The 72089-nt window shown below is 41.1% G+C and overlaps 1 protein-coding gene across 1 annotated transcript; it reads left to right on the top strand.

Moving 5' to 3' along the window:
• Window positions 1-12368: 12368 nt before the first annotated feature.
• Window positions 12369-69532, top strand: EFHC2 (EF-hand domain containing 2). Its single transcript, XM_058800222.1, has 15 exons — window positions 12369-12413; window positions 20339-20521; window positions 25461-25611; window positions 32034-32257; window positions 35218-35472; window positions 37017-37127; window positions 37453-37591; window positions 46153-46318; window positions 47349-47491; window positions 51564-51760; window positions 55467-55600; window positions 59770-59967; window positions 60528-60620; window positions 67497-67602; window positions 69257-69532. Exons 1-15 carry the CDS (start codon window positions 12372-12374, stop codon window positions 69350-69352), a joined length of 2238 nt encoding a protein of 745 aa, XP_058656205.1. The 5' UTR covers window positions 12369-12371; the 3' UTR covers window positions 69353-69532.
• Window positions 69533-72089: the final 2557 nt, after the last annotated feature.

Below are 72089 nucleotides of genomic sequence, written 5' to 3'. Positions count from 1 at the left end.
GTTTCTCCTTCAAACAGAGGCAGCCCTTTCTCTATCAAGACACAGAAATGTAAGGCATGATTCCAAACAATTGTGAGAGAAGTTGGGAAAAAAAAACCCAAACAAAAACTGAGGAAGCTGATTTACACAGGGAGCATTCAGAACTGTACAAGCTGAGAAAACCAAGAGCAGGCAGACCTGGCACTTCTGACTTTTTAATTGTAAAACAGCAGAACTCCCCAGTGACACAGAGGCAGGGGGTGAGAAGAGAGGAAGGCTGTTCCACACAATGAGGGGATGAAACTTCACTGCCTTGACAGCCTTGCAGGATTAAAGAAAATATCATCCTCTCCTCAGCTGATGGGACACCCAGCAGCTGTGCTGGAAGGGCTGGAGCAGCCCCAGGGCTGGTGTTGCTGCATGTCAGATCACAACTTCACTTGATGTTGAAGCTGGGCTCTCTCATTTGCCCTTCTTTCACCAACAAGCAGTTTAATCACTGGGTACCTCCTCACACAGATTCTGTGCTTCTTCCCACCATGTCTGGCCCAGCTACCTCCAGAGACAAAACATCCCACCCTCTGGATATTCCTGTGATCTCCTCAGCCAGTTCTGAGTGAGAACACAGCTGCCAGATGAACAGAAGGAAAAGGGGACACAGGGAGAAGCCTGAATGTGCACCTTGATGAGCCAGATTGCCATGAGTGAAAGGCCATCCATCCCCTCACCTTTCCAGGCTGCTGCCAGGCTGTAACTGCAGGGGCACACCAAGATATCCTGGGTGAGAAACAATGCACACACTCATTTGCAACATCCCACTGACCCTATTGTTTCTAATTCCCTGGCTCTACAATTCCCTGCCTCTTTTAACAGAAGCACTAGATTTGTCCCCTTCTAGTCTTCTTTTAAAAAGCCACTAAGCTTTCTGAGTTTCTCAGCATCATCTGCTGATTTTCCTACCCATGGAGTAATTCTTCCTTGTTTTCCCTTTTTGTTACTAAAAAAATACCCTGAAAGTGCCTTATTAGTATAAGCAAAGAATATGAAAAGTATTTTATTTTGTGCTTTCTGATTTTGTCTCTGTATGCTCATGCTGAGCTATTTTTTTACATTCATTTTTAGCTATCTGACCTAGTTTCTATGTTCTGTACTCTCCCTTCTTGCACTTGAGATCATAGAAGAGCTTGTGATTTCACAGATATCTCCGACTGCATTTCCTATCCTTTTTACACACTGGGATATTTTGCGATTCTGCCGCTACAGTATTTGTTTATTTATTTATTTATTTACTTTTAATGAACCATCAATTCATTCTGGAACTCCTTTCTTCCGTGGATTTGATTCCCACAGGAATTTATCCTCCGTATCAAGTCTGCTGCCTCCAAGCCCTTTGCCTTGAGGTTGGTGTTATCCTCCCCACATTCCCTGGGGCTTACAAATCCTGTAACTCTCACTGACATTGTCCTTCACTTTCACATTCCCAAGTTATTCCTCTCCCCTCCAGGATCCCCACCTGGGAAGTTGCTTTCTGTGCTGCTGCCTGGCAAACTGCTGGTGACACCCACCAAGGGCTGTGCCCTACTTTATCACGTCTCTCAGAACTAGGAGGGTGGTTAAAGACCCCCTCAAACCAATTAGCTCTGTTTCTTTGTTGAGGTTTTATATTTTTTTTAAATGACTGTGTTATCTGCTCAAGAGTCTCCCCTCTCTGAATTCCTTAGTTAGGGGTAAGAGGCAGAATGTAATGGATGTGATTTTCACTGCATTATTTCCTGCTAACATTTAGAGATCAGGTTTACCACGCTCCACACTCCCTGTCTGAGAGGGGATGTGTGTGTCTGCTTTTCCCTCGCCAGCTCCTATTTCTCCAGTTCAGTTCACTGCTTTCCACTTCTCCCTGCTGCCCACAGCCTCGTGCAGACCCTGCAGAGCATCCTGGTGGGAGGGGAGGGCAGAGCCCTGGCAGCCCCTGACCCTTCCCTGCTTCAGAGCTGCACAGAGCAGCGAGTGCCTCTTCACAAGCAAGACCTCTAAGGGAGATTACTTCACCCTTCCAAAAAGTCACATAAATTAGGCAGTAAAATTTTGCACAAACCAGCAGCCATGACTTGACTATCAGGACCACTTTATTTCCCATTTCTTTAATAGGCAGCTTTTCTTCTTGAACATAGACCTCTCAAAATTTGATGCTGAGATCACTCAGCTCAGTCTGATTCGATCTTGTCATCTTCACTATGAACTGTCCCTACAATTTGAAACAGAAACATCACAGCTACATTAAATACCAATAAAATTATGTGCAAATACAAAGATTAACTCATTCTAACTTGATTTTTCACAGCATGATCCCGTCCTCCTCATCCACATAAAAATTATTCAGCCGCAAAAGGCCCTTGAGCATAGCATGACATTTACAGCATCTCTGAGTGTTTCTTGTTTGTTTCTCATAAATTTCCTTTGGTAATAACTTAGTCACTCAGCAACACTCTACAGCACACACATACATTACATGATTATCTCATATTTTATACAAAACACGTTAAAGTAATTAATTTTCCCTGGCAAATGTCATACCAGTTAGTTCATCGTTAGGAGCCAAATATTTGTGCAACCATTTGTTACAAATATATGCACAACCACAGAACACTTCAGCTCCCTGCTATTTATTAAGTGTAATTTAAAGGGACACTGTCGAGGCTGCTACAGTCTCAACTTTAACGGTAGTTTTTGTTTCAGTTGAAATTCTCTTAAATATCAAACCTCTACTCATTTATTTATTTATTTGTGGACTAACCTTGCCACAGCATTTAGCACACAAAAATAAATATGGTCTTGCCGTGGTGTGGAATGTGCTAGTGACCAGCAAACATCTGGCCTGGCAGAAGGGTTTCTTCTCTCTTCTTTATCCTTTCATTGACAGAATCTGGAGTTTGGCCCATCTGTAAGGCAGAAACAGCAAAATAGGTATCTTGTTCATCAAAAGAACTGATATTAATCACAAGCTCAGAATGAACTCCAGGTGAAGAAATTTCTTTCTGTGCTATCACAGGTTGCCTCCAAACAAAGAGACAAAGCCCCACCAGGACAGCAGCTTGGATTTCAGTGGATGGAAGCCAAGTTAGCCATGAAGCATCAGGATCAGTTGCCTTGAAAAATGTATTATAAGGGCATGAAACCACCTCTGATATATAGTGAAGTCTGCTTCTCCCATGCCTGAAATTAGGCCTTACCCATACTCCTCACACACTGATACAAAAGCAAAGCCCTTCAAAGTGCATTTAGAGAGGGGAAGAGCAGCAGTGGAGCCATGCAGAGAGAAATTGTGCTCAGAGACTCGGCAGGCTGAGCCAGACGTCTCCATTCAAGCTAACAGCCCAATAAATCCTGTTCCCTGCAGATCACTTATTCTTCAGCACGTTCAATCAACAGGTTTGGAAAGGAGGACCCGACACATTTCTCACTTGTTTTGGCCTTCTATGAGAAAAGCAGCAGTGAAGAAAAGAAGCAGAACAAGTGGGAATGAGAAGGGCCAGGAGGAATCACAAACCTAAGGAAACAGGAAGGCAGGGGAAGGAAATATTGAAAAGAAAAAGAAATACTGAGAAGACATAGCGGAGGAAAGCAGAGATGAGAGTAACTGGAGCAGTGCAGCACATTGGTGAGAGAGAGTTCTTTTAGGTTATTGTGCATTGCTGCTTTTTATTCAAGGAAGACGAACTCGCACTGGAACAGGCAGAGAAAAAAGCAGAGTTGGGAGTTCAGGAGAAACATGAACTATCACACCGGCAGCATGCCAAAAAGTCTGCTTCACTAAACTTGGCCAAAAGCTGAAGGGAGATGTGATTGTTATCTACCATTATGTAAGGAGAAGCATTGGATGGCAAAAAAAAAAAAGATACATTATTCAAAAGACAATGCCAAAACAAGGATCAAAAGGATCTGTTTCCTAAGAGTGCCCTTAGGCTGGAAGTTAGAATAAAGTCCTAATCAGCAAAGGAATTAGGTTTGGGGTAAACCTCAGTTCCTAACCCATTCATAATTGACCAATGTCAGGCACTCTGGGGAAGCTGGTATTGACCAAGGCTTTTGATCCATACAGATGACCCAGGTGCCATTGACACAGAGCTTGATTAAGAAATGATTTCTGGTGTAGTGCCTGCAATTGCCAATATCTTGGTCTCTGTGACAGAGGGGATTGCTGTCACTCCTGCTCTGCTATTATCCTGGCAGGCTTCACCAATTTTGAGACCACTTCTTGGAAACCCAAAATCCACTTGCTGCTTTGATAACTTACACTGCCTTAATTTTTTTTCCTATGGACAATGAGCTATCATATCTGAAGGAGAATGGATGAATTCTCAAAGCAGCTTTGATCTGTCCTAGATCCTCAAAGCAGCCTGCAAGAATAGCTTGAAAGCTTTTTATTTAAAATAAGTGTCATTTCCTCCCCTCTCATTTCGATTGAAACAGATGATGAATGCAGGGCAAATTGTACTGTAAGCTTGATCGTGAAAGCAGGTATAATTCTAAACCAGTCTTGATCAATAGCAGTTTCTGGTAATTGACTGTAATCTATCTATCTATCTATGTATTTATTGCCATGGGAATTTTAAATATGGCTCGTGGGGGTTTTTTTGTTGTTTTATCCATCAGCTACAAAGATGAAGCTTGGAAATGGAGGATGGGAGAAGAGGGAGGAATTGATCAGTCATGCAGCCTCAGCTGACGGCGTATCCTCAAGGCAACTTGCAAGACTTGGGGAAATGCTGACAGAATTTTCCTAGGCAGAAGGGAGCAGACTGGTAAGTCTGGCTGAGCAGAGCCAGGGCTGGGGTTTCTTAGGGCTTGAAGTGCCTCCTTGGCTGGATGAGAGAGTTTTCTTAATGGAGAGTCAGGCTACTGGCAAGTTACACCCTGGTGGAAAGGAGGGAAGGTGTGTTAGCACTTCTGCTGAGCCAAACCCCTCGTTTTTGTCAGAAAAGCAGCGTGAGAGGAAAGCCAGGAAATGTTTGACCTGCATAAGCTCAGTCCCATTAACATGCCAAACAGGTCAGGAGTGAAGGAAGGAAAATAAGTCCAGTCAGGAGGGTAATAGCTGCCCCCTTCCTTTATTGTCCCCATGAGAGCAGCTCCCCATCCCTTCTGCAGGGTGTGACAGGGTCTGGGTGCTGCCCCTGAGTGACAGCAGCATTTCCCTAACTCCCATGGCACTGTCTGGGCTGTGAGAGCCACTGTGCCTCCCTGCCCGGGGGCTGTGTGCTCCCAAGTGATTTTTCCTCACCCTAGAAGTGATGCTATCTGCAGGGAGGAAGGCTGCTAGGCTCTTGCAGAGGTGACACACAACTGGGAGGCCTCAGCTGAACTTTGACTGCCAAGCTCATACTTCATTCCCATCACTGTTAGGTGTCTTACAAGTTTTTCCAACTCTTCCCATTTAAAACTGCACGCTGTGTTAAATGCATGTCTATAGCTTAATTGAGAGGGGGAAAAAAATCTGCATTCTGCTCTGAATTAAATTAGAGGCTTTTCTGTCAGGTTCATTTTACCAGTGTGCCTGCATCTCAAATCAGCCCACATAAGGAGGGTGAAGAGGAACTGAACAGCTACTCCCTGATGCACATCTCACTGAATAAATGCAGCGGGGGCTACTCAAAGGTATCTACCAGGCCCAGAATATTTCTCTTTTTCTGTACTTTCAGAAGTGTGGGGGACTTAGGGAAGTGGCCCCTCACAGTCTCCTGACTCCCATGACACGGAAGTCAGGCTGATTGCAAATATCCCCTGAGAAGCTCACACCTTATGTAAAGGAGCTGGGTATCAGATGAGTAGGAACTTCAAAACACTTCAAAAACAGGCTCAGCAAAGCGGAACTTGCCCACTGAGCTTGTTCTGTGAGACACAGCACTTCTTCTGTCAAGTTTCCAGAGGCTGAGGAGTTGGTGGGATGGGGGCACGGGGACAGGAAAACCAGCCTGTGCAGGGCCCCTCACATCCAGGCTGCGCCAGGCAGCACCTGTGGGGATACTGTGCTTGCATCCCTCATCCTTGCCCAATACCTATGTCCCCAAAGGGCATGGCACATCTCATGTGAGAACCCAGAACATCCCTCTGGCTGTCCAGGATGGCCAAGACCCCTGACAGAGGGCTCAGAAGCCCTGGCACAGAGCCCAGAACACCTGTGGGTTTGATTATGACCCATGGAGCAAATTACCAACCTTAGATGAAGATCAGCAAGCCACAACAGTTTAGGTAGAATAATATGAAGTTATCATAGGGTGGAAAAGTAGATTTTGGGGTTTTTGGTATGGGGGTTCAGGAGGCAAGATGGAGGGATCTGGGCATGTCCAGCCTTTCTCCTTCTTCTTCTTGGCCTCCATCTTCTGCTGTGATGTTGGCACTTTTGGATTGGTTTAAAGTAGAAGCTCACTGTCTAACATAGGTGATGGGTACTGGAAGGTAACTGTAAACATTGTACACGTAGTTTTTAGTATAAAGACATAACACCACCCTGGGGGCAGGCAGAGTGCCTGGAACTGTCCTGCCGGATGGACCTTGGCAGGGCAGGAGAAAGAATTTTATAGACAACATGCAACAAACAACCTTGAGATCAAGAACTAAAGAGCTCCAACTCCTTCTTCAAGCACTTGGGCTGGGAAAAGAGATTTTCTAACATTTCTTGGGGTCATAGCGACCCAGAACGATGCTGAGAATCTCATTGAGGGGCTCATGTGCAAATGTGCCTCAGTAGAACAGGCTGAATTGGACAAATTGCCCATGGAAAGCTCATTCCAGCTAAGGAAACCTTCTAGTGAGACCCAAATGGCTCTAACTGGTTTTTGGTCTCCTCTCCCCCATGGCATTGCCAGGAGGAAAAGGCTCCAGGCCATGAGATGTGGAAATTCACCCTTCTCACTTTGCCTGCCCAGGGCAGGAGGCAGCTGCAGGAATGATGCTCCAGGTATCCCTGTGGTTCATGCCCAGCACAGATCCATGGCCACAAAGGTGCTGGATTTTCCCTGTGTGAGTTGTCTGGAGCATTCCATAGTTGTGATCACAGCACTGTTTTCTGGCCATGAAGAATTATCTTCATGGGCTACATGTTCATTGCCTGGTAAAAACAAAATGAAGGAGGTGATAGAAGACAGGAAAACAAAGAATCAGTATTTCTAGGGCTGTTCACTGGAGGTAGCAGCTGACCCACATTGGAGTTTTCTCTCCTTCCCCTAGCATGAGCTGGCCACAGGCAGTGTTTGATTCCCCTAATCCAATCCCCTCCCTGACTTCTGCAATGCCTCTGACAGCATTCAATATTTTTCTAAGACAGGCCTAAGGAAAAGGGTATTAATGTGTGGTAATTGTCCATTCTTAATTTCTGGTACCTAATTAAGTGTATGCCATGGTTCAGGTTTTGGTGTGTTGTATGATGATCCATGCAGGGTCATAATTCACTTTAAACTGGGAAGCTTGGGAACAATCTGATTTTGGGCAGCCCAGCCTTAACCTGGCCTGTAAAACCAGTCCCAGGAAGAGGATAAGTCACACATATGACAGAAGCAGAGACGTCTCCACAGACAAGCAACACTAAATTATGCTGATTTTAGTCTAACCTTCCTGGTTTCCTCTTTTTTTCTAAATGTTCCTGCTCTAAACTGACAGAACTTGGTCAGACCTGGCCTTCCACTCAGACAAATGGATTAAGCCTAGAGCCTGCAGCACTTGGTCAGAGTGAAAGCCAATATACATTTTTTTTTTTTAATTAAGCCTCTTTGGAAAGTTTTGAGTGGCTCACTTTACAATTTGTACTCCCCTACTTATTTCAAGTTTGCCAGTAAAATTCAATCTCAACACAAAGAGACTATAATAGCTGTCTTTTTATCACAAAGACAGCATTTTCCATGTTTTCCCCAGCTTTAGCTCCCCTCCTGCTTTCTCTCTCCTTTGAACTGCACAACTAATGCAGTCCTATGTACATCCACCACTATCATCTGCAGAGTAGTCAGAACACATGGTTAATTTACCACTGCCAACTGCTTACTGTTGTCATTAACAATCTTCATTTAATAAAAAGCTTTTATCAAAATTGGTTTTCCTGGAGTACTTTCATTTTTCCTAGAAAAGGCATTAAAATTAATTTGTTTTCACTCAGTTTGTACTACTGAGTGAATACAGCAAGGAACAAAACAGATAAACATGTGAGAGAAAGCCCAAAGAGAAGGTAATGCAGAAAGAAGCAATCGTGTTCTAAAGTAGATTACACTATTTTTTTTCTCATTTGAAAGAAAACAAAATAATTGAAGACTGGTAGAAAACATCAAATTGCAGTGGTGGTTTGGTGCACAAGGAAGATGTTCCCCATCTCCACAGCCTCCTGTGGATTCTTTACTGGGGGAGGCAGAAGTGCAGAAAGATTTGACCTGAGGGTTTAGGGACAATTCACAGGATTTTCTGCTGGAAATGCACTGGACTCTACTGATACTCTGCATTTCACTGACCTTCCTTTGCAAGCTTTTCACATGCAGCCTCTGCCCCTACTGCCTGAAACCTTGGAATAACAGTTTATTATTGATATCAGAGGGAATATTAAGACATTTCAACCACCCTGTTATGCAATGAGCCACAAAAACTAAACAGGAGATACCAATTCCTTCCTTCCTTCCTTCCTTCCTTCCTTCCTTCCTTCCTTCCTTCCTTCCTTCCTTCCTTCCTTCCTTCCGACACTTCCTTCCGACACTTCCTTCCGACACTTCCTTCCTTCCGACACTTCCTTCCGACACTTCCTTCCGACACTTCCTTCCTTCCTTCCGACACTTCCTTCCGACACTTCCTTCCGACACTTCCTTCCTTCCTTCCTTCCTTCCTTCCTTCCTTCCTTCCTTCCTTCCTTCCTTCCTTCCTTCCTTCCTTCCTTCCTTCCTTCCGACACTTCCTTCCGACACTTCCTTCCGACACTTCCTTCCTTCCGACACTTCCTTCTGACACTTCCTTCCGACACTTCCTTCCGACACTTCCTTCCTTCCGACACTTCCTTCCTTCCTTCCGACACTTCCTTCCGACACTTCCTTCCGACACTTCCTTCCTTCCCTCCCTCCTTCCCTCCCTCCTTCCCTCCTTCCTTCCTTCCGACACTTCCTTCCTTCCTTCCTTCCAACACTTCCTTCCGACACTTCCTTCCGACACTTCCTCCCTTCCCTTCCCTTCCCTTCCCTTCCCTTCCCTTCCCTTCCCTTCCCTTCCCTTCCCTTCCCTTCCCTTCCCTTCCCTTCCCTTCCCTTCCCTTCCCTTCCCTTCCCTTCCCTTCCCTTCCCTTCCCTTCCCTTCCCTTCCCTTCCCTTCCCTTCCTTTACAAACATCTGGCAAAAAAACCCCAAAAGAACACAAAAACCCCAAAATAATTTCCCCATAAATGACAGTTTTGGAAATTGGAACATTTTTGGCGAAATTCCAATTCAGAGAGTGAATTCTGCACAAATGCTCCCTGGGGACTGGATGGGCAGTCTCTCCCAGGCTTGCTCAGACTGAGCACATCTCCCATGCTGTTCTACAAGCCTCTGCTTGGGGGAGGAGGGATGACACATTATGGGAATTTCATGGTCTGATGCATCATAGAGTACGAAATATGGCAGGGGAGACCTACTCCAATCCATGAGAATAAGGACATTCAGCAGCTGAAGTACAGCTCCTCTGAGACAGGGTGATGGCAGATCAGAACTGGGATATTTTGGTTTAAGCTATTTTATCCATAAACTAATTTTTTCTGTAAAAAGCAGTCTAATTTAAAAAACACATATTAATTAACAGCTTTATGTAAAATGGAGGAACAGAACATAGCATGGTTGCTGTTCTCTAGAACTGGCTTTGGAAGTGATCTGGAATGCATCTTCCCTTATTAACAAGGAAAATGTTACTTCCATTAAAGAACAACAACCCTTCCCCCCACCAGCCATCCGTGAGAAACTCTCACTGTATTTTCTGTTTGAAATTTAAATTTCTGTGTAATGCCGCCCACTGTATGAAATGAATGTGATTAAAATGATGGTTTCTCTAATTTTCAATTAAAATATATTTTAAGTGTTTACCTTTCCATACTAAATGCAAATGCAGATGTGTGGTACAGCGCTGGGAAACCAGAAGGTGGAAACCCACTGACCCAGTTTCCCTATCCCAGTGGGCTAAAATGCAAAAAACCAAACAAAAAGCTGTAAAAACATCCCACCTCCCCCTCCCCCCTTGCCTGACAGGGCCCCAGAGTAAAATGTGCTGTGTAAAAGTCACAAAATGAAAAACATTAACAATTAATTGGTGCAGAAAATGCCAAATGTGGTGGGATTTGTCCCATCTGTGACCCCGGTTCCAGAGGTATTTGAGGGTGTCCATGTCCAGTGGAGTCACTGCTCCTTGCCAGGGGAGGTAAATTTTCACAGAATCCCTTAGGCTGGAAAAGATCTCTGAGATTGAGTCTGACTTGTGACCAAACTCCACTGTGTCACCCAGCCCACGGCCCCCATGCCACATCCAGGATCACCATGGTGTCACCCAGCCCATGGCCCTGAGTGCCACATCCAGGATCACCATGGTGTCACCCAGCCCATGGCCCCGAGTGCCACATCCAGGATCACCATGGTGTCACCCAGCCCACGGCCCTGAGTGCCACATCCAGGATCATCATGGTGTCACCCAGCCCATGGCCCTGAGTGCCACATCCAGGATCACCATGGTGTCACCCAGCCCATGGCCCTGAGTGCCACATCCAGGATCACCATGGTGTCACCCAGCCCATGGCCCTGAGTGCCACATCCAGGATCACCATGGTGTCACCCAGCCCGTGGCCCCGAGTGCCACATCCAGCCTTTCCTTACACACCTCCAGGGATGGTGACTGCACCACCTCCCTGGGCAGCCCATTCCAACATCTAATCATCTTTTCCATGAAAAAATTCCTCTTGATGTCCAACTTAAATCTCCCCTGGCACAGCTTTAGACCACGTCCTCTCCTCCTGTCACTTGTTCCCTGGGAGAGGAGCCTGACCCCTACCTGGCCACAGCCTCCTGTCAGGGAGTGTGGGGCGCCATAAGGTCACCCTTGAGCCTCCTTTTCCCTAAATTTCTTATTGTCAAAATGGCCAGTAATCCTGAAAAATTGAAAAAATTGATTTAGTGTATGCTACTGTTGGATATGATGTTAATTAAGCATTCGGTAAATAATGATGTGTAATAAATATTATATACATATATGTTATACATATATTTAATATATTATGATACATGTATACATAATGTGGTTTTATTTATAATAAAAACTATATAAATTATATATACATATAATATTTAGATATATTTCTATACATATTAATTAATATTATTAATATTATACATATTAATTATATAGAATTGATAATTATACATACATATTAATTGTATATATAAATAGGAATGGATGTATATCTACTTTGCTACTGCTGACTCTGGGCCCACCCTGAGGCACCCCTGGCACTTGGTGGGGCTTTTGTGGAGGAAAGCCGGGACCTGCCTGCATCTCCCTGGGCTATATCCCGGGATAAGGATTCAGGATGAGGGTTTGGGATGAGGGTTCAGGATGAAGGTTCAGTATGAGCAGTTCGGGATCAGGGTTCAGTATGAGTGGTTCAGGATGGTGCAATTCGGGATGGAGCGGTTCGGGATGGAGCAGTTCAGGATGGAGCCGTTCGGGATGAGAGTTTGAGATAAGCGGTTCAGGACAGAGTGGTTCTGGATGAGGGTTCGGGATGAGGGTTCGGGATGAGGGGTCGGGATGAACTGTTTGGGATGAGGGTTCGGGATGAGCGGTTCGGGATGAGGGTTCGGGATGGGGCCGTTCTGGATGGAGCAGTTCGGGATGAGAGTTCAGGACGAGCGGGTCGGGATGGAGCGGTTCGGAATGAGGGTTTGGGATGAAGGTTCGGGATGAGGGTTTGGGATGAGCGGTTCGGGATAAAGCGGTTCGGGATGGAGCCGTTCGGGATGGAGCAGTTTGGGATGAGGGTTCAGGATGGAGCCGTTCGGGATGAGGGTTCGGGATGGAGCCGTTCGGGATGGAGCAGTTCAGTATGAGCGGTTCGGGATGAGCGGTTCGGGATGAAGGTTCGGGATCAGGGCTCGGGATCAGGGCTCAGGATGGAGCCGTTCGGGATGAGGATTCGATATGAGGGTTTGGCGTGAGGGCTCGGGATGAACTGTTTAGGGTGAGGGTTCGGGATGAGGGTTCGGGATGAGGATTCGATACGAGGGCTCGGCATGAGGGCTCGGGATGAGCCCCCGCGGTCGCCGCGCGCCTGTCCCCGCCCCGTGACGTCACGGCCGCATGACGTCAGCGCCGCGCGGTCTCCGCGCAGCGGTGGAGGCGGTTGAGGGGCGGCCATGGCGCTGCCGCTGCTGCCCGGCTTCTCCCGCCGCCGCAACGTGAGTGACCGCCCGGGCCGCCTCCCGCCCGCCCTCCTGCCCTGCCCCGGGGCCGCGGGGGCCGCGCTGGAGGCGGTGCCGGGTGTGGCGGGGCCGTTCCTGCCGGCCCCGCAGGGGGAGGCGCCCCTGGGTGCGCTGAGCTCCCCCGGCCTCAGCGGCGGGTGAGGGTGAGGTGCGGCAGGACAAGAGAGATGAGGCCAGAGCTGCGCCAGGGCAGGTTTAGGCTGCACACCAGCAGGAGTTTCTGCACAGAAAGGCTGATTAGACATCGGGGTGGGCCCGGGGAGGTGGTGCAGTTACCGTCCCTGGTGGTGTTCAAGGAAAGGCTGAATGTGGCACTCAGGGCCATGGGCTGGGTGACACCGTGCTGATCCTGGATGTGGCACTCAGGGCCATGGGCTGGGTGACACAGTGCTGATCCTGGATGTGGCACTCAGGGCCATGGGCTGGGTGACATGGTGATGGTCAGTCACAGATTTGACTCATTGATCTCAGAGATCTTTTCCATCCTCACTGATTCTGTAATCTGGCAATTGCTTTGGGGCAGTTTGAGCTCTGACAACTCTAACAGAACGAAATAGGGAGAGAGAGATACCATCTATATAAGTAACCAAAAAGGCTTTTCAAGAGAGGACAGTGACAGAAATGCTGATGTGCTGTTTCAGGGTTGCCAATACTATAAATGCAGGCAAAATAGACAAGATGGTTATTTTATCACAAACAAAAGAGAAGGCTGCCATCACTACTTCCAAATTTTTCATCAAGGGTAGCTAGGAATTCATTGAACACACTCTAATGTGAAGCAGTGCAGGGGGTAAGGCAGAATTCGTGCACAGCACTCTAGCTGGTGCCTTCAGGAGGCAAATGAAACAGTGTATTTTAATGTTGTTAATAGTGTTAAAATACCTGGAAGAGAATCTGTCATTTTCATGCTATAGACATGTGGTGGCCAAGGCTGCCCACAGAACATGTCAATACCCCACTGCTGGAAGTGCTCAAGGCCAGGTCAGGTGCAGCTCTGAGCAATCTGCCCTAGAGGAAGGTGTCCCTAGCCATGAAAAGGGGGTTGGAACTGAATGGTCTCTAAGATCTCTAACAGCACAGGCCTTTCTATGATTCTGTGATAGACACCAGGCAGGTAGACACAAAGCTGCCCAGGTACAGGGAGCATGAAATTGTGTAGAATTATGTGGACTCCCAGCCTCACTGTGTGTCAGCACTGCACAAGTGTGCAAACACAGGACCTCTTGCAAGCACAGCCTGTGAGGATCTTTCAGGCATCTTCTTCCCTGGAAACAGCTTGATGCTGTTGTTTTAGAAGGGGTTTAAAAAAAAAGTCTGGTGGTGAATACTCAGTCTCTTGCTGAGTTGAGATTTGTTTCGTTGGGGATTGGTTGTGTGTGCCACTCTAGAGGTGGGTGTATCAGCAGCACTGGAATAGGTGTGTGCCATTGGTACCTGCTGACTGGAAGCAGAATAGCTCAGCTCAGGGATATCTGTGGCTTTGTTGTTCTTCAATCTAACTTAATTGATTTAATTTAACTTCTCATGCTTGGGAAGAGTTACTAACAGTGTTGACCACTCCATGCTGAAGTGCATGCAGTGAGTATGTTATGAAAACTAAAGGTGTGAAAGCTGTCACAAAGTGCCACAAGACAACATTATAAAACCATGGCTAGACCCTTGTGAGGGCTCCACATTGCTCTTTTTGTCAGTCCTTGAAACAGTGGAGTTAATAATGACAGCTCACCTCCACAAATGAGAAGTTGAAAATAACATATTTAAAGGAGAAAAAAAGGTGTCACTGCTATAGATAAATTGAAAAGGAAGAAAGTGTTTGCACCTGTCAGGACTGTGAGCATCAGCACCAATCCCTCTTATTGCACAGAAACAACAGTGGCAAAGCATTCCCTGAAGAAGGATGCACAGGGAACAGGGGATGGTTGTTCCTATAAAGTTGTTCCAGATAAAGTATTTTGAGGATTTGAGAGGGCAAGAAAGGGAAGGATAGCAGAGTGAGAGGAGCTAACAAGTCAGGATTGCTGCTCATGGAAGGAAGTGGAGTTTTCTATTGGCATTTCCTATTTCCCTGTCCTCTTCTACGAGACTGCTGTGTGGGTATTAATTCTGCTCATTGCTGCTCAAGCTCCTAGTGAAATTCTCTTGTCTCTGCTCCTGATGCTTCCACCTGCCTCATCTGTAGACCCACAAAGGGCATGGAAGGAGAGTAGATGTATTCTACCTGCCTTGGATGTGTTTAAAAAGGTGGCTGGGCTGCTTCCAGAAAATCAGAGCTTTCAGGTAGTGTTCAAAATCAAAATTACAGTAGTTTGTGTACACAGAAGTCCATTCATAAAAAAAAAAAAAAACAACCCTCCACCCCTTTTAAAACAGAAGTCCAAAGATCAGCTGCTCATCAGCAGTGTCTGTGTTTTTTGTTTGTGGGTGATGAGGAAGTCTAACAATACAGGTATTTTAGCACATGGTGGAAACACAGCATATAAAAGGTTTGCTTCATTACTGCAAGAAAAAGTTTGTGCATTTGGAGCCTGGACTGTGTCAGGGATGGCACTGGTTACATCACAAGTACTCCCTTTATTAGTGCTCCTCATCTGCCTCCTGCTCTCAAAGGCAGCTGCTCCTTCTGACAGTGGACTGATGTCCTTGCCTGTGTCAGCAGCTGAGGAGGAGGGTGACAAACATGTATTCATGTGGGTCAGATTTGCCAAGTGCTGGCTGACCAGTGCATTCTCTTGCCTGATGTTTGAAATCCCTCTCAGAGAGAAAATTCTGTGCTACAATTATCCTTGGCATTTCGTAGAGAATTGGACAATAAGTTTATAGATCTCAGGGGGAACTACATCCTTGAAAAGCTGCAGAAAGTTCTGTTGCAAACTTTAGTGGCACAGCAGAAATTCCACATCTTCCTTGTTCATTGCAGCACCGTGGAGTTGCCCTCAGCTGTGCTGCTGTGGCTCTGTGTTTCCTGCCTGAAATATTTTCTGCTGCTCTGTAACCCACAAAACAGGACATTAGTTTTTCTTGACCAAGAACATTTCCCAACCTCTTTATAAGCAATTGTGTCTGCTGTTCTTTCTTTCTCTGGCCATCTTTCCCTGAATTCCTTCCACTACCTCCTGCCCCTCAGCCCTGCTCCCCCAGATCTGTCTGTTCATGACCCCCAAACCTGAATCTTCCTGTAGCTGCCCCTTGTGGCTGCATTTTGGGCCCTTTCCTTTATCCTTCTGTTGTCTTCTCCCAGGCAGTAAGAGCAGGCCAGAATCACAGAATGGTTGGGGCTGGAAGAGACTTTTAAAGGTCATCCAGGCCATGAGCAGAACACCTTCTGCTAGATCAGGTCACTCAGGGCAACCTGACCTTGAATATTTCCAGGAATGGGGCATCCACCATCTCTCTGGGCAGCCTGTCCCAGTCTTTCACCACCCTCATTGTAAAAAATTTCCTCCTTATACCCAGCCTGCATCAGCTCTCTTTTCACTTAAAGCTACAACCCCTTGTTCTGTTGCAGCAGACTCTGCTAAAAACTCTGTCCCTTTTATTTTTATATTCCCCCTTAAAGAAAAGTCACAGTAAGGTCTCTCTGGATGCCTCTCTTCTCTGGGCTGAATAACCCCAACTCTCTCAGCCTGTCCTTACAGGAGAGGTTCTGCAGCCTCCTGGTAATTTTTCTGGAGCTCCTCTGGACCTGCAGCAACAGATCCATGCCTTTTTCTGTACTGATCCACACTCCATGGCATTTCTTAGAGAATCAGACAATGTTTATAGATCTCAGGGAGAAACTACATCCTTAAAAAACGGAAGAAGTTCTGTTGCAAACTTTAGTGGCGCAGCAGAAATTCCACATCTTCCTTGTTTATTGCAGCAGCTTGGAATTGGTGTTGATGCAGCTTGCTTTGTGATGTTTTTAGAGTGGCACCAGAGCTGCTGGCAACAATGTCTTAGGGTGTTCCTCCTTTTCCATTTCCACTTAACCCTGAACATCCTGAGACCTCTGCAGCAAGCAGGGGGTGATAAAAGAGTTGGAAATCAGTCACATGAATTCGACTGGCACAGTGTGTAGCATTTGCATTTATTTCCATCACTGAGCTGAAGCAGACTTTATCAGCAGCCTAGAATAATTCAGAAGTGCCACAGTTCCTCCTGATGCAGGATTTGGGCAGGACATCCAGGGTGCAGCTGCTGTTCTCAAGGTGGGAATTACAGATGGATGCTGGGTGCAGAACTGTGCTGCCACTCCTGCCATGGCTCCCTGTGGGACTGAGTTAGAAACTCTCTCTCAGTGGCTTCTGAGAGCTCACTGAGGGCTCTCCCACCACTGCAGCTCCTGTGCTGGAAGGTTTCCAGCTGAGTTTGGTTCAGCTGGAATGTGCAGCTCCCTGGGGAGTTTGCTGTGACTCCATTCCAGAGTGAGCACGAGGCAGCGTCCCCCAAGGACTGCAGGGGCTGAGAGTGCAGAGCCCAGAGCTGCAGTCAGAGAGCCCTGACCTTTGTATTAGTCACTACTGAGTGGAGCCTCAATACTTTTTAGGCTCAGCATACAGAAAATGTCCAGCTTTGTTCAGCAGATCCACAGCCTGTTCAGTTGAGCTGCATTAGCACAGCAGACACATTCAAGCTCTTGCCCTGCTCTCTGAAAGCTTTCTGTTAGAAGTCATTCAATGTGGAGGTGGCATGGTGTCTGTCACTATTTTAGGCCAGATGTGGTCTGAGTTCTTTAGCTGAAGTTTCCCAAATGTGATTTTTCCCCTTTTGCAATCCTCAATTTTAACTAATCTTTGTTTAAACTTTCTATTTTTGTTATTGTTGTTCTGTTTTTGTTTTTTTTTTAAGAAATATTTGCACAGATTTTGAAAAGAGATGGTTTTGTCGATGGATCTAGGTGCTTTTTGGAAGAAGGGGATAGGTAATTATGTGATTAGGAATCTAAAATAGTCTTTTTGTCAAACCCTAAAAAGTTACAGGAATGACACAAAAGATTCTTAGCAGAATTAAAGCTGTTTCATCATGTATTTTTCATGTAAAATTTTAAGGATGTTGTGATTTTAGCCCTAAATTCTGGAAATTTCAGCAGGATCATTCCTGGATTACTTTGATGAACACTTTGCCATATTTTTGCTGCTAAACCCCAAAGACATATGAACATCAAATGCTTCTAGAAGTTTTGAGGACATGAAAAAGCTTTCCTTTGCTCAGGAAAACTGCCACCCTCACTGTGCTTTGCTAACTGTGCCTTTCTCCCTAACACATGCTCTGGTAATAGAGGGAAAATAATTAAATAGTTGCTGTACCAAAAAGTGAATCTGTTCTGTAGCACCTTCAGTATAAATCAGATGTTTCTGCTTAGAAAATCCCCTTTTAAAATTCAGCTTGACTGTAGTTATTGTGCATTTGAACTGATAAATGCAGAAAGCTCCCTTCCTTCCTGACTTCTCCCCAGCTCTTTCTCAGCTTGCAGAGGAACAAAATTATTTAAAAGAAGCAAAAGAACAAAGGGAAGTTCAGTAGCACCCAAAGGAGAGAGAGGAAACCATCCCAAGTGCAGATGTGCTACCAAGGAGGTGCCAGCCCCTGTCAGTGCCTGGCTGCTCCAGATCCAGGAGAGCAGCTGTCCTCACTTCTTGTGGGAGAGGTGGGATGGCCACATGGAGCTCTGCTCCTGATGCCCTCAGTGCTCACACTGAAGTGTGGCATTTTATGTCACAGCTCACAAATCTCTGCTGATATAAAATATTTAATTTTGGGCATCATTCCTGCAAATGGGACTGGTTAAATTCCTGGCTTGAGCAATGCCCCATGAACTCCTAGTCTGCATATAAGCATTTCCTTTTATTGGTTTTCTCTTTTATTCAGTAACTCTTGTTCTTGAGTTATATCTTGAGGAGAAATTTTCTGTTTCCTTTATATAATTCTTTAAATTATGATACTTTCTGCATGCTCTTTTATCCACCTTTGTTCAAAATACTGCTTACCTTTAAAGTATCTTCTTTGGGGGTGAGCTCTCATAGCTCTGATTGTTCCTGACCCCAGTATGTGAACCTTATTCCTTTGCAATAACTGTTTCAAATGGCACTGGCTAGCTCAGCTTTTTTTAACCTAAGCAAGGGTATAGGCATTGATTATCATGGTATTAAAAATAATGATTTGTAAAAATAGTAAGTATACTTTTTCATACTGCTGTCCTTGCCAAAGTGGTGTGCAAAAGGATTTTAAGCAAGGTTCAGCTAAAGCAGTGATTGGACTGTTCATGTCAGCAGCTCTCTGTTTTGTGCCATTGGATTTGGAGCACCTGGATGCAGGTGAACAGTTCAGCCTGTGACCCCAATGTGCAGAGTTCCTGCAGGCTGGTGTTGATAATTCTGTGCCATGAGGCTGCTTCCCTGCCTTTCAATTCCTGACTCTTTCATACTGGCAGAATGAAATTACTGCTTGAGTACTCTCAGGTTTTGCTGCTTCACTGCTTGCACTTGTTCCCAGAACTGCTCTGCTGGGTGTGTGTTGTGTTATCTTGAAGCACTTGAACGTTGCCATCATGAAAAAGGATTATTTGTACCATTTTTTGATTTATGATATTAACTTAGAACTGTCTACACCTTTTGGGGGAGTAGTGGTTTACACAAATGCATGTGATAATCAGTGATGCCCAGTCTTCCAAATAGAGTGGGGAGGCAATTTTGTCCCTGTTGCTTGACTGACATGCTGCTCTGGTGCTGCTGTGAAAAATTTTGCTGTCCAACCTTTTCCTCTACCTTGGCTTTTCTCAGCCATAACATCAGTTCCCATTTGAGCCTGATCTTCCCTCATGTTCCCCCAGCCCCAGGATGAGGGAGGGCACAGCTCTGATGGCCTCTCTCCTCTTTATGGACATGCCAGGGTGCAGTGACCCCTCTCTGCTTCCCCAGATAAAGTATTTTGAGGATTTGAGAGGGCAAGAAAGGGAAGAATAGCAGAGTGAGAGGAGCTAACAAGTCAGGATTGTTGCTCATGGGAGGAAGTGGAGTTTTCACTGGCATTTCCTATTTCCCTGTCCCCTTGTACAGGTCTGCTGTGTGGGGTCATTAGGGGCTTGCTGCCCAAGCCCAGCTCACACCAGCTGCCTGTGGCCAGCAAAGCAGGCAGCTTCTGAGGAGGGACATTCCCAGGGACAGGAGTGATATTTGTGTCAGCCCAGAAGCTTTTCTGTGTCACTGAAGACTGGCTCCAGCCCCAGCCAAGAAATTTGAGTGGGCAAGATGGTTTTCTTTGCTGTTGGTTGTTCCTATATTTTTAAGCACTCCATCTTTAATTGCCTGAAAAATTAGTAATAATACAGAGGAATCGCTACAGAGACCTTTTTTTGAAATACTCCCAGATGAAATGAATATCTGCCTTTTGATTCAGGTCCAGCCTCTCAAAATTCAAGTGTATTCACTAGTGCAGAGGAATTTATTTACACTTGCATCACTCAGGGATGCAAGTGTAAATCAGATCTTGGACATGAATAAGGAGAGCAGGCTGTTCTCTGAGTGCTGCTGAGCTGTTTCCATTTGTCCTCTGGAGAGCTGTAGGAAAGGCCTTTCCCCTTTACCTTTCACAGCAGTTCTTGAGGTGATTTGATTCTTTCTCTACCACCTCAATCCTTATTGCAGGGAAGGAGTGTGGGGTTAAACATCTGCTACTGTCCAGTCTCTCAGACTAGGTAAATTATTGAATATTATTCCATTTTTGTCTATAATACTGGCAAATTTGCCACTGGAAAATGTCACTTGCAGCATTCCAGTTGTTACAGATTTTTAGAGTCTGTATTAAAAGTAAATATAAAGAAACTTTTGCATGATTAATCCTCCTTGCCTGGATGGTCAGCTATCATGTACTTAAAAACAAAAACACAGAAATTTTTTTCTCTTTTTCTTCTGCACTTTTGACAGATTGGGGGAGAAAACTTCCACAGATCACAGATCTGTGGGTACAGCAATAATGTTCGGAGGCTGTTTGAAGATAAACCTGGAATAGGAGGTGAACCTTTACCTGGTCAGACCCTGAAAATTAGCAGTGTGCATCCTGAAGCATCAGGAAGTGGTCCTCCTTCTTGGATAGCATTTGACAAGCAGGTATGTAGAAATATATATATTTTTTTGATGAATAGCCACAATATGACAGAGTATAACAATGACATTCCATTAGATATTTCAGAAGATTATTTTGTGCATGCAAAAAAAGCTCCTAGATAGACAAAATAGTGGTGGTGGGTATTTTTTTCATTATATTAATGTATTGGAAAATTAATATAAACATAAAAACAATCTATAAAAATGTTTCTGTATTGGGATACATCTCCTACAGGATTTAACAAAAATAAGGGGGTGGGAAGCATATTTCTTTTTAGTGAAAATGATGACAATAAGGGAATTATTTGGCAAGCTGGTGAGAATGAAGGTAAGGTAATCCTCAGTCCAGGAGAAAGTGTGTCTGGGCACTTGGGAATCATTAAACTCAGTGGAGTGCTCCATGCTTGAGATTCACTCATCCCATCATACTTGTATGCTCAAAGTCCTGTTGACTTCTGGACTTCTGTATGATTTGTTATTGTATAATTTTGTGTGTCTGATACAGACACAGAAATTTAAAATTAGGGCTTGTTTTTTTGTTTGTTTTTGTTTGGTTGGGTTTACTTTTTTGGGTTTTTTTTTTTTTTTTTTGGGGTTTCTTTTTGGTTTTTTTTTTTTTTTTTTTTTGCAAGAATTTAGTGTCACCTTTTAAGTTAGAGAGTTATCAAATAACCGTAACCTGTGATGACAGGAATTTTGTAGCACGTTGTTGCTTGCTATGTTTAAATTCACATTAAATTCTACTTAGAGATGTTTTATTTCTAAAGCAAAAAGCCTACAATCAGGGAAGGAAAATGATCCAGAAAAAGGAATCATGCAGCAGATAGCAGAAATGTTGCATGACTAAATGATTATGGTATTTAAATATTGAGAAGAAGGGCAAATCTCATAATTTTTGCTTTAAAAGAGAAGCCATGCAGGTAATTGGAGTACAATTACACATTCATTTTTGGCAGAGCAGAACTACAACAAGAAAATGTTGGGTTTGAACAGCTCACATGCCTTTGGTTGGCTTTGCCTCTGAGATCCCTGGTGTTGCTCCCAGAGCAGCAGGCTTGGGTGTGACCTGCTCCAGTGTGCCCAGGTGTTAAAGCTTCAGCCAGACCTGGACTTGCTTTTCCTACTCCCTTCTTGGAGGCTGTGTTTCCTCCTCAGGCCTTGGATCCAAGCCTGTGGAATCAAAAGGGTTCAGTAGGAGGCAGAGGGACCTTCCAGTGTGTTGGGATCTCTAGCTGGTCACAGTGACCCCAAGAAATGTTAGAAAGTCTTTTTTCCCAGCCTGGCCCTTGAAGAAGGAGTCAGAGCTCTTCATTTCTCAGTCTCAAGGTTGTTTATTGTATCTTAAATATAAAAAATTTTCTCCTGCCCTGCCAAGGTCCATCCAGCAGGACAGTCCAGGCACTCTGCCTGCCCCCAGGGTAGTGTTATGTCTTTATACTAAAAACTACATGTACAATGTTTACAGTTACCTTCCAGTACCCATCACCTATGTTAGACAGTGAGCTTCTACTTTAAACCAATCCAAAAGTGCCAACATCACAGCAGAAGATGGAGGCCAAGAAGAAGAAGGAGAAAGGCTGGACATGCCCAGATCCCTCCATCTTGCCTCCTGAACCCCCATACCAAAAACCCCAAAATCTACTTTTCCACCCTATGATAACTTCATATTATTCTACCTAAACTGTTGTGGCTTGCTGATCTTCATCTAAGGTTGGTAATTTGCTCCATGGGTCATAATCAAACCCACAGGTGTTTTGGGCTCTGTGCCAGGGTCTCTGAGCCCCCTGGCAGGGGTCCTGGTGTCCTGGACAGCCAGAGGGATGTTCTGAGTTCCCACACCAGTGAGCATCAGCTCCTGGCCTTGGCTGGTTAGAGGAGCTTGCTGCCCTTTGGCCATTCCTGATTAATCCATCCACAGGGCAGTCCAGGACAGGAGTCTGCAGGCTCAGAATTGGCCTCTGGAGGGCTCATGTGTTTGTATTAATGGCAGTTTGTTACAGGGCACTCACTCTCCAAGTAATTTAGCTTCCCCAGTTTAGAGCCTGGAATGCAGCTCTGTCCTCCAGTGCTGCAGTTTGGGACTCAGCAGAATGCACTTAATGAAAAAAGGTTTGAGTGGGTGTTTATCTTTTGAAATGTAAGCTGCTTTCTCACCACTTTGGCTGTTAACTTTCAGTAGTACCATAGCAACTGGAAGAAGGACAGGCATAAAACTTCATTATTAAGTAAGCTGAGAAGTTGTCTTTGTGGTTTCACTTGCCTAATAGGAAGCAGGTGTAAATTTAATTTCTTCTATGATTAAGTACACACACAAGGCCTCCTGGGCTTGGAATGATATTTATAATTTGACTATCACAGGTGCCAGGGAAAACCTTGTGGCACTTTGCAAAGTGCTGCAGAGTTTATTCAATATTTGTTATTTTTGGTTTTCATAGGTAACATTTAATTTTTTAAGGAATGGGATGGGAACTTTGTTGTTCTGTACTGCAGATGAGACTCCAGGTAGTAAATGTTACATTTTGAGTATTTTTAAGAGTAATTTTGGTCCAAAATGAAAAGTAAGTCATCTTCTGTTCCTTCCCCTCCTCACACTTCCCAAATCATCTGCTTTGATCTGCCAAATTGCAGTTGGTTGCTGCATATATTTGTCACACGCTAGCATGTTGATAAGGGTGTAAAGAGAATAAAGTGTGAGTGCAAAAGAACCTGCACAAGCTCCTCAGATGGGATAAAGCAGGGCATAGGTGTGTGCTCAGAGAAAGAAATAAATCCAATGTATTAAAGATGTGACTGGGCTTGGAGTTCTGTGCAAGCAGACTGCTTTGCCTGGCTGTGTCTCATGAGACAACTGCTCTCAGAAGAGATCATTGACAAAATTAAGAACAATTAGTGATGAAGCAGAGCTGTTGAAGAGCATTCTAGTGGGAGTGGCAGAATAGGGACAAAGGGTGCAGAAGTTTCCATGTTTTGAGTGTTTTCATGGGTTACCAGCAGCTGGATGAGGAATGAAGTTCTGGTCCTTGTCAGCTGAAGGCCAGGATGTTCAGAATGGGATACAGTGGTTCTATCATAGCCCTTTTATGTGCCCTGGCATGTTCAAGAGATTTATACAGGGCTCCTGGTCATTCCAGAGCAGTAGCTGGAGGCCAGGAAGGATCATTTGGTCACCAAAAATGGCACTTTGCACCAATGTTTAGACAAATGGAAAGAGGAAGAGATGTTGCAGGTTGATAGTTTGTGTTGCCTCAGCTGTATGTCAGATGTTTTGTACAGTGTTTTGTGTTTGATACATGAAACAGTGAAATCCACAGTTTAAAAATGTGGACAAGTATTAATTTTTAAAATATATTTTTAAATCTGTACATTGTTCACAAACTTGCATGTTGTACTAGTTTAACAAACTGTAACTGAGTTTTCTAGATTCCTTTGTGTGAAGATCTAATGCCATGAGGTTTAACAGGTAATGATTATGTAATTTGATTATAATTTAAATTTTATTTCTCTAGTGGTGAAGGGTCACAGTGCAGGAGAGTTGATGCCAAAAATGTGTCTGTCATACTGTTCAATGGTTACTGAAAATCAGTGGGATCTGAGGCTTTGAAATAATTTCTGGAAACAGAATTATTCTCATCTTGCACTTACCCTGCCTGAGGGAAGGGAATGTGACTGAGAAGTCTGAGCAGGACACAGGGTGGCTGTTGTATGCTCCTGGGCAGGCTGTTACTTCTCTCTGCCCAGCTGTAGAAAAGGAGGTTGTTCTTGTCCATGAGGTGTTATAAAATCTCTGGATGACAGAGTACTCCTGAGCACTCCAGGAGGTACTTTGAGATTCCCAAAGGCACGAGCAAAAGGAGTGCAGACAATTAACCAGTGTGTTCTGTCATGCAGGGAACTCTAATAAGCCAGCTTATTTGATTTCAAACATTTCCAGCTCATGGTCTGCTAGATGCTTGTTGAAACATAGGGAATGGTTAAACTGTCTTTTTTTCAATGCTTCAGGTTGTGTGATGAATCAAGAGTAAAGGTAATTGCATTTATTAAATATAACCAGTGTGGAAAATTAAGTATAAATTAACAGTCATTTGACTCAAATGTATTGGGGGGACAGGATAGAAGTCTGTTTTAATTAATGCCTTCCTGCACATACTACCAAAGCAGGCATCCTGCTAGATCATGCCCTAGGAAGTAGATACATCTCTCATGGTCCCTTAACATTGGTGTTGGTGGTTAAAAACTGATACCAAGAAGTGCAAAGTTTGTGTAATGGTGTCCGAGTTTGATCTGGGAGTTCCAGGTATGAGGGACAATGAGCACTTCCCCTGTGAAGGGTTTTTTTTTGCATTATTGCTGTTAGAAGAGACCATGAAGAGAAGTTGCTACACTCTGTGTGATTTCCCCACTCACTGAACTGCAGAAGCAGGGAAGTTTTGAAATGCCAACATTGCACAGCTGTAAATGCCTCCTGAAAAATGTAATTTCTCTCTGATAGCCTTCAGTACCATTCATTTGAACACTTGCAGGATCTGCTTAAAAAGAACTCTTTCCACTTACCTTGATGGTAAAGCCATTGCTGTCATCATGCACTGTATTTTCTTATAATTCATAGAATAGCAGTCTAAAATTTGCTTCAGTACCTGGGAAGCTCATTGTGTTATCAGAAATGCTTTGTTTGGAAGATTTTCCAAGCAACCTGCTGATAGTTTTGTATTTGATTATTTCTTTACTTTAGAGTCCCATCTATGCTTACATGTTGTGATAACAAAAATGCCAAGCAAAGAATTTTATATTTATGTGCTTTAATGTGGATTTCTGTTCTTACATTTCTGAGAAATAAATCTACCTCCTGAAATCCATACATTTAGTTACTCATGACCTTTACAAGTTTATTTTGCAAAAGTGTTGGAGATTTTGCTGCTTTATATTTATTTATTGTTTTTAATAGGTTTTGTGTTTTGATGCCTATTTTGAAGAAGAAGTGCCTGAAAAGCATCAAGAGCTGTATAGAATCAGACACTGTAAAATATATTTCTTCCTTGAAGATGATACAATTCAAGTGACAGAGCCTGTAGTGAAAGACAGTGGCATAAATCAAGGTATCTGTTTTTATTGGCACCTTTTTTCCTCCCCTTTATATCTCTCTTCTCTGTGGTCTTGGTCCATTCCAAAGGATATATAATGGGAGTTCTTATAGCTAAAATGGGGTGTAAATGCACAGGTATAATTGTCTTTTCTTGTTACAGATCATGATGTGAATTCTTTTGTTGTCCTTTCTCAAGATGTGGGTTTTGTAAGGCTGAAACCTCTCCCATACTCAAACATACAGTTTTTTCTCTAATATGGTAGTTTGAAATCAAGGTGGTAAGGTCTTTGTCAGTGTTGTGTCAGTCCTGCAAAAACAATTTGTGTTCTAGATCTCCATTCCTGAGCCTGCCTCCTCCTGTCTTGGCAGTGACAGGGAGCTCTGTGGCAGCAGCTCTGTAATTGTTCATGAGCTACTGCAGTGTCTCTGCCATTATTGAGGACAAGAGTCTCCTGTGCCTCTGGCTTTTGGCTCTTTTATGATTAAAGTGCCCTTGGCACAGTAATTCTTCCTTGATGCCTTTGAAGTTGAGGAGCTGCCTTGCCTCAGTGTCACAGCCCTGCTCTGGGGCCAGCCTGAGGGCTTCAGGAGGAGGGTTTGCTGCGCTGATTTACTGGGGTATTACTGGACTTGGTTTATATTAAGAAAATGTGATCTAGCAGTCAACATCCTGTTGCACAGGGGGAACACAGCTGCTGCTTCTTGGTGTTTATGGGTTGTTGCCAGAATTAAAAGTTTTCAAGGGATGTAATCCAGAGAAGCAGGATGTCTTGGGATGGATGCACCTCCCAGTCCCCAAAGATGTTTTGTACATTTTATACATTCTTAGCACAGCAATTTTGAAAAATAAGTTGACCATTTAACTACCCTATTCTTTTCCCAGATCAGCAGATGCTATCAATTTCTCTGTCTACAGAATAAGATAATATTTAAAGGTGTTATGTGCATCATTACTGTTAGGACTGGGATAAATTGCCTGTGAATCTCTTAAAACAGTATTTCAGGTGCTGCTGTTTCTGTGTTGAGTAGTTCCTGCCTGAAGTTTTCTAAACTCATCCACAGGGACTGATTTTGAATGCAATGAAACTTTGTCCTACTCCTACCTGGGCAAGTGCTTTTTCATGTGAAGAAAATCATGTTGGGGCTTGTTCCCTTACCCCCAGCCTGCACACCTATTGAGGATGTGGGAGGCATCATTGGGTTTAGGTTTTCCTTGACTTGTGTGCCCCAAGAGTGGGAGCAGCTGCTTCTGGGGTTTGTGGCTTAGAGGAAATGTCCACTGACAAAGGAAGTACAGAGAGTCAGAGGTGATGCCTTTGAGAGACAAGGTGGAAGCCAGATTCTTTAGAGCAGGATAAAGCAAATTCAAAGCTGATTCCTTTGAAGGAGTTATTTTCATTGTTTTTGTACTATGAGTTGTGCAGGCTGCCTCTTCAGCCCCAATGTTCTTGGCAGTCTAGTCCTTTTCTTTTGGTGACAGGAAGGCTACAATTTCCTCCTGTTTCCTCAGTTGTATCTGTGTTAATGATTCTTGGAATCACCTTTGATAGTGGACCTAAAATTAGCTGAATAGTGTTAGAGAGAAACAAGAATTTTCTCAGTCTTCCATGCAAGGATGTTTTGAAAGTCTCAATGAGATTGTCTGAGTACTTTATGTGGGATAAATATGTATATGCAACATATTTACCTGAGGGATTAAAAAAAAATGTTCCAGGATCTCCAAACTGCTCTTAATTTATTTGTCACTGGTACCTATCTGGTGAAGAAGCTCTGTGTATTGGTTGTGTTTAGGAAGGAAGAAAAACTGTAGGTTGAAAGGCCCAAGGACTATTTGGAATATGTTTGGGCTTCACAGTTGATGCATAGATACAGGGCCTATACTTCATCATAAACATCTACATAAATATTCTTGTTGTCCTAGAAATTAATATGATGTGGAGTGAAAGAGGTGATGGAGACACTCATCAGAGGATTCTCTACTCAAATGCACTTTGAGTTTGACTTCATGCTCCATAACTGAAGACCAGTGACAAAGTTATTATGTTAAAGGCTCTAAATATTTGTTGTTGAATACAAGCAAAACCAATATTTCTTAAAAATATATACTAAATCATTAACTGCTAATCTTACCATTTTCAATAAAGAATTGTCCCATTTCCTCTTTTAATATAATTCTATCTATCTATCTATCTATCTATCTATCTATCTATCTTACATTGTTTAAATGTTTTTATCCTAACTGGGAATTTTTAAGCCCAAGAACAACAGGAGTGGAAGTGTGGAAGTGTCTGCATTGTGGAGCTGATAAACTGAAGCACAAAGGAATGAAAACCTTACCCATGATCATACAGAAAAGGTCACAACACGGTGAGGAGCTGAACTGAACTGAAGTTCAGGATCCCGACCATTTTGCTGCTCTCTGCACATCTGCTGAAATACAACTTTTCAGTTAATTAAAATTCCAGGGATTTGTAGAGGAGAGTTCAGCTGTAGGAGAGCATGGGTTGCTAAAAGGCAAGCTGCCCTGAACAAAAGATCACAGGTGCATGATGTGTGAGGACATCAGGAGCAGGATGGGCTCGGTCTGTGTGGAGAATTTGAGAGTTGCAGTGCCAGGAAAGGGGCTGTGTAGAGGAACAGCAAAAACCAGTGATGGATAAAGTAGAATTGAACTGTTGAAGGCAGAGGGTGCTGGTCACACTAACTTGGATGTTTGCCCTGTCAAAAAAGATGTAAACCAGACAGCTGGGATGGCTGTTTTAGGGAAGCTTCTTGGAGAGAAGGTAGAGCTGTGACAGGGTAGATCAAGGGTAGATCTTCTCTTGGCTGGTTAATGCCTTGAGGCCATGGGATTACCAGTGCTTGTGCCATAACCCACAAATGAGACTTTGATGTTCTGAATGGTGGGATTGGAGAAATGCAGTAGTTTCCCATTGCACCCTTGTAGTGCTTGTGGCTTTGTGGAAATTTGGACAGGCTTACAGACTGTAGGAAGATCTGGTGAAGGAACAGTGGTCAAAGAAGTTAGAAGAATTTCTAAACTGAATTATGATTTCACAAAATTAAAACAAATTGGCTTCAGAGAAAAAAAGTGAGAAAACATGTTTTTACCATTGATCAAAATCTCAAACTAATGAAGTAAATGATCTGTGGGAAATGTTTCAGTGACTTTAAAAACTGCTTTATGAAACTGGCTGCTGTACTTGGACATTAATTTGGACTTACAAGGTTGCTACTAAATAGCTTAAATTTAAACTTCATTTAATTTTGGATACTGCCTTGCTATTTGGCAAATATTAGAAGCATTAGAGGAAGTCTGTACTGAGGAGGAAATGCAGAGACCTTGAACTTGAGAAACCAGAATCAAAGCAAGAAACAGCAGGACAATCACAGTGCACAAGGCCCAAGTCAAGATAAGGAGAGGAGGACAGAAAACCTGACCACATGACAAACTCCAAATGCTTCTTCCACAGCCAGAATGATAATTACTCTTTCAGTATAAGAAAAAAACTTCTCCCATAGAGAGCCAGGCTATGTATGGCAGTTGTAAGTGTTTTGTACATGTAATTCCCAGTTAGCAGGACTGTGGCTGGCTGATACTGTCTTATCAAAAGGTCATTTCTGTTCCTGTGGGGATGACTGTAGCTTCCAGTGCAATCCAGACCCTGCAAGCCGGAGCAGAGTGGAGCAGCTGGCTGCTTTCCCCAAGGTCAGCCAGCTGAAAAAGAGAGTGGAGCTGCCTCCTGGCTGGGTTCCCAAGGCCGGCTGGCTGAAGAGGAAAGTACAAGTGGGAAAGTGAAGTTGCATCAGCTCCTCCAATATAACAGATTATCTAAGAGTTTAAGCCTCCCCCAAGGCCTTGAAATAATTGTGATTTTGCCATATTTGATGGTGGCCAAATCATGACCTTGCTATGTTCTGGAAGGGTGAATAAGTGAATGTAAGAAGCCTCCTTGTTTATTGGGATTAATTCTTTGTGTTGTTGTGAATAATAGTGGAGGCTTCTCCTCCTTTCTGTGCAAACAAAGCATGTACAAACTCCAGGTATTACTCATTCCTCTCCTCTCTCTAATGCACTCTTGAGCTGTGCAGAGTCAGAGAGCTGTGCTGAGGAAACTCTGGATAACATTTAATATCTTCTTCAGAGAAGAGAAGCAGGAGACACCAAATCATTTTCTGCCCAGCTTCATTGTCAAAAGGCCTTCACTACTAGTGAGATCTCCTTAAGCAGCTGTTGGGGTTGCCAAATAACCCAAAGCCCCAAGAGCAAAGAAGATATGCCACAAATTATGGTGTGGGAGCTCAGTGCCACCACCACTGCCAGAGCAAAGCAGTACCCAGGTCCCTTTCCAAGAGCACACTAGAGCAGGGCCTTATCTGACCAGATGCAAATATTTAAATCAATGCTTGGTGGTGAAGTAGCATGTCCTGCTCAATAAACTGACAAGCAAAGAACCATCAGGAACAGCAATCCATCCTTTGCAACCTGAAAACTGCACAATCAGATGCTCCTTTAACAGCTTGCATCAAATTTCTAGGCGAAATGTATTATTTTCCAGAAGGAAGAACAATTTTAAAATGATGAGACCTAACCCCAGCTGATCAGGTTTTATTAAATTTCGAATTCAACATTATGAAATGTACCCTGTACATGTGTACATCAGGCACAGTGATACCTAATAAAAGCAAAGGATTGCTACAGATAATATCTCTACAAGATATTTTCCATTAGGAAAGAAATTCTTCTCCCTCGAACAAAATGGATATTTGTGTTTCACCCTTAAAAGTGATATGAAAAACAAGCTGAGACTGATTCACCAAACCTGAAGTGAATATAATCTCTGAAAACACCTCCTATTAGAAAATCATCAACCATTATATTTTAGCTAGAGTGATGATTCCAGAGGATTTGCATCCTCTGACTTACCTCATTAACTGTTGATTGACCTAAGAATTAGCCAAAATCAGGTAAAATCTTTTAAAGTATATGGTTTTTAAAATCTAATGCAATGCAGTTTTAAATCTCATTAAAATGTGCTACATCCCACATTTTCTAACACCTTTCATGAGGATACATCCTAAATAGGTGTTTAATATGCTTAAGCAGATGGAGGTTCAAGTTTATTTTACAGTCAAAGGTCAGTAACCAGAATGTTGGATTCAGTATATGTGAAACATCAGGATGATGAATGGGTCTTATATAATTATTTTAATGGGAACGTAAAGTAAATCTGCTTTGTTGCTTTATTCCACTGAAAAATTAAGGATATATTTTCATTGTAGGAATTAGAACTTAACAAGCAACTCTGATAATGTAGTAAAGAAAGGTATTTCATAGAAATTAGTCTACAAGGAAATAAAGTGAAAAATAAAGAATTTCCATGGCCTAACCTAGGAACAAGGCCCTTCAAACACCAAGAAAGACACAGTGGTATCTTTCTCCCTTCTGCTCTGCTTCTCTTTATCCCCTCTCTCCCCAGGGCCCCTTAAGTTGGTTCTAAAATTCCTGTAAGTTATTTCTGAAATGTTTGTGGTATCCCTAAATCACTGAGGTAGGAAGGGATACCTTAAGATTCTCCAGTCCATGCTCCTGCTCCAAGCAGAATCAGATGTCCAGATGCCCAGGGCCATGTCCTTTTGGGTTTCTCTGAGAATGGAGCCTTTTCAACCCTTTTGGAGAGCCTGTTCCAGTATTTGATCACCCTCACAGTAAAAAAACGGCTTTGTGTGCTCAGCTGGAATTTTGTGTCCTTTAATTTGCTGTCATCCTGCCAGTGGGCACCATGGAGAAGAGCCTGGCTCCATCTTCTTCATTCCCTCCCATCAGGTCCCTGTAAACTTTCATACGTTTCCCCCACCTCGAGTCATCTCTGCTCCAGACTCAACCTTTGCTCATTTGAAAGATGCTCCAGTCTCTTGCTCACAAGCACTGAGTACTTTTGAAGCATCACCCAATTCATCAATGTATTTGAGCGTTTTCAGCTGATAGGCCAATGGTAGTTTCCTTGTCTTTTAATCTTCAAAAGGTAATAAAATTCAGTGCTGTCAGGATAACAGTCCTTTCATTTAAGGACTATGAATAACAAAATTTAAGTATTTGATTACTTTGTCAAAGTTAAAATATCTCTCTTTTTTCTCCTCTCCTCTCATTCTTTCTCTTTTGGGTACTGTTTCTGTGAGACTGTTGGTTGTGAAGTTGTGGCTCTGTATTTTTGAGATGGATTCTTTGCTTCAGACCAGCAATCAGCCCAACTCACCTCTCTTGTCTCTACTTTCCATGTGCTCCTTAAGGAAGCTCAGTTCAATATCAGTTCAATGTCCCTTGTTAATCAAACTTTTTTCCCTTCTAAGGCAGGTTTTTGTTCTCTAAGCCTAGTTCTGTTGGGATCCTTAGTGCAAACCTTGTTTACCTCATGAATTTACTCTGTTTTCCAGGAACTATTTTACGACGGGGCCTGGTTCCACTCCCACCTCCTAATGAGGATCAGTTCTATACTATGTATGATTTCAATATCAACACAGAAATAACCCTTTATGGCCGAAAATATAAGATTATAGATTGTGACCTGTACACAAAAAATTTCCTGAGGAAGATAGGAATCAGACTAAATCCTCCTGCCAGCCGTCCAGACGACCCATACACCACAGAGCGGCAAAAGGTCAGGAGGGGCAGCAGTGGTGAAAACTTGGTTTCAATAAAACTTGATTTCAATGCACATTACTTCTATGCATTACATACATTATTTCTTTAATGTCAAATAGAAAGCAGCTATTTCAACATAGTAAATTCCAAGAGAAAACTTGGATTTAAACATTTTGGTATGTGCCTTGTTGTACTATATACATAATTTTCTCTTGATGTGTTTGTAAACCTTTTAAAACAGAATAAAATTAATTAGGAAAAATAATATAAGCCTTTCAGTATTAATCTGAAAAGAAAAAAAAAGATGTACCTATTACATGTTCTACTATAATTTACATGTTCTACTTATGATTTTGCTTGAGCTAATCTAATGATGATAAACACTTTTAAAGTGTTTAAAGGACGATCTAATTGGAATTGTGGTTCCAACCCACCCATGGCTACCTGCAGACTCCTTTCTTCTATTCATGTTATCTTTCATCTCTACTCCAAGAGGTTTTTAACAGCTCTTTACATGTGTAAAGTAAATTCTTTTACCATACAGAACCCAGTGTTCTGCAGTTTTAAGACTTGTGAGGTTTTATTTGCCTCCCTCTTTTGTAAATGTATGGGATCACATGTACACAAACACACACCTCCAGAAGTCTCACTCACAACTCCTAGATTCTATGTGGATTCCCCTTTGCAGGATTTGTTTGTTTTTACTTATATTTTTTCCCCTCTGGGAAGAGTAATGGGAGTGATGTTTTCTGTTGTGAAAAATGACAAGCTTCCCCCAGTTCTGTTTTTCTTGATTAATATGAGTGCAAATGGCACTTGACCTGACTCTTAGGACTGTTGGCCCACCATATGCAGCCTGTTGTGACAGATCCAGCTGGTCCTCTGGAAGCAGCAAATCCTCCCTGTGCCTGTGGCATCCTCAGTGCTCCCAGGGAGAAAACTGCTGTGGGTCTCAGCAGCAGTAATGGAAGGTGACTGTGACTGAGATGTGTAGGACAATTCCCTGTCTCTGAGGCACTCTCTGGCCAACAAGTTGATTTCTCTTCATTCATGCAGCCAGGCTTGTGCAGTCCCCCAGTGAAAAGCACATTTGTAACACATCTGGTTCTGTGTTGTGGTGACTCAGCCTGGCCATGGGTTTCTTTTCCCTTACTCAGCCCCTGTGGGTAACAGCTGTGTATATAAACACATGCTGAGTTGTCTTGATACTGTCAGACTGTGTCAACATTTTGTATGATACTGCATAACCCACTTTGGTTTTAATTTTTTTAACCACAAGCAAAACATTCAAGAATTGGGCATATCAATCCCAAAAGAGAATGGAGAGGGAAAAAAGGTTTGAGAAATAAGAGCTTCAGAAGACCAAAAATTACAAAAATCTATGTCTTCTTGTTCTCAGTTGTTGAGAAATTCCAGAAAAGTTATTTAGCAGATTCTGGCTGCCTTATGCTTTCACTTTTCTGTGAAAAAATTACCACCTGATGTGTGGAAGGTAATTTTTTTTTTGATTACTCTGGGCTACTTTGAGCAAAATTAAATTGGTTTTCATTGGACTCCTAGTACATGGCCAGAAAATGAAGGTGTGAAGGAAGGAATGGGATGGGATAGAAAATGAGGCCAGTGGAAAGTGCAGTAAACCATTTAGACTCATATTTCACAGAATTACAGAACCATTTAGGTTAGAAAAGACCTCTGAGATCATCAGGTCCAACCTGTGACCAGTCCCCACCTTGTCACCCAGATCAGAATATCACATCCATGTGTTCCTTGAACAACTCCAGGGATGGGGCCTCCACCACTTCCCTGGGCATCCCCTTCCACTGTTTAAGAACCCTTTCCATGAAGAAATTCCTCCTGTATTGTTGGAGATGGTATTCCATGGATGACAATGGTGTTACCTTGTTCTGTGGCTGTGTTTTGTTGCATCTTCAAGGGACAGGAAGGAGGGAAGAGAGCACTGGGAAGGTAAATAACTTGGTTCTGCTCTCCTTATTTTAAGATTTGATGCTCTGAAAGAATGGACCTTTTCTCACAGATTTTTAAGGCCAGAAGGTATGTTAGTGGATAAAGAGAAATTTAGACAACAATATAAGTTGTCTACAGTCAACATTGTTTTCTTTTCAGACAGTTCAGTTCACATTGTCTCATCAATGTCTGTCACCATTCTTCTTTGCAAGCAATTTTGTAGATGAGAAGGATTATCTCATCCCTTTTCATGCACTTTGGTCATGTGGATTTGGACTTGTGAAAAACACTCTGTTCAGGTCATCATTTATAGATGTGAACTAACAGTACAGAAATGCAGTCCTTGGACTGGATCATCATACTGGGACCCAGTTTAACCCAGTGCTACTGGTTTTGCAGGAAGCACATTGTCACATGAGCTGGAAAGTTCTTTAATTGAACATTTGCTGTTCCTTTTCAGACCCATGGGTGTGTTTTGAGAGGAGAACAAACATACCCAGTACCTGCCAACTGTGTAGCATGAATCAAAAGTTTAAAATCTATGTTTTAAAGTTGAACAACAGAAAATACCAAAAGGAAAAGAATAAATTGATTCTTTACACCACATTATCTGTAAGAAATCATTTTCAAGGGAGTAAATCAGGAAGAGTGATGCTATTTGGCGTTCTAGTCATCTGATTACCACAGGCAGTTTCTTGAAAATATGAGCTGTACTGTAAATAATTTAACAATTCTCTGATCTAGAGGACCTTGTTGCAAGAAAAACAAGGATTAAAACCAGTGCAAAATGGTTTTCAATGTTTTTTTTTTTCTGAGGGCACAGCAACCTTGTAAATACTTCTCTGATAATGACATAAATAATATTTCATGTATTGTAATAGTGAGGTGTGATTTGAAAATCCTAAACCTGTGTTCTGAGGTTAGACAGCACCATGCAGTTGTGATCCTGTTTCTAGGAATAAATAATTAAAAATACATTAATTAAAATTCTTTTAATTTCTCCTTTACCAGAGATATCTGGAGAGCACAAATCCTTTCCACCCTTATGAGCGTTTTGACACTTTGAAACAATTCCTGGAGTTTGATGGACAAGTTTTGGGGTTTTCTTGTGTGTGGAATGACCCAGAGTCGAAGCTTCCTGACTCACGGGAACTTGTTCTCCGTTATTATTTGTCTGATGACACCATTGATATAAGAGAAATTTTACCACCAAACTCAGGCCGGGATGTGGTTCCATTTTTCCTCAAAAGAGACAAGCTTCCAAAGGTGAGCAGTGAAAATTTCAAATTCTTCCACTAATTAAGAAAAATTGAATGCCTTGTTTTGAAAATCCTGTATTAAGATTGTAATGATATTTAGAAAGTGTTTTCAGAGTATTAATCATAATTGCATGATTTAGGTTTTGCACACATACTTGTGTAGTAAATTAATAAGTGATGGAAAAATGTCTTTTAAGCTTTTCACGCTTAAACTAAAAGGAGCACTTAGTTACAGACATGTCTTATGATTTTCTTTCTCCTATATTAATGTATTAAGGTAACTACATTAATAAAACTCTGCAATATTGGAAGACAAGAAAATTAATATTGATAAGCTTCTGTAAAACTGAGGTGAATTCAGATTTGATCTATGACTTACATTTGCAGCCTTTGGAAAAGTCAGTTTTAGTATTCTGTAACGTCTCTTCATAGCAAACCTGGTGTGATTTCTTAAAATTGAGTTTCTGGGTTTGGCACATTAAGCAAAGCCAATTAAAATCAATAGGATTCCATCAATAATCTTTCTTGGGAATTAATCATGGGGAAGGCTTCACTCAGAGAAATCTTCAAAGGGTTTGTATCCTCTGTAACCTGTTATGATTGTAAAATTACTGATCTGGATACACTTCTGGATCACTCCTGACAGATCCTGATGATAGAATAACATCAGCCAAGGGATGAAATAAAATACTGGGAGCCTTTTCCTCCTTTCCTTCTAACACTGATAATCTATTTGTGATACCATAGATGTACATGAGATTTTGTAATAAAAACCTACCAGCAAAATGTTACACTTTTCTCACCTTGTAAGTCCTGTATTCTGAGATGCTGATTTAGCAGTGGCTCTATGATATCAGACCCCTTCAACCACAGAGGTTCATGTTGCAATTTTAAGGACTGGCTTTTTCCTCTGGAAATTTTGAGAATGGCAGCAGAGGAATCAAAAGTTGAGGGGTCAGGAGAGGTGGTAAGACAAAGTAACTAATTTTGATTACTCTGCATCAGCAGTTTATTCATAATTTTTAAAAATGTGACATAAATATATATTAAGTTTGATATTATTGGGATAAATTACTTCTGTAATTTTAAAACTAACAACAGAAACAAAAACACATCTTTGCCAACAAAATCATGCTGACTTGAATCTCCTCTGTTTGTGTAGTGGATAGCACCAATCCTGAATGGTCCTTTGCATGTTTTTATAATTATTACCAATCAAAATAATATCCTTTAGAGCAGATGTTGAGAATGATGTGGTACTTTGGGTATGCTGACCTTGGCTTTCTGTTTGCTTCCAAGAGAAAGGAGACTTTACCCTTGGAGAGAGAGTAAGATTCTGAATGCTGCTTCTGGCATATATACATTCTGGCTTTTGGAATATACACTTTTGGCTTTTAGGTTTGGTAGTAGAATCTTAGAATTTACTAAAAAATCTCCCAGAAATACTACAATAACAGCCAGTGTATAACAAACCTGCTGGTTCCAAGGTAGCAGAGTTCTCTTTCTTCACTGTCACCCATATTTCTGAAGAGCTGGTCTCTTTCCTTGCAGAATGCTCCCACTGCTCCATATCATCCAGGCACCATCACCAATTACACCCTGCTCAATGTGTTGGCAAAGCCAGGAAGAAACAAAGGCTATTACATCCGGGATGTTCTGCAGGTCAGAAATTATTGAGTGCCTCCAGATGTTGAATATCTTTATTGTAGTTTTTGTAATTTCTATGGTTGTTATCCTCTGCAACAAAGAGAGTTATTTATGAAATTGTGTTGCCACTGGAGAGTGGCTCAAGTGAGAGCTACTGAGATTTACTCTATGTAAATCCCACATTTGTACAGGTGAAGGAGCTTAACATAGGGTGAAATACACTTACCAATGGACTTCAAAGGTTGTTAAATCATACACTCTAAATGACCTGGGCTTTAACAAAGGTTGTGTGATTCTCAGATTTATGAAACTGCTGTATAAATGTTCCTTTTTTTATTAGACAGGAGCAGTGCGTCAGGAATTTTACAAAGACAGTGACTTGAAAATAGGGGCAGTAATTAATGTTTGGGGAAGGCAAATATTACTCTGTGATTGTGATGAATTCACTAAAGAACATTACAGGAAAAAGTATGGAATTGGTAAGTAGTGATCATTATCCTTTCCTTATGAGCATTTCTATACTTCCAAATTTAGCAGAGCTGTCTTCAAATTTTATTACTGACAAAACATGTTCATTAAAACCTTTAGCAATAACAATCTGTTGTAGGCTGTTAGCAGCAAAGCAGTAATTTTGCAGGTAATACATTGCTCCCTTGAAAACTAGCATATAATGTATGTCTTCTGCTCCTAATGCCTCTATTTGAAAACTACAGTGACAAAACAGTCATATGGATAGACTGGCATTTCTTCTTTTCTCCTTCCCCCTCCCCTTCCAATAGCTGTTTGCAGTCAGAAAATAATGAAGAGCATGTAGTAAGTGGGTAAGTAGAATGAGCTCAATTATTCCCCCTTAAATTTCATTTTATATGGATGTTAGAATCCTCACATAATAAGATTTTCTGACATGACAGTTTTAGTCTGTCACATCATTGGTTTTTACAATGCAGTTTTGTGTATTCTGGACCATTAGAGTGTGTATCTTGTGAAATTTCAGTACTAAATTCTGGAAACATTTAGCAACTATGTCCATTATGGAAAAGCATTTTGGAAATGAATAACAATAGGGGCTTTCATTTATCTGTCTTTGAGTGTCTCCAGTCAGACTTGCTAATGGTTCCATCATGGACATCTTCCTGCAAAAATGACTTAGTTATTTTCTGGCAATTTATTCATTCAATAAATATAGCTGAGCATTCAGAGATGGTTGGAAGAATGCTGCTGTGGCCTTTCACTGCCACTGTGAAATAAAACACCTGAGCAGACTATTTCTGTTACCTTGTGGTCAGATAGATGTGTGTGTATCGGATCTTTGCTGCATTGGGGGAATTAAATGGTGTAGCATTGCCATTCTAACACTAGATTTATTATTTGGCAAAATATTTCTCATTAGGACTTTTTCAATAATACCCTGGCATGTCTGTACCAAAGTAATCCTGATCTTGCCAGTGTGTAAGGAAGCCACATTCAATAACCATGATATTACCTGTAATAATAGCAAAATTTACTCTAGAGATGCAAAATAGGGGGTTCTGCTCTGGGAATTTTTTCAGCCAAGACCACTGCTGCTTTTTGGCAGCAATATCCTCTGTCTGAGCAAATTATCCCAAACAGAGAGTGGGGATTTCTTACTCAGGGCAGGCAATAAATGAAATGCAGCTGACCATCCTGGATCAAACAACCAAGTGACACACAAATGCAAAGGCCCTTCCCCTCCCTAATGCTGGCTCAGTAATTACTGCTTATGTCTCTGGATGTTGAAAGTTAGGTGGTTAGCAAGTTAGGGGAATGCAGAAGTTGCTGATGTGCAGAATTCTAGAGAACTGTAGGTGGTCTAGTCTGTTCCTGTTCTGCAGTAAAGGAGATTTCTTTGCCTCCTGAGGTATCTTGTCCTAACCTCATAGTTTAAAATGCTGCTTAAAAACTACTCTGAAGCTGGTTTGTGTAAACTGAGAGAGCAAATTTTTTCTCTTATCTCTGTTGGACATGGGGAGCAACTGCTCAGTACTCTCTTTTAATAACCTTGTACATATCTGTACAAGATTCCAATACAAAACCTTACTCCCCTGCCCCCATCCCAGGCCATTTGCTGCTAAGGGAAAACATTTTAGTCTTTCTTTATAGTCCATTCTTTTCTATCTGTGGTAATTTTTCTCAGTGCTCTCTCCAGTTTCTCTGCCTTGTTGACACAAAACACACAATGATGTGCTCTAGCTGAGACCTTTGGGAAACAGGAAGTGCTTTACACATACCTTTAAGGATATATGATGGCAGAGACTCTGGCTGACATGGAAAACCATCCATCTTGATGCAACCTGTCTTGTTCACAGACAATACTTTCTTAGAGCTAAGGGATTCACACCCTTGGCTGTAAAATTTCTTTTCTTTTCCTGCTTTCCCCACAAGGATTGAAAAAATGTAGGTATGACTTTTTAACTGGAAGGGACCAGGAGTAGAATCAGGGTAGGTTTTGGCTTTAAAGCAGGTTTTTAGAGAGAACTAGAGAATGTTCACCTTTTAGTGATTTACACATTTTGTGTGTGTCTGTAGATGTACAAGGTACTCTCAGTGGGCTCAGTCCCACAAAGTGCTCAGAATTCCACTCCCATCCAATTAAAACTGGAACTGACTTAATTGCAGTTCCAGTCCAGGGAGACCATTTACTTGAGCAAGAGTAAGCAAGTGGATAAATTAGTTCTTACATCAAGGCACACTACTCAGCACCTCATGGCACCAATCCAACTGTTTTGTTATTGTGTTTTTATATTACTCCCCTTCAATTTATACTCTTCTGCCAAAGCCATTAGAGAAGCTGACATTTATTTTTGTCTGCAGTTTCAGCACAAGCTGCTTGCCCACAGAATTTGCCTTTTAGGAGAATGAAGAGTAGTTTAGATTTCTCTTGAAGAAAGTGATATATTTCTAATGTGGGGTTTCCCTACTTTAATATGTTTGTGAGAAGCAGAGTTTCTCCATTGATGAATGTAGCTAATGCTCTTCAGTAGGAAGCTGATGACATTACTGTCACCTAGAAGTACTAGGAATGCAAGAAAAAATGCATTAATGTGTGAATTATCTGTCCAGACTTGCTAGTGCAGCCTCAGAGGTGGAGAAAAAGACTCGGTAGCCACGTGGGTGTTGTGGTCACCCTGCTGAAATGGAAAACAGGCTGATGTACAGTGGGGAAAGCTGGTCCTTGTCCTTCTCACTTAATACAATATCTTAGCACAGAGTAGAAAGTATTCTTTCTTAAATAACACATTACTCAAGATGGAACAAAACCAGGAAAATCTGGTTTCCTACAGCTTTTTCTTCCCTGTCCCAGCACCTCCCAAGCCTTGCTGCTGAGGCTTTTCAGAGCACCCTGCAATCCCTCTCCTGTGCCGGCTCTCCACCCCTCCCACCCCCTCATTTCTCAGGCTCCGGCCCTGACCCGCTGCCGGGGCAGGGCTCTGTGCTGCTGGCCAGCAGCTGCTGGGAGATCGGGAGAGCAGCTGGCTCCCTGCTTTCCCTCCGCGGGGCACCGCAGCCTGCTGCCAATTTTCGCTGGGCTCGGCAGAGGTCAGTGTCTCTGGTGTTTAACCTCTGCACTACACGTGGTGGAGACTGAGCAGCAGCTTCTAAATGTACTTGTGCATGTACAGATTCCTTTTTTTGCCCAGGTAACTGTAATAATTGTTAAGAAGTAAGACTGTAAATGGAGGTTTTCTTTGAATCAGCTGCATGGACAGTTCTGTGAGCACTAGGTTTTCTTTATTCCTGCACGTAAAAGGTGGACATGGTTGGTTTTTTTGGTAGACATGGGGGTTTTTGCCTTCTTATTTTACTTCTTACCTCAGTTGTGAATCAGACTATCACTAGAAAGTCCCAGCTGTTTGTCATACATCTCTGATGTATAGAGAACACTATGCTCACTGCCCTCTCCCCAGGTTATCACCACCTCTTTTTTTCTCTTTCCTGTTTCTGGCTTTATTGCTCAGAAGTGCCTGTCCTCTTCCTCTGAAGTTGAATTTCTTTCCTGCTTCTGTACCCTGATATTCAGTGTAGTTATCATTCTCATCCAAAGTATGTAACACTTGGCTCTTCCTTGAAATATGGTCTTATCTAACACATGAGGGTTTTCCTGCAGTTCTTCAATGAGGGCAGAAGGTAATCTCACACTCTATACCAAAATCTCAGAATATATATTGAAATTGAAAGCTGACAAGTTCATTCAAGCTGGTTTAATGCTGCTTCTCTGGCAACAAATTCTTTGTGAGAAATTTAGTTTTTCTTACTAAGAAGGCTTTGCTGTCTTCCAATTGTTTATATGCTAAAGATGTGGCTGGAGCTGTTTTGTTTCTTGCTGTTGCCAGTGCTTGTTCCAGTCTCACTCAGGTTTTGAAGTTGTGAGAAATCTACAAGTATGTGGCCCATGTTTGATAAACAAGGTAAAATAACCCCCAAGTTACTGCAGTAACAAGGGATGAAAATATGCATGGCAAAAGTACCTGTGCTATTCTTTCTGGAAGTAAAATTTGTAATCCCAGACTTTCACTTTACTCTTTACCCACTGTAAATTCACACTGAAAATGTTACAGCCTGGAAGAAGTGAGAATTGATTCCTTTTCCAGACTGGACAGAGGTAATTTTCTTAAACACCAGAGATCACCCTGAGAAGAGTGCATTTTATATCTAAGTGCAACCTGTCTGTCTGATTCTGCTCTAGTGCTGTGTGGCAGAGCAAAGATGAAATGAGTTTTGGGCTAGTGTAGTTGGCTCTTCACAAGTTCCAGAAATTAGTTTTTGACTAGTTTTGTAACCTGTATTTCTCCATGGCAATTTCTTTCTGAATTTCCTCAGTCACAGGAGAGAATATGAATATGTAGTCCTTTAAAATCCTAGAAAATATAGGTGACACAAGGCTGGATGTTTGTATTTTTCTCTTTAGTGAACCTAGACAGGTGAGGGTTGTCTCTTGGGAAACAAGTGACAGGACAATATGAAAAAGCCTCAGAGGAGGTTTATATTGGATATTAGGAACCATTTCTTGACTGAAAGGGTTGTCAAGCTAGGGCAGACTGTCCAGAAAAGTAGTGGAGTGGAGTCACCATCTCTGGAAATGTTCAAAAGATGTGTAGATGTGGCACTTAGGGACATGGTTTAGTGGTAGACCTGACAGTGCTGGGTGATCTCAGAGGTCTTTTCTAAAATTAGTAATTCTATGATTCTGTGAATGACACAAGTTCATTGAGATGAGAACTAAAGGGCTATAAGGCTGAACTTCCCTTTGGATTTCACTTACTCCAAGCTTCACTTGAGAGGCATTCAACACATCCTCCAGGGACAAAACATTATTCCTCTTAATTTTCAATTTCCTTCTAGTTTATAAATCTAATTTTCACCCACGTGTGCTCAAGTTTACAAAAGGGGAAATGCTTCAGCAACTCTTAATGAATGCTTTATGCATGAGTGTGAATATGCAGACTGTGACCAGCATGTAAACACAGGAGCTCTTGTCCTCTGCAGCCAGGATCCCGTGCAGGTGCCCTGGTGCCCCGAGGAGAGTACCCGGTACGTGCTTCTGGCAGGACCTGTGACACCTGAGCAAAGAGGCGAGGCCTGTGGCAGCCAAAATCCGCCGTTCCATAATCCCGAATTAACAACGAGCGCTCGGGCTAATGAGCAGCGTCAGCCCCGCGCCGCCTCCGCCGCGCCGCCACCGGGTGGCGCTGTGGGAGCGCGGAGCCGCCGCTCCCGGAGCCGCTCCCGGCGCGGGAGAGACAGCGGGAATTCAGGGGGAATCCAGCGGGAGTCTAGCCGGGAATTTAGTGGGAATCTAGCCGGGAATTCAGTGGGAATCTAGCCGGGAATTCAGTGGGAATCCAGCGGGAGCCTAGCTGGGAGTCTAGTGGGAATCCAGCGGGAATTCAGTGGGAATCCAGCGCGAAAGCCAGCGGGAATTCAGCGGGAATCCAGCGGGAAAGCCAGCGGGAATTCAGCGGGAATCCAGCCGGGAACTTAGTGGGAATCCAGTGGGAAAGCCAGCGGGAATTCAGTGGGAATCCAGGGGGAATCTAGCCGGGAATCCAGCCGGGAATTCAGTGAGAATCCAGCGGAGAATCCAGCAGGAATCTCGCCGGCGGATCCTGTGTGTTACCTGCGGTGCTCAGCACCTGCAGGCATTGGGGTTTACCGTCCTGCTCTGTCTATGCGATTTACAGGCTCCCTGTTTATGCTATCAGGAATTGCCTGTGTCAAGCACACGCTGTGCAGCTGTGAAAATGTGGTGTTTTGGTCACTAACAGTGCTTAGACAATAGGAGATCTCATACAGTTTAATGGGAATCTCATGAGGTTTAATGAGAACAAGTTCAAGGTGCTGCACTTGGGCTGGGGCAATCCCCAGTATCAATCCAGGCTGTGGGATGGGCAGATCCAGAGTATCCAGGCAGAGAAGGACTTGGGGTGCTGGTGGATGAGGGGCTGGACGTGCCCTGGCCCTGTGCCCTCTCAGCCCAGAGGTCAGGGCTGTGCTGGGCTGTATCCAAAGCACTGTGGGCAGCAGAGGATGCTGCCTCTCTGCTCCACCCTTCTGAGACCCCACCTGCAGTGCTGCATCCAGCCCTGGGGTCCCAGCACATGGACCTGTTGGGGAGTCTAGAGGAGGCACCAAGCTGATCAGAGGGAAGGAGCACCTCTCCTATAGGCAATGGCTTGGAGAACTGGGCAGTTCAGAAGGCTTTGAGGTGACTTAAATGTGGCCTTTCAGTACCTGAAGAGAACAGACAAGAAAAATGGAGACTATACAAGGGCCTGGAGTTACAGGACAAGAGGGAATGGCTTCACACTGAAAGAGGGTGTGCTGAGATTAGATATTAAATGGAAGTTCTGTGCTGTGAGGGTGAGGCACTGGAACAGATTGTCCTGAGAAATCTCAGGTGCCCCATCCAGAGCAGATCCAGAGAAGGGCAACAGAGCTGGGGAAGGGTCTGGAGCACAAGTCCTATGAGGAGTGACTGAGGGAGCTGGGGGTGTGACCTTATCACTCCCTACAACTCCCTGAAAGAAGGATGGAGCCAGGTGGGGTTTGAGCTCTTCTCCTCTCAGCAGGAGAGGACATAGTCTAAAGCTGCTCCAGGGGAGGTTTAGGTTGGACATTAGGGAGATATTCTTCACAGAAAGGGGGAATACACATGGGAATAGGCTGCCCAGGGGGGCAGTGGAGTCACCACCAGGATTTTAAGGAAAGATAGAACATGGCAATCAGTGCCATGGTCTGATTGACAAGGTGGTGTTTGGTCATAGGTTGGACTTGATGATCTCAGATGATCTGATTGATTCTGTGATTTCCTGGAGTTGTTCAAGGCCAGGCTGGATGGAGCTCTGAGCAACCCGGTCTGGTGGAAGGTGTCCCTGCCCATGAAAGGGGGGTTGGAGTGAGATTATTTTTAAGGTCCCTTCCAGCCCAAACCGGTCTATGATCCTATGAGTCTGTGATTTTGGTGCATGTTTATACACACATACTCTTTCTTGGTGAAAATTACTTTGAAGATCTCTGAATGGTCTTTCTTTGGGCTTGGCCTTTTTGCTTCTGAGTCCCAGAAAGGGCACATGAAGTTTTTATGGAGAAGAATGTTGGTGTGGTTTTGCAAAACCCTTTTTGACTGATTCAGGTGAAAATATCAGCTTTTTGAGTCAGACCATATTCTTCTGAGAGGTAAAGGCTAAAGGAGAACTCATTGTTTTCAGGCTGAAGAAAACTCTGACATCTGAATGCTTGCTTTATTTTTCAACTCACACTGCTGTTAGGCAAGTCAGATTTTAGGAGTGTTGTTCTTTGATCTCTGATATAGCCATGCCTAAAACATTTTAATCACAAACCAGTTCAGTGTTCAAAGTGCCAGCAGTTTTGTCACCCTCCTCTATTTGCACTGAAACCCATGCTACAAGTTTAGGTTATCCATCTCTCTTCAGTTCTGGGTAGAAAAGCTAAGTTTTAAAGGAAAAAAACCCTTTATTTAATGGGGTCCATGAAATACACTGTTCTCTTATCTCTTATATTCCTCTGACCTGAGGCAGATCCTGTGCTGAGCAGACTTCCCAAGGTCCTGTCCAACCTGAGTTATTCTGTGTTCCTGTGGCTCTTGTCTTCTTTTGCCTCAGATCTGCCCATTTGCTTTCTCCCATATGCAAGTTCCTTATTTTCCTCTCCCCTTTCCATTTTCCATGAACCTCATTTAAGCAGCAGACTGAGCTCCTCTCTGAAGTTTTATGTGAGCACACTGGAAGCTGTCCTGCAGCAGAAGGGCAGTGCAGGGGTGCAGCAAGGGGCCAAATGGGACAAGAATTTCACCAAGAGAGGAGTAATGACAATCAGGGAAGCAGCACTTTTGGGAGGTGCCTCTGTGGGAACTGAGTGCAGGTCCCTGGCCAGATGTGCCTCTGCTGGGTCAGGACAGCTCCTGCTGTCCTGTGTCAGGACCACTGATCACTGCAGGACAAGACTTGAGTCTGGGGAAAATGAGGAAAAACAAAGCTTCCCAAAACTCTGGATATAGTGAGTTGTGGGCTAAAGTTATTGGTTTTAGTGTACCAAAGATTTTTAATATATATTTGCTTTAAGTAATGAATAAAATTTTATTTATTTATGTATTTATTTTCCTCTAGCCAAAAGCATAGGGCAGGAAACTCATAGGACAGTTATTTACTTAATCATGTTGTCTCAAAGGATGAAACTGAAAAATTAATTTAGAATTTTTAATTTACTATTTTATCCCATTTTGAAACTGTATTTGTCTTTCCTTTTACCCGTGTATCTTAATGATATTTTTCAAACATCTTGAGATTATAGATGAAATCCTGAAACCCTTGAAGAAATAATTTTGCTGTTGGCTCTATGGAGTCTTTTTCTACCCTGTAACAGTAGGAGGGGTCCTGGTTTGACTTTGATCTGTGGGCTGTTACAGAAGTAGGCTAATAACTGTTCATATTGGAAGTTTAAATGCTTGGTAAAATGCCTTCATCACACCAGTAACAAATAAGTCTTGCTCTCTTTGCTGCAGTGGATTTCACTCCAATTGAGTATAAGACTCCACCACCTCCAAAACCAGAAAAAATTATTCCTCCTTATAATGGATTTGGTTCTGAAGAAGATTCTTTGAACTCCTGTAAGGGTGTGGTCATCCAGACTCCCCATAAGGATTACAGGCAATTCCTGGTGAAAGACAGGTATTTTGTGTGAAAAACTATTTCAGTTTTTAAAATTATGTATTTTTGTGAAGGAGATAAATGTTATGTGGGGATGTCATTTTTTTTTCAGCAAAGTATGCAGCTCATCAGACTTTAAGGGACAGGTGCATGAGGCCTGGAAAATGGTACTCCAATTTTCTGTGAACTCTGTAAAATTTCCCTTTAGAGAAGGCAAATATTATGACCCTTCCATCCTCTACCTCCTTCCCTCTGCTGTGTTCAGTGGGAGTTTGACAGAAATCTTAGTCCAGGCATTAGTCAGGAATTTTGGATGATCCAGCAGACCAACACAGATTTGTTTTTGTTTGACTTTCTGATACTTACTTATTTTTTTTTATCTGCTGAATTTCATGCAGTTTACTGTAGCACTACTAAAGCTTTAACACTTTACTTTCCATTATGAAATGATTTATTAGGCAGCAGTTGTGGAAGCCAAAGCAAAAAAGCAAAGTCTCCTGTTACAGATTCACCTGGAGAATCTTTTTAAAAGAGGAAAGCAGTTAAAAAAGGCTTGGGAATTTATTGATAGAGTGTATACAAACACTGCAAGTTATTTAAAACACTAGCTATATATTAATAAATATCTAGCTAGTAAGGTCATCTGGTGGACCTCAATTTGTGGGAGATAATCCTTGTATGAATTGCTGTTCAGAATTTGCTTTGAAAATATACATAGCTAAATGTGTTCTTCCTTTAAAAATTTTCTGGAAAGGAACTTTGGGCTTGATTTGCAACCCAACTTGAATAAAAATTAATTCCAGACCTGTGGCAGAGAAGTAATTTTCCCGTGAAAGTTATTCCTTTCTGTCTGACCAACTCTATCTGGTTCTGTTAATTTAAGCTGAAAATGGATTTTGACAAAGTAGTGAATCTTATGCCACTTTCCTTCTTGGTGCAGTAATAACACAATTAATGTATGTTACAAAACTTAGGAGAAGGCATCTCTTAGGGGTGAAAACTTTTCTCACACTCTGTTTTTGATTCCTTACCTGCTCCTTTGCTTGTTTAGGTATGGCATGGACAGCTTCATTCTGCGCTACGCGGCCAAACTCATCACGGACATCGCCGTGGACAAGGACCGTAAATTCATCATTTCCTACTTCCTGAGTGATGACACCATTTCTGTTTTTGAATATGCAGAGAGAAACTCAGGTAAGAGGTGGCAATGTCTCTAACCAGCCCCAGTTCCCCTGCTCATTTGGTTGGACTTTGCAGTAAACATCATGGCCAGACTCAGCAGGAGCAGGAGCAGGGATATGGATTTTTAAATGCAGTGGGAATTACATCAGCAGGCCTGCTGTATTATTATTATCTACTAGCTGGATGTCATAGTAATTCATGATCTTTTTCACTCAGGATTACATTGTTCATTGCATGACAGTACTTCACAATATCCTTTGGGAACTGCAAGTGTAATGCCTTAGAACTTTTATTACATTTTAATTTGAAAATCTGACCTTTAAACATTTGCTTTTGTTGTGGATAACATACAGGAATAGTATTGTAACTGATGATAAATAGAGACAGGAAATACAAGATATCAAGAATGAAAGACTAAATCCTTTGTTTTGCAAAACTGTGTTATGAAACCTATATAGCATCCATTGTATAGAAGCAGGTCATGAAAGCCAAACAGCTGGGACACTTTCTAACACATTTTACCATTAATCATGGAGTGCTGAGCATTTAAAGAGGGAAGATTGCCCTGTGCTAGAGTCTTGATGTGTGTTTGTGTACAATACTGAATTGTATTCCAAGAGCCAAACTGACAGTGCTGAAGTGACAAATAAATGCTTTGTTACTTCTTGGTTCCTTGACCACATTTATCCTATTGCTGGAGCATGCTCACCAAATGTTGTTGTGTTTAAATTCTTTTGGCCTCTATTGTCTGTTTCAGGCTGCCTCCAGCTGAGGATATGAAGGGTTTTGTTATTTTCAAGCATCTTTTTATTTCCCTGAACTTTCTTGTGGCTGGATGGAAGGAGACAGCAGTGGGAAGGATGTCAGGAAGTCATTCTGTAGTTCAGAGAGATGGGGGAGCTTTGGCTGAGCATGACCCTGGTGGAGAGATGAGTGTATTTCTGTGAAGCCCACTAAACATCTTCAGCAACAGTTTCAGAGCATTTAACCTCCAGAAGTGCCTTTTCAATCCAGAGAACCTCTGATGGCATCTCTGCTTGTATACAGCTATATTATGAGTGCATAAATAGGGACCTCAACCCCAGCTAAAATATGAGCAATTCTCTGAGATTTGTTTTGATAAGTTGTAGAGTACCTGCTTGGGACTTGGATGAGTATTCCCAGTTAATCCTGCTCCACTACAGCATCAAGATTTAGCACTTTTATGGCAGCAGTGTCTTCTTATCAATACTTTACTCACTTCTGGGATCCAGTGGCCTAAAACTTATGCAACTTCTTTTGTTGCAGCTAAATGCACACACACACTTATGTACATATATTTAATATGTAATGCTGCTGTGAGGCTCAAGAGCAGCTCAGTTCTCCACAACTGAATGACATGTCTGATTGGCATTTTTTATGTCCAGAGACATAAAGGGTGCTAAAGGTACAGCTGCACTGTTAAATTGAAGAAGTCCAGGGAACAGTTTGAATCTTGGACCCTAAGCATGTGTACTGCCTGTTCAGTCACTTCTAGTTCTCCTTTGCACCATTTCAACCAGACAAGGCCCCAGAGAGCCTTGAACACACAGTAATAATAGCTGTGACTCCAGATTTGTCCTGCAGCACCCAGAGAAGAGTCAAACCACACACTGCAGATCAGTTGTGGTCAGCTGGTCAAGCCATCAGCAGCATGAGTGCCAGGCCAGAGATTGCTGCCTGCCTTCCTTTTATTTTGGAATGAGAATACATGCTGGGATTTCATCTGGGAGTACATTGAAAATTGCTGGTCAAATAAATGGGCAAATTTGCCCACTAATAGTAACAAATGCTTCAAGGCTCATATGAAAGGCATGTGTCTGTAAGTGGACTTTTAACTTCCCTGGGTTGTTAAAATGGATGGAGTAGCTGACTTTTAGAGGTGGTAGAAAGGTGAAATGAAAGGATATGGCTGAGAACTGGCCACTGGAGAATTTAGTGAGAACAGCATCGAAGAAGCAATGAATGTGGTGGAGGAGGTAGAGCAGCAGTTGGAAAGAGGCCTGGGTCTGCACAAGTTTGTTTGTTGCCTCCTTCCTTTTCTTTCTACTTCTTTTCTCTCACTATCCCTCCCTCATTTTAGCCATGTCTGAAGGAATAGTGAATAAGTTTCTTCAATGTTAAGAATGGGAAGGTTTTTTAGAGGTCAGGTAATAGTGGCTAAGAAAAAGGAGTAAGACATCCAGAATTACAACCTGGCCATCCCTTTTGTGCACAGGTTCAGAGGGCTGAAATTTTACCTTTTTATTTACATTAACTGGTACAAGTTGGCAAGTAATGCTTCAAATCCCAATACTTCAAATCCCAGTCCTAAAGGGGAAGTAGTAAGTTGCTCTCAGTTTTCTCATTTCAGCAATCTGAAGGTTTCAGAGAACTACTTCACTGTAATATTAGTAACACTGAAACTCTATGAAATTCACAGGGCTGGACATCTTGAAGCACTTCTTGAGATGGGGATCAAAGCCTGAGAACTTTGGCTCCCCATGAAGAAGATCACAACCCCTTTTTTACTCAGTGTAAGACCCAGCCAACAGCTGTACAAACACCTGCAAACTCTGATCTGATCTTAATGGAATAGGGTCTTTGGTGGTGGTGTTTATTTTGTGCTTTGAGCCTGGCTTTTGTAGATTTCTATCAAAACTCCTTATCAGGTTTCAGTGTAAAATCTCTAACTTAATGAGATATTTTCAGTCATTTTTCTTTATACCACTTGTAATGTATTAACCTGTAACATTTAAAAAACCATTATGGGACAGAAGTGGGTTTCCAATATAAGTGCACAATTGCAGGGAAATAGAGAGGCAAGAGTGAATTTCCAATCTTACAGAGACCTATTAAATATTAAAAACAGTTGCCAGGATTATATAACCTAAAAATTTCTTATTTGTTTTTATAGCTGGGTGAAAAGGAATGTGTTAACATTAGAGTCACATTAGTGATTTGAATTGTTTTTTGATTCAAGCAAGATCTGATAATTACCATAGTGGAGAGTTTTTTTTGTCTTTTGTGGTGCTAATAAAGCAATTAAGACAGACATCTGCTCCAAACTATGGTTTAATAAGTAGTTTGGGTTTCACACTCATTTATAATTTTGACTATAAAAGCCATTTGATTACACTGTTCATCAGCCTTTTACTGGACTTGCATCAGTACCTGGTATTAAGGCACTATTAAATGTTACTAAAGGAAGATTTTTGGCTTTTGGAAGCTGAAATATCAACAGGAAGCAAACCCCAGAGTTGTTGTAGGGCACATATCCCAGTGAAACTAAACATGTGACATAAGGTTTTCCAGAAAGCTTAGTACATGTAATGTAGTTCCTGTGGTACACCAGAAGTTAATACAGGAAAGAGAAATGTTCCTTTCAGCATCTTACCCACCCTTGAGCACCTTGTGCAGTTTCTAGTGACACAAATAAAATCATTATACTGTGAAAAGGAACTATGTGGCATCCCCACCTCACAAAGCAAAGAGCAGATCACAGGTAAATTGCATTGGCAGAACAATGTGTGGAAGACAGTATCATGTCACTCCTACATCTTTAAAACATTTCAAAAGCCCTTTAAAGGAAGTTACAATTAAGATACATTAGAATTCACAATCTTTGTAGGACAGGGCTCTCTTAAGTTGTGATTTTTATTTTCCTTTTTCTGCTTTTAACAGTTTAATTGCCTGCATCTTAGTGTTTGGAACTTAGCTTTCTCAAGGGCCAGTTCCAAGGCTGGCGACAGGGTTATGGGAACAGTTTGAAGAGGCACATTTCTGTCCTGTTTTAAAGAAAAGCAAAGCAGGGAAGGTGTTTGGCAGGCATTCAAATGAGACATGTCACAGAATGTGCTCAATGTCACTGTTGCTGTGGACACTGGCAGAGACAGTCCTTTTAGCAGTGAGAGGAAGGGGAAGAGAGTGTTCTGACACAGGAAACTGGAGCACAAAATGTGGTATTTAAATACAAATAATCTAGTTTGGGGTGTCTTTTTGCTGATGGCTTGCAGGTTTTCTGTGTGTGTGTGGTTTTTTTCCCAAGTAAAGCCATAATTAATTATTTTTAATTCTACTCCCATAGGGATAGCTGGTGGGAAGTTCCTGGAAAGAAGTCGCATTAAGAAGCCTGGGCAGGAACTCTTTAAGAGTGAGCCATCTGAATACTACCAGGCTCAGGATCTGTTTGTTGGAGCCAGACTTTGTTTCCATGGTCACAACTTTCTTTTGGTGGATGCTGATGAATACACGTTCAACTACATGGAGAAGAATGCAAATGAGGTGAAGCAGGCTCTTGTTAATTTCTGTTGTCTCTCAGGACTGTGGTTTATCCATATAGTTTTCAGAATTATTTATCCTGTTTCCTCACCCAAGGCTCACAGCCCAGTGCTCTCTGTCTAGCAATGGATTTAAGGGATGGCAGCTGTGAGTGCATGCAAGTTTGGCCACTCTTTACTGTCCATTCCCTTTTCCTTTTCCTTTTCCTTTTCCTTTTCCTTTTCCTTTTCCTTTTCCTTTTCCTTTTCCTTTTCCTTTTCCTTTTCCTTTTCCTTTTCCTTTTCCTTTTCCTTTTCCTTTTCCTTTTCCTTTTCCTTTTCCTTTTCCTTTTCCTTTCCCTTTTCCTTTCCCTTTTCCTTTCCCTTTCCCTTTCCTTAGAACCCACTCATTCTGCATTAGGGTTTGTGACAAGGGCTATCCCTGCCTATTCCTTCTTGAGGCTCTTCATGAACCTCTTGTCCCTGAGCTGATCTAACTCTTGCTGAACCTACAGATACTGTCAGCTTCCACAACTTTCTGTGGCAGTAGGTTGAAAAGCTCACTGCCTGCTATGAAAAACAAATATCTGAAAAAAGAAGTATCTTTTATCTGTTTATAACCAGTCTCCCACTAGTTTCAAGGCCAGTTATACTGTTCTGAGGTTTGGGGAAGATCCCATTCACCTTATGCACCACCTTTATAATTTTGTAAATCTAAGACATTCTTCCCCCTCAGCCTAATCCTGTGCAGGTAAGAGTCTCACCCTTTTTAGTCTGTCCTGCAAAGTAACTGTGAGATGTGGAGACTGGAACAGTGTTCAGTACTCAAGATGTGGACACTTCCAATTTAGTCTTACTGATGAGGCTATTTTATGTCCTAATTTGATTTTTTGCATTCATACACATTTTCTGCCAAAACCTTGTATTATTAGAAATTCATATCCCATTCAGGAATTCAAGCTTACAGTGTCTTTTCTTGTTGCCTTCAGAGGGGAGAGCAATAAATTGGGAGCTGGGGTGTCTCTGCTGCTTTACACTTTAGTGGAATGGTGATTTTTTTTTGTAAATTAATGTGGATTAGCACCATCTGCCTTCCCTGGAACAATGAGGAAGATCTGCAAAATGCTTGTGGATGTAAAATGCTAAGACTGCTAAAAGCTTAAACTGTAACATACAGAGCTGAAACCTCAAAAATGCAATCCAGTGTGTTTACTTCCTGCTGAATGGTTTCTCCTCCTGGTAGAATCAAAACCAAACCTTTTCTCCAAAATTCAGAGCTCATCTTTAGATTGTAAATGTTCTTTGGAATGTTGTTTGCATTGATTGTCCTTGATCAAATGGGTGAGACTTTAGTTCTCCAGATTGAATGAATGTATAATATCAAAATAAAATCTGCAAAATGTGAAGAAGCAACACTGAAAATATGTCCTGAAAGTGAATTTTGAAAGGTTCTTTGCACAATTAATGTTTTCATGCAGCTGGTAGGAAAAAAAAAATGATTCTCCTAGAGGTAGGTGCTTCACTCACATCGTTTGACTAGAGCTCCACAAGTTTGCCTCAGTTCATCAGGGGATGACATACTCAAATCACATCAACTTCAGCAATTACTAGAGAAGATCAGAGCTGGAAGATTGTTTAGAAAAAGGGGGTAACAATATAAATATGGCTATTTTTTAGTTGTTTCTAAAATTAGAAAACAAATAATTTTCCTTCTGAACAGACAAGAGATTTCCTTCCAGCAGAACACATCAGTATGTTTTCTAAAACTGGTAAAAGAAATCTGTATGTAATTTTTTTCATGGAAATTTTAATGGAAATTTTGACCACAGTTCTATAGGCATATGCTGATTTAGATGAAATTTTGATTGGTAATCATGGTGCAGGCGAATATTGAAAATTTGTTTGAAACCATCTAAGATAGTTGGAAAGCTTTAGTTTTCTTTTTCAAAACTATACTTATTGTATTGTTTGTGTGTTAAAGGAAGAGAAAAATCACAGAGTCTTGTCATTTTGATTGCCACCTTTACTGAAAGTAACTTCAAGGACTTAGCTTAAAACTTTTCAGCACTTCTGGTTTACTTTTCAATTTGAGGGAAAAAAATATTTATTTAGAAAGTGTAGATTTGCTTGGAAAACAGAACAGGTGTTTTGTGCACAGTCCTACTGGTATTATTCAGGTTTGGGCAGGACTCTTTCAAACAAGGCATCACTGGAATTCAGTATCTCTGAACTGTATCAATTGTTCTAACTTTGCTGTGTGCTGCAGCACAAACATAGAAAGGGATTTTACTTCCATTGAATTCAGCATAATCACCTCTGAGTTAAGCAAGGCAGCCAAACCAAACTAGACTGTGACTAGAAACATGTCAGGAGTTACATGAGAAGGGGGAAAGCTGGTGAAATTATTGCCATGCTGCTTGGACACTCAATGCCTCTAAAGGTGTTTGGAATATGTAGTTTAGGAAAAAAATGTAAAAATAGCTGTTTTGATAATGTAGAGAAAACAGGCTCTTAAATATTCAGAACACTTTGTCCATCCTGAAACACTCTGCTCTCTGAACCCTTCTGCTCAGTCTTTTCTCCCTGTTCCTTGCCTGAGCAGCAGAAGGCTCTGTGCTCATGCCCCAAACAGAAACATCTTGGAGAGGGGCCTGGAAAAGCTGCTGCCTCTAAAACTCTTTGATTGCTGGTCCAGCTGCTCCAAGCCACTCCCTTGCAGGGCATTGCTGCCAGGGCTGCAGCTGGGCTTTTGGCAGAGGCAGAAATTGTCTTCTCCAATTCTGAGAAAAACCTGCAAGAGCCGATGTATTAATTAAACTTGGATCAATTTGTACTGCTCTGGCAGTGCCATAGGGACATTAAATACCCTTTTCTAGAGCATTTTGAACTGTTACAAAGTGTAGACACACTTCAGCACATTTGGGGCTGAGGCCTGATTTTTATGTCCTGGTCCTCAATACTAGTCATACCAAATTTCAAATAATTGCTGTTGGAAGAAATGGGAGAAAAGTGTTTTCAGGCAGTTCATTGTGCTTTTTAAGCTAGATAGAGCATGACAGATATAAAGACATAGCAGATAATCATACTTGAAGTCTCCCCAAATTTAATGACTAAATACTTCTATGTTTTATATTAAAAATGGGTATAGCAAATAAATCTTTGGTAGAGGACTAACACAACAATCTGAATATAGATTAAAAGTCTTAGTGCTTGAGTTCTGTTTAATCTGAGTTCAAATTTATTTCAATGGTCTATTTAGGAAGAAATATACATGTAAGCATTTTTATAAAATTGGTAAAATTGGTTCCTAAAGAAATTTCAATGTGCTATTTCTGAGTATGTAAGACAATGTAGTCCAAAAATGAATGAGAATATTTGTTGGACCTTTCTGGAGCCAGTGGTGAAAAATTAGCTTTAACATGGTGAAATTTATGACTTGAGAATTCAGTGAGGTGCACCAACATAAAATGAGGACCAAGTTATTAGGACTGTACTTTAAATGTTTCTACTTCTGCTTTAAAAATGCAATGTTTCAAACAAAAGTGGTTTCTTTTATGCTGCTGCACCAAACTTTCTGAGAATGCATGATCTGATGATTTTTAATTGTTTATATTCTTGATAGTCTTACTGAAATTCTCATGGGACCATTTCTCCAGCCTGGACAGGTCCCTCTGGATGGCATCCTGTGCTTCAGGTCTTTATTAATCCATGTCTTACTTTCCTCTTTTAAGTTCCCCATGGCTGATATTTGTGCTGTCTTCAACAAACTGAAGAGCATGACTGAATCTCGTGGCAAAGAAATCAGAAAGGCATTTGCTGTTACTGACCCTGAGCATACCAATGTGATTGGGTATGACACTTTCAGGTAAGACAGTGGGCTTGGGGTTTTAATATTGAATAAATGCACATTCCCCCAAAATGTATAAAGCATGACTGGGTTTTGATGCTTTCTGCCCAGTAGCTGAGAAATGGCATAGATTTGTTTTGCATTTACTTGGAGATTATGCGTGAAAAAGAAAGTAAATCCATGTTCCAGGAAAAGAAAAAAGTGATAGTTTCAAGTAAGCTGAAAAGCACAAGAGAAATCTGTCTGCCTTTTATGGAGCTGACACAGAGTGTTGTGAAGAAGGGCACAAGTCAGCAGTAATATAGATGCTGAAAGGTAAAGAAAAATCCATCCTGAGAGTCAAACAGTGGTTTTGAAATTCAAGTAGGAAAGTTCAGATTGCCTCCTGAAAATGGTGTTTGGGTTTTGAACCATTGGTAAAGAAGACAGTCTTTACAGAACTGAGGTGTATTGAAATTATAGAAGGCAGTGCTAAGCATGTTTCAAAAAGATTGGAAAGCAGTAGTGAGAACCATAATTAATGCTTGGGTATTAATTTAAGCATAGATAAAGGGAGCAGAAATCTGGATTCTGGCAATGATCCAGATATGGCAATGGGCAGATGTAGAAATACTTGAAAGAGAAAATCATGTTCAAATACAAACTGATTTCAGTTTATCCCACAGCCAGAATACTTGAGTGTATGAACTGTGTTGGGCACAGTACTGGTTAATATGTGAAACAGAGGAGAAAACTTTGCTTAGAAGCATTTGGTTTTCACAGGAGTAATACACCGTATTTAGGAACTGTCATAATAACTAAGGCATGTAAGTAGATGAATATTGCATGGAATGTCATCTCCATAGGAATGCTAACCAAGGCAAGAATTACTTCTGAAATATCTCAGAAGAGAAATAGATCAGCAGAAGGTTCTTTCAGCAATTCAAAGTGAAAGTAGTGAGAAATTAAAACAAGCTGGTATTCAGAAATGAAAAATAAGTGATTTAAAGGTAGGATTTAAACTAAAAGAGGCCACAGTTTTTGGCAGCTTTTGGTCAAAATATTTCTGAACTCAGATATTTTACTCAGCAGAAGCGAGATTTTGAATTGCTAATTGCATTAAGAGGGCAGATGCTATTACTTGAAAAAGAAGAGAGAAAATTGAAAGTTCATGTTTAATGGGAGAAAGTTCCTGGCACCTGGAAAAGGTTTTTAATTTATGTACATAGTAACTAGTTAAAAATAAAGAAAATACTGTTTTAGTTCAAATTATGAAATAATCACCTGCAAAACTTTGTGCATGCACTAAGAGCAACTCAAAGGTTTGGAACATTTGTATGATAGAATCAGGGAAGCAAACTTTTAGAAGGGATGATTGTGCTTTTAAATGGCAGACAAAGGTTTTTATTTTATCCAGAAGAGGCTCAGTTGGGTGTAAATTTAATCATGGACATAATCTGTGCAGCTGTGAACAGCTCAGTGGTTTAATTTAGGGTGGTGCTATTCTGTGACATGGAGAGAGATATGTCTGACCACGTGGAATGGAGGGACTTGGTTTCAGCCACAAAAAATGCAGGAGCCTTCTCCATGAGCAGGAAATCTGGGGAACCCAAATAATCAGAGTTTTCTGGGCCTCAGTGCTCATCTGGGCCAGTCTCAACACCCTTTAAGGGTCCCCATCCCTCCAATGGGGGAAGGCCTGGGGTCTAACAGGGGATGTTCACACTGCCAGAGGAAGAATCTGCCTCTAAGAATTTGCCTTTGAACATTTGTGCTCTATACTGATAGTAGGTTTTGTTTCTGTTAGTTTGTTACATCCAGTAATCTAAAGGTTCTCATTATTATCTGTGAATTTTATTTTAGAAAGAAAGAAGCATTTTTAATGACAAAAACAAGCACTTCTTTATATCTATGAAAATTCCAAGATACTTCTATGTGAATATAATGTTTTTTCTTTCAGTTTCTTATTGTGTACATCTCTGTTTATTTTCAATCTGCCATGACATTTGATTACTATAACTAACAACAAATGATTATTTTTAGTGCAGAGTGACAGCTTCAATGATAATCCTCTTTCCTTATCTTAAATACAGCTGAGGTTTTACTCAGCTCTGAATTTGGCTGTTCAGATTTCTTCCTTTCTACCTATGTAGTTTTATATAATCTGCATGTAAAACTCCATCTATAAGTATGATGTAGTGAAGAAAATTGTGATTATACAATTTACTTAACTGCTTTCAGAACCCAAATCTTCACTACTTCATCCAGGAAACAAATGTATAATGTACACTGAAGCTATCCCCCAAGCTATCATTAGAACTATTGAAATCTTTGTTAAAAAGAGAATTAAAAAATATTTAAAACTTAGATGCATCACACAGCCCTATCCAGGCTGTTTTTTCTCATATGCTACTGGCAAGACTGTTTGCTGTTAGAGACAAAGAACCCTGTGGGTCTAACAAAGATGCCTATCTTCAATTCAGCTTGAGAAGCAGCTCTCTTGAGCAGTTAATTATGACTTCTTTCTGTAATAAATTCAGATTGCAATCTGTCCTATTCTTCTAGAACAAAAAAAGAAGTAAAACAAGAGATAGCTAAGCTGTGGGAACAATTATTGGAGCTTGTTTTTTTTTTTTGGTCAGGGAGAGTTTAGATGTCATTCTGTTTGTGAGTCTTGGGTCTTACTCATTAGTCCCTCACAATCCCTAAAATATTCCTTAATTCCCAAGTGAAATAATTTTATCTGTGGCTTTTAGTGATTTGATTGTCACTGACTGGATTGAGAAAATAAAAGACTTTTAAAATCCTGACAGTGGAAAATTCTGTGCCATGTATGGAAATGCAGTCTGTGGAAATGGCTGATGTTATCTACAGCCCCCAGCTCTGCCAGCCCAAGCACTGCAGTGCCAGGCTTATCAGCAGCATTGTCCTCTCTGTGTGTGCAGTGGTGTTTATTGCAGGCTGCTGGAAGGAGGCTCCAGCTTTGGCTGGATCTCTGAATGCTGCTGCAATATAAATAATAATATCCAGTAAGTGAAAAAATAATACTGACAAGATAATGATAATATGAGTAGATGGAGATGGACCAGGTCTTGGTCATTAAGTTTGTGTAATCTCAAATAAAGTTTGCTACTGTCAACAGCTTGTCACTTCCTTGTATTTATTTCCTGCCACTGCAAATAAAAGATCATTCTGAGTCATTTAATATGGATAAAGAAGTAGATGAATCTAAGTAGAGACTCTACAGTATTTAACCTTTCTTTAATAGTTGTGTAAGTGCAATCTTATTGTATGAAATGATCCTGTTCTTTGAACAGCACCACACAAGCAAGTGAAGAACTATGGTTCTTATTAAAAGTTTGCAAATTTGGAAGGGTCCTAAATTTCTGTGCTTTCAGTTCACATGTGGATGTTAAAGAGATCCCTCATCAGATTAATTCAACAATTCAAGTATTCTCCAGGCAGCCATTTAGCTCTTGTGTCAGAACTTTGTGCATCACTACTAATTTCTTCCATTTGTTTTCAAGGATTGGAGTTTAATCACAGTGATTCAGTGTCCTCATGGGTATCACAAGGTACAGCACTAATTGCACCAGCAATTACAGTGAAGTTTATTCTTAGTGCAGTTTATCCAGAAGTATTATATATAATCAATCTAATTTTGACTGAAACACATAGGCCTCTGCTGCTGCTTGCTTGTTAAAAAGCCTGGTTGAATGTGAGTGCACCAGAGGCAGATGTTTGGGATCATAGAGCCAATGTAGTTACAGTAATCCAGATTTGACACTGAGGGAGCTGACACTGTCCCATCAGATGGATCTCAGGAAAATTTCTTCTAGACCAAGAAATTTCTTCTTTCTTTCTTCAAATCAGCTTGGCTAATTTGTCTGAGCAGCACAGACAGGCTTGGGAGAGCACATCCCAGGCCCACTCTTTGCTTAGGATTTCATTTTCTACTTACAGCATCCAAGTGTAAGCTGCTCTTGCTGCTGCCTCCTGTCCTGCATTCTTGCTAAGAGAACTTTTGATTTAGTGTAATTCTCTGTATGGCATCTCTCCTAAAACACTTCAGTCGTGGTTAGGATACATTTTTGTATGTATAGAACAGCTACTGAGGAAATTTGGACATCCTCATCCACAATTAGTGATTGTTAACTGGTTTTAACTTATTTACTTAAACTAATGTAGGCTGTTGCTTTTGTGCACAGAAATTGGATAGTCCGTGTTGCTGCTGGAGGATTTTCAGAACATGAAATTATGACTCTTGGGCGTCACTATGGCATCAGAGATAACAGTCAAACAGACCTGCTCCTCCTCCTTTCAATGGCTCAAGAAAAACTAAAGAAAAATGCCTTTGAAAATTTTGAACAACTGATTACAGTGTTTATGTACAATGACAGAGAAAAGTAAGTTTCCTGTCTTTATCCCAAACTGTTATTTGAGAAGCTCTTCTTGTAAACCCTCCTACTTTCTGTTCGTTGCTGAGCAAGTGATTTATTATGGCCAAAAAATATTATGTGTAATGTTAAGCTTCTCTCAGCACTTGACAATAGACAAGAAGAGGACAGCTTATTTGTCTATTCTATATTTTGTACATGTATTGTAGATGCTGTACTGAACATTTGCTCATGGGCAAAACACAGGATTTTAAATCAAAGAGGAGAAATAGTGATTTAAGGGGGAAAAAAGGAAAGAATGAATCTTTATGTGACTCTTTTGCCCTTTTTGTTCTCTGATGTCACAGGTAAAGAATCACAGAGAATCACTGAGGATCTCAGTATGAGAAAGGCTACAATGTGGCCTTCAAGTTTCTCAGCTTTGTAATAGCAAAATTTCATAAAATTTTGTTGTCTTTTTCTCTATCATGATGTTCCTCACCCATTTTCCTATGCACAGAAATATTCACTTGAAGTAAACCTGGAAATTACCTAATGTATATTTCTACCCCTCTCTTTCTTATGTACAGGTGTGGATTGTTGCCCAATGAGACCTGCAGGACTATTTTCAAATCCTTTAAGTTGCCACTTGCTGATGATCTTCTAGAAACTTTACTGGCCAGGTAACTTAAGGGCAGAGAGGGTGACCTGCATGCAAGGGTGCAAATCAATGCTAAATATCTGCTGCAGACACAAATCTTCAGAATTTGTCATTTATCTAATATGAATCATTTAATGATGCAGATTTTGTTCCTACACACACAGACTTTCCTATTTATAGAATATTTATAATCAACTGAGATGCATCCATCTTAGCAACTTCTCTTCATTTTGCCTGGCATAGTAAATCATCTGGGGTTTGGCACAATTCTGTGGAATTCATCTTTCCAGAGTCAGTTACTGATGCTTATCATTTGCAATAAGATTCACTTTTCTTTTGCTTTATTTGTTCCTGTGTATAGATGTGAGGTAAAAACAATAATCTTATGAAAACACATCATGTGAGTTTCAAGGAACACACTACCATGAATAAAATGAAGTGTCTTTATCAAGTTGACAGCATCAGTAGTAAACAAAATTGGTTTGCTACTCCTGTTAATCTCACCTGAAACATATTTTATTGCCATTTTTAAAAAGGAAAAGGAGTGTTGGTATGGCCTTGGTACTTTTCCATATCACATTTAGCTTTTTTGAGACAAATTGCTTTGCTAGCTGTATTAATGGGAATAGAAGTAAAAGGAGCTACTATTTAGTGCACTTGTATTAAAGATTAGAGTTCAGAGTAAGCTGTGGTGTTCTGAACACTCATGTCTTGTTGAATTTGGTTTTCCTGGCCAGATTTTCTGGTAATAGGCTTAAATGCATACTTGCTGATTTCTTCTTTCCCTTGAGGGAAATCCTTAAATCACATGTTTTATCTGTGCTTTCATAGTGTGTTAAAAAGAGGAACAGGTCTTGTCTTCTGTCATGTTTAGATGCTTTCAGGTAAAGCATCTAAACATGACAGAAGACAAGACCTGTTCCTGTCTTCTGTCCTCTTCTTGATTTCAGGAGGAGTTGCAAATTAAGCATCTGGGTTTAGTAAATAATGAAAAGACCCTTGTCAGGCAGAAATGTGGAATTCATTTTGATAAAGCTTCCTTGTGCTGCTGTTCATCACTTCTGACACTGAATTACATGCATTAGTCTTCAGAAATGTCTGAATTTTAACAGTAATCTACAAGTGACATTTTAGAACTCCCATCAAGCTGCCCAACACAATTGTTGAACGACAATTGACATCCCATGTTACACAAGGGGTTCTCACAGAGTCCATTTCTTAAGGGCTGAACTTGAATAAATGCACAGCAAGGCACTGGAAGTTTTCCTTTATGTACTAACTCAGTTCTGATAACAAGCAGACAAGCCTGACACATCCTGGGCTCTAGGGACATGTTTATTGTTTGTGAATTTATACCAGGGAAAACTTCTGTGCCCTGAACTTGTACTTTCCTAAGGAGTGAGTGTAGGCAGGTAAAAAGAAAAAGCCCAGTACACTATAATAAAAATTAGAGATAAGCTTAGAACACAGGGAGGAGATCAAGGGCTGGATTTCACCCTACTTTAGCAAGGTACCCATGATAGCTGGATGAGGTTTCAGCTGCTGTAGGTTCTTTCTGTAGGTGGTGGAGGAGAGAGTTATCTTCTCAGCCTGCATCAGAGCTGCATTTCCAAATTCCCATCTATTTTCCTTAGTTCTAAAGGGGCTGAGGCCAGCCTGTGTTACAGATTTCTGTGTGAGAAAGGTAAATGAGAATGGTGTGAAGCTGGGCCTCAGAAATCAGTGTGGGAAGTGCTCCATTTGACAGAGAGCCTTGTGTAAGGCACCTCTAAGTTACAGCATCAGCTGCTTCAAAGGTGGCAGTTTAAGAGCTGTCACAGCACTGCAGGTAATGAGGAATTGTCATATTCTTCATCATGTGTGCACTTGGCACTGCTTGGGAAGTTTGTTGTGTTATGAGGGTGCAGAGCCAGGGAAATATTTTTTTGAACTCTATTTAATAGGACTTAATTTCAAATAGTCTGTAAATTGAAGAGGTGAGTCATCTTAATGAGATTTAAATTTTTTCCTTTCTTTCTGCTTTCTGTAGTTTTCGTCAACACTGAAGAATCATGAAACAGGCAGGTTTATTGTTAATGAAAAGCAGTCTCATTCCTGGGGAGTTTGCAATTCAGTGTGGGCCAAGTTTGTCAACAGTAGTCCAGCATTCTTTCCTTATTTCTGTTTTTTTTTTTTTTTTTTTTTTTTTTATTTTTATGAGGAACCATGTCGTTTTGTGTCCACTGATATTTCTTTCTAGAACAAGTGGTGGTGGTGGTCTACTCTGTGAATCTTTATTTATGAAGCAAGAAACTGGAACAATAAAAGCTGCTGGACTGATTCCCACAAAATCAGTATATATAGCTAATGCACTAGCTGGACCCCATTCAGCTATAAAATGATGCTGGACAATGTGATCAGATAATAGCTGAAGGCTGAAGCTCTGTGTTTATTCAGCTTTGCTATCTGAGATTAGGTGGCAAAGACTTTCTCCAGGACTTAATGACTCTATTTTTCCATTTTGAAAGGTAGTACTCTTAAAGTATTTATTATTTACATTTGGAAATTATACTGCAATGATCTGTCACTTATTACAAGCATGGGATGGGACTAGAAATATATGTCTAATTTTGTGGTCACCTCCAAATGACCCAGAACTTTGTTTACTGTACTCAAAGACCACTCAGTTGCCATGGAGTGAAGGGAGACTTAGCACAAAAATTGGGATTTCATAAGACCTTTTAATATTGTGCATCTAGTGTAAATTTATATTTTTAATTGTGGGATGTTGAAATAGTAGGATTTAGGTACCCAACAATGTGAATGTTTTTTCCAATTTACCTGAGCTGGCATGTTAAAAAGTATTTGTTTGTCCATCAGCATTTTCTCACTTACTTTTTAAATCACAGAACAATACAGAATTAATCACATTGTATTAAAAAATGGAGACAGTACACAGTTGTTTCTGCCAGAAAACTACAGTAGTCATTATAAACATGTCTTTAAATTTATGCAGGCATAATGAACAATTACAGTTTGTTTAATAAATAAATTTTGCAAAGTGCTTAGGTAATGAGTTTAGGGGGTTTTTCTGTTATTTTTATTTTCTGCAATGCTAAATTGATCCTAACAAGAACTTAAAAAGAAGCAATCTTTCCCTGGAGGATTTATAAACAGCTGGTAGCTAAGGAAGGGGAAAATTGAGAGGAGAAAGAATGGATGACAAGTTTACAAGCACTACACATTGATTATTCTGCATTAATTCAGTTGTTAATTATAGGTCCCTAGTTTTTTAAATTACATTTTAAAATTTCTATTAAAAGTAGCTGAGTCTTTTTTCACCTCTCTGCACTGCTGGGGGGAGTCTGTTTGAAAGGTTTTGTTTTGAGAAGGAGAATCTCCAGTCTCTCAGGGAGCAGTGCCTGGTGACAGAGGGGCTCCTGCGTGGTGATCCCAGCTCTCAATTCACTTCCAGGCCAGGCCAGGCCACTCCTGCCTGCTCAGTTTTCCCCAGGATTGTGGCTGGGTAACAATTTTTTTACCTGGTTTCCTACCTGTAATGTTTTTTTTTTAGGGCTGACCTTTTTCTTTCAGGATGAAACCCTCTTTTCCTGCTACAGCAAGTGTCCAGTAGCTGGAGCAGCAGTGGAAATGATCAGGAGATCTTTCTCCTGCTGCCTTCTTGTTACCTTGGTGCCTGAGACTCCTTATGCCATTTGTGATTAAAAGGAGCTCTAAATTCATATTTTAATCTCTTAAGACAAATTATTCCTGTTACTCAGTTTGCTGAGGAGCTGATGGTTCCATTTATGGTTGTTCAAGACATGAATAAATGTAGGATAAATATAAATTTTTAAAAAAGGAGATGGTAGCCATTATTATTTAATAGTGACTTGTTATGCTTGCTGGTTAAAGTCCTTTAATTATGAGCAGTTTATGACAATTTAGGTGTACACCTGTGGCAATCCAGTCCCTGTAGAACTGTATTGCACAGAGAGTACCAAACAGACTGAAGAATCCCAACATTTTCTCTAAGGTTACAGCAGCAGATGCTTCTGCTCTGTTATTATCAGATTAACTTGTTAATAAATGTTTGAAATGAAGGAATTAAAAAAACTCTGCACATACATTAAACTTTCTCATAAATCTTTGGGGTATAGATTTCTTGATGGCAAAGAAAAAGTTATTAGTAAGTAATTTTTACTCACCAAAGCATCCTCAGGAATGATCATAATGTGATTTGACCAGATTTTTCACCTATCTAAAGTATTTAATTATGAATGTATTTTTATAAGCAGAAATGTGTGATTATTTCTGTAATGATAAAGAAAATAAAAAGCCCTGCAAACTGTGATAGGGATGGAGCAGTGACTTTCATAGTCTAAAATCCCATGCATTGGTGAAGCAACAGGGGAAAACTGAAGAGAAGGGTGGTTTAAAACTATCTTAGGCACATCTTCTTGATAAGACAAATCTAATTTCCTTTTCTGAAGAGCACTGTCTCAGCATTATTAACTCCAGCCTCTGAAATGTATGACAACTCTGTCCTAATAAAGCACAAATTGATAACATCTCCTCAGTCCATCTGGGTGCTCTGTGCCAAATCTCTAGTGTCTGCTTTTAGTAGATTGATACAATAAGTCACAGTAGTAAAAAGATCTAAAGAGTAGATTTATTTTCTTTCTGGGTTATCCTAGAGTAGTATTTTAAGATGCTTTTTGTAGCTATTTAATTATGAAATTCAGGAATCCCATTTCCTCTGCCCATGTTAAAATTCTTGGTTATAGATAATTTCAAACGCATCTTGTCATCTCAGCTCACTAGTGCTGTCACATCAAAGGACTTTTCTCCTTGTAAATGTGTGTCAAAAGCAGAAGCAATGCTTTCCTTAACAGAAAGTTTAAATAGTTACACCTTCACTTGGTCTTTGTTTAAAAATCCTGCTTATACAGCTCAGCATCTTGGTGGTAGAATTAATCTTTTGACTTTTCACAATGAGCAAAAGGTAACTACATGATAGTAGAAGGAAAAATCATTTGTCCTGATTGTTCTGAAATACCAATCTGTCTGCCATTATTTTTCCAAGAGAAAAAGCTTTTTTATTTAAGCTTTTTGATTGTCTTATTACATCTCATGCAAAACTTGTCTTCCATATTGCCACCTGCAAAAAAAACCTCAAAAACCTGAAACTAAGAACCCACTGGAAGTGGGAATGGAAATTTCCTTGTGTATTGGATATATTCCCCAAAAGTAAGGCTTTGTGGAAATATTAACTTGCATGTGAACTGTGGTGAAGAAGCAGGCTGTCATGGGAGGGTTTCTCATGGCAGTGTTTCAGACTCATTTAATTCTGGTAGCAGTAGCATTCTTTTCTGACTTTGCTTTCATCTTCAGCATAACTCACTGTACTTAACATTCCAGTTTATCTCTGCCATCTCTCTTTATGGCTCTCAGTATATTTCATTATTATCTTTCCTGCTGACTATTAAATGAAAGGTGTGGGGGGAGGAGGAGGAAAGGATGAGTTGCAGTTTGTTGCAGTTTATTTTTGTCACCAGATCTATTTCTCCTCCAGTATTGTTTTCCAAGTTTATGCTGTAAATTCTCCCTTAAAGTGCCTTCATGTGTAATTTTTGTTAGAACCCTCTGTAGTGATTGAAGGGTTTTGAGGCCTGTGTTTTGTGCACTGCTGTTTCATTAAGGACAAGGCAAGATGATTTTCTGCAACACTTGTTTCCTGTGCAGTAGTTTTTGTCTCACCAGATAGCAGGGCAGAATTGTTTAACCTGGTGTCTCCCACCAGGTAAGAGATACTGAGCCTTGCTGGGTGTCTGTTTTTCTCCAGGGACCCCAGTGAAGCACAGACACTTCCAGGCCATGTTTTTGTGCCCAAACTGGGTCCCTTTTGCAGGTGGGAGGTGTTGGGTGAGACAGGTGTCCTTCAGAAGCTGCCAGTACTGGATTTATGGCAGGGCATTCCAGCTGCTCTTTTCAAGCTTCAGCCCAAAGGGTCTTTCAACATTTGCCTGGTGACACTGGAAGAACAGTGGTGCCCAAGAGTCACCTCAGTGTTCTGCTGAACTGAGGACTTCTATTTCTGAAGCTGCTTCATCCAAATCAATGGCAGAAGGATGAAGTGACTTATAAATCTATTCCCATGTGGCTTATTAGTGCAGGGTAAAGATGTTAGAAATCTGAGGGAGGGAAATAGCATTTTCCACATGTACCTATAGACCTGCAGACCTTAGCTGGCGGCACATATATCTTCTGGCATATATATCTGCTGGCAGCATCTATATGCATTTAGTGGACAGCCACAACTGATACAGATATATCTATTTATCTATAGAAATAAAGAACAATGCCATAAACCTGGTACCCAATGATTTTAAAATCTGGCTATTATTTGATACATTAGTGAGCTGTCTGTTTGTCAATTGTAAATTGATCCCAAGGTGTGTGCAAACAGCATTTTTGAAGGATTACTTATTTTAGGAGAGGATTGTAGAAGTCATAGTAGAGCAGGTCAGTTGTGTTACAGCACAGGTTTCCTGTGTAATTCTGTTTCTTTTCTACACAAAGGAATCATACACTGATCATCCCAACTCTGTTTATCAAAAGCTGTGAGACCAGTGTTGGAAATGTTGGGCAGTGCTTCAAAACTGAAATGAAGTCAAACTTGAAGAAGTTGAATTCTTCTGTAAGAGACAATAATAAGGTGTAAGAATATGGAAAAGAATGTATAATATAGCTGTTCCTGACATTTTGTACTTTTTTTTCACTCTTGCCAGTGTTTGGGAATAAAGTAGTATAAAAGTTATTATCCCAAAGGCAATGATTAGTATGCTGCAGATAACATGACATAACTTTGTTAAAAATTCCCTTTAACCTTGAGTCATCTTATGGATATTCTTCTCAGGTTTGAAGATAACCAAAAGCAAGTAGACTATAAAAAGTTTGTTCATGCAGTGAACTGGAGAGAGAATCAAGTCCGTGCTTTTGTGGAGGAAAAGGAGCAACCCAAGGTAAAAAAATGTCTCAATATAATTTCTCCAACTTTAACATGATTGTCTTAGCCAGCACACACTACAGTATTTTTTCCTGTTTGTGTATTTGTACCTGTTTTCTTTAAGTAATTATTTTTAATAGCTTTAATAGGGAGTTTAGGGTGAAGCAGAGAAGTCAGACAGGGATGAGGAGGTGCCTGGTAGGTATCACATCTCTGGGACATTTTACAGAAGAATAAAAGAGAAGGGGAAGCAGATGTACTTATCCATGGACAATGGGCATGAGTACTGCTTCCCCCACAAATATCCTTGTCACATGTCAAATGATCTGTTCCCTTGCTGAGGTAGACAGAAAATACTTTAAGCTCCACTGAGACATAGGCAGAAAATAGCTCTGTGTTTTGTATAACTCCTCAGGAACCTGTACACAGCACACCACATCTCTGGTAGGCGTGCACAGAGAGAAGAGATGATGGATAAACTTTGTATGTCTTCAGCCTGCTACTCAGGGTAAAAAAAAATGCACTATCAACAAACTGCAGAGACTAATCTGATCTTGCCATCTTGTGCTGAGTGGAACATTTTTAAATAGAAAGTCCATAAGGCAATTATGCTGAATTTTAAATACTTTGTAACAAATAAATCCAAAGACTTCTGCCAACACATCATTTTGCTTTTCTAGCCTGGCCAATGTGTTGTACAGAATATGTTTGATTGTGTTCAGACAATTTAGAAACACAGCATTCCTTTAAATTCAAGTTCACTCATGGCATAGTTTAAACCAGGCACTGTGCTCCTGACTCCTCACTCCTGCCTGCCTTACCAAGACTTTCTTCTGTAGCATCTCAGACTGTTGGTGGTGTCTAAAGAGGGCCCAGGGCTGTTGGTTTGCTCTGCTTTGGAGAGCATGGTTCTGCATGGTTGATTATTTTTGCTTTGTCTTTGTGAAGAATTTTTGTCTTGTACAGATAAAATCAAAACCCTCCCACATGTTTTATACAGCAGTCCTGAGAATCATGGTGTTGATTAGGCTTTGTTGAGGGAGTATTCTTTGTTTTTACAGAAGAATTCTTGCTTATTCTTTGTTTTTACAGAAGAATTATTGTTTAAGCAATAATTTAATATTTAATATATTAAGAGAGGTAACTACGAAAAGAAAAAAAAAACTCAGAGACAGGAAAAGTTTTAAATCTTGTTCAGCTTTAGAATTCAATTGTCATTCTGTGCATGACTTACCATGAATGAATAGCAGTATTTTGAGGCTACAGTACCTGTGTTTGACAGATAAATTTCAGCAGCAGAACTGTGCTTTAGTTTCGTTTAGCTGGCTTTTTTTTATTATTCCTTCTCTTTATCCCATTATTTTGTATGATTTTTGGTGTTGAGACATGGATTTGAAGCATAAGCATTTTAATGAAGAAAATGTAGCATTATTTAATTTAAAAAATCTGCAAGAAGGCTAGTAATAGAAAATATTTTGAATAAAATATTTTGTAACATTCAAGAAAGTGCATGTTGTAATCTTTTAAGAAGATGCCTTTATAAAGACCCAATTTTTCACAGATTTGTCTGTGGAATTGAAGCAGCTCATTCAATCTTAAGTTGACCAGCTTGTAATGATTCCTGTTTTCATTATTTCACACTAAGATATTCTCTGGGTTACTAATTTCAGAGGGAAGATATCTGGAACCAACTACCACGATCCCCTCCTGTGACTGGGATCAGATACCCTCCTCTTCTGGATGATCTCTTTGGCAAAGAAGAATAATCTCATTTGTGCAAGGCACTGATTTAAGAGTGGTGCTTCAGCTCTGAAGATTACTTAGAAAGATACCAAAAAAATTTCTTGTATAATGAGAAAAAAGTAGATACAGCATTTAATTTCTTGTTCCAACAGAGATGTATACTTGTATGTTTTTGGAACTCTTTCTAAATCAACAGCACTCTGTCACACTTATACAAGCATAATTAAAGTTAGATCCTCTAATCTCTGCCTGGTTGCAAGGAGAATTTGTGAGTATTGAGCAATCTTTGAGTCAAACACTGCAAAATCTGACTGACCCTGCTTTGTTCTGAGAACAAACCTTGTTGGATGACCTCTCAGAATTGGGTTTGACTGTGTTAGCACAATAATGCCATTCCATTCATGTTTCCTCCCTTGCTGTGCAGCTCTTATCTGTGGTTTTGCTCTATCCCCCTGGTGATGCTCAAGTGCTGTTCATGTCAAAGTTGGTTATTTTGTGGAGGAAATGCCAGCAAGGCTTTTGCACACAACCATAAAGCTGTTCTGGTATCAGAGATAATTATAGCCTTCCAAAGTGGAAGCAAATGTTTTGCAGGCACGGCACAGAAGTTGTCAGTTCTTGCTTTTTGTTCTAGATGTGACTCAGGTTAGTCCCACCCAGCTTTACTTGGGTGGGACATGTCTGAAGAGAAGGGATTTCAGTGCAATTCCAGTGTGCAGCATTCTTGCAGCAGAAATGTACTTGCTCTTTGAAAATTCACTGATGCCCTTCTCTTTCTCCATGGCTTAATGGAGCTCCTGTTAGCATTTTTGTATCTTTTTAAGCTTATAACAGCTCAAAGCCATACTGGCTCTGGATTTACTTTGTGCTTTTGTGAGAGGAGTAATTACCCCACTCTGAAGAATGGAAGAGCTGAGGTGAAGGTGGAGCTGATTCATCCAGGAGATTCCACTGGGGAAGGGGATGAGGTGTGAGCCAGTGCACCTCTTGTGGTGCTTGGGAAGACTTAGAACCCTCTTTTTTCTTTAATCTGAAATTACAGTTTTGGGGAGGAATTGTTTGACTTAGAAGGATGAGAATTCAATGTATCTAAATCTCCAAACTGAGGGAGAAAAAATAGTAATTTTTTGGGAAATTGGAGATCCACCTTCCAATTATGATTCCATATAGGAATACCTTCCTACACCTTAGCATGATAATGTAAAAGAAATTATTATTCTTTTTTACTATATGGCAAAATATAAAGCTTTTGAAAGCTCTTTGCCTTTTTTGCAGCAAAAAAGGTCTTGAGACAAGGCATAATTACAATGTGGCTGCTGAGGAGGGGTAGCAATAAAATGGGCTAAGAGTCTCTATATCCAGAGGCTCAAAATGAAAAAGGCAAAAACTAAAGTGCTCCAAGTTGTAGAAAAGACTATGAATTGCTTTTTGATTCAAGAGAGGAAAATGGTTCCTTATATGACAAAATATATCTGACCACAGGGACAGTGTCAGGATCCAAAACATCAATTTGTCTTTTGGTGAAAGCTGGATATTTTTATGACATGCCACCAAGACTGAGATTGATTCTAAATGAATGCAGTTTTCCTTGTAAATTTTTAATGTTCCCAGCACTTCAGAAGGATTTTTTTTCAGTTGTGGAAATCATGTACAGCTGAGAGTTTCTAAGAAGAGGGGACTGCATTGAAAACCTCTCCAGTAGCTTGTAGAGAAGATGAATTCCCTTTAGTTTTTTTCTCTTTATGTGTATGAGACAAAAGGAGCATTTTTTAAAGAAAAAACCACTTCAAGAAATATAATATTTTATAATTTAATGTGGAACCATGTTCATAGATCTATTCAGTCATGGTTTGGTCTTGTCTGGTCATGGTCAAGAAAAGGGACTGTAAACTGGAACCAGTGCAGAGAAGAGCTGGAGAGGTGACCAAGAGAATGGAGAGAAGAAAGGTGTCTGAAGGAGCATAATTTATTTAGTGTATTAAAATGAAGGCTCAGATTGAATCAATATCCTTTCTCTCTGTAAATACATTGTTGCCAGGTGAAGAAAATTATCTGGTTCAGGTAAGAACACAGGTAGTCTTAAGGAAAAAATGGATATAATTTGCCATGAATAAATTAAACCTGAAAAACAGAAGGTGTTTCTCACTTCTAAAACAATGAGGGTCTCAAACTGCCTTCCAGGACTGGTGTACTCAGTTTTAAGGTTGAGATGGGTTCATCTGATGATGGTAATTTTAGGAGGTTTGTGACACCATTCTGAATTATTGGTCTCACTTCTGGTTTTCCCTTTTTCCCATGCATCTTGCATAACCCTGACAAACACAAAACAATCTCCTAGGAGAGGCCAGACAGGGCCTGAAAAATATTTTCATTACTTGTCACTGTGCTCAGTGTGTCATACACTGTGGTCCAGCATGCTATAAACACTTTTCACCAGGTTTTCTCTCTGACAAGCAGCACTGCTTCCAGAATGGAAAGCCCTGGCCAACGAACAGCCCAATAATCCTCTTTGTATAATGTGACTTACAGCATATGCTGCCCAGAATATTTCAACCTCTCCTCTAATCCTGCCACCAGCTTCTTCTCTCTTTTCACATTGCTGATGAGGGGCCTGAATGAAGACAATACCACAGGGTTATGTTTCGGGATGGCAGGAGGCCACGGCTTTAAAGCACGCCTGGCACAGGGGAGGGCAGCCCCACAGTTGCCATTAATCTCAGCCCTGGATCTCTGCAGGGCAGCCAGGGGTATCTCCTTTCC

This window comes from Ammospiza caudacuta, chromosome 2 (assembly GCF_027887145.1).
Source record: "Ammospiza caudacuta isolate bAmmCau1 chromosome 2, bAmmCau1.pri, whole genome shotgun sequence".
Classification (NCBI taxonomy): domain Eukaryota; kingdom Metazoa; phylum Chordata; class Aves; order Passeriformes; family Passerellidae; genus Ammospiza; species Ammospiza caudacuta.
This window is presented reverse-complemented; position numbering and strand designations above follow the sequence as displayed.

Coding starts and splice junctions, on each gene's coding strand:
- EFHC2 (XM_058800222.1), top strand. CDS start 12,372: ATGGCGCTGCCGCTGCTGCCCGGCTTCTCCCGCCGCCGCAAC. Junction 20,522..25,460: donor GGATAGCATTTGACAAGCAG/GTATGTAGAAAT, acceptor TGTTTTTAATAG/GTTTTGTGTTTTGATGCCTA. Junction 37,128..37,452: donor ACATCCGGGATGTTCTGCAG/GTCAGAAATTAT, acceptor TTTTTTTATTAG/ACAGGAGCAGTGCGTCAGGA.